This window comes from Rhinatrema bivittatum, chromosome 5 (assembly GCF_901001135.1).
Source record: "Rhinatrema bivittatum chromosome 5, aRhiBiv1.1, whole genome shotgun sequence".
Classification (NCBI taxonomy): domain Eukaryota; kingdom Metazoa; phylum Chordata; class Amphibia; order Gymnophiona; family Rhinatrematidae; genus Rhinatrema; species Rhinatrema bivittatum.
Genome location: NC_042619.1, coordinates 152,605,217 through 152,677,305, shown reverse-complemented (window position 1 = coordinate 152,677,305; position 72,089 = coordinate 152,605,217). Strand labels below are relative to the sequence as shown.

Here is a 72,089-nt window from a genome sequence, read left to right as displayed (position 1 = left end):
AAGTCTTTTTGACGGTAAAAGCAAGATACAAATCAAATAGGCAATAAAAAATACTAAATTATGTGAATAGAATGAGACTGACTCACATAATTGCATTAATAACTTTAATGCCTATATTCTAAAATTATAAACATAAGTAGCACTCAATCCTGTAATATTTGCTATATAAACTTAGTAAGCTTACTGCTTATCATCAGTTTTTAGCTTCAAGCAATAAATGGGAGAATGTTAGAAAACAAATTTCAGAAATAAATCATAGAATGCAAACTAATTTATCTTTTATGTCTAGAGACCTGCTTTTGCAGAACAGTCCAACCAGGGGCTACAATATGAAGAAGCACATTCACCTAAAAATTGGAAGTTGTTTCTCTATTACCATACATGAAGAAAGCAGAGCTATTGCAATTTAGTAGGAATATAGCCAAGAGGTATAGATAATGGCCTTCACTTTAACATACTTTTAATATGTGCTCATATTTGTTTTTGCCTATATTATCTTTGATGAACTTATTTCATTCTGACAATATTTTAATACAATTTTGAATTTTGAAAGAAGATCTGAAAATGCATGGACTTAATATGTAGAATTATCAGCCTTACCAATGTTTGTGATTTAATTTAACTTGACTAGTGTTAGCAACTAAAGTAATAAACAAACATGAAAGGGTGACACTAGTAATGTCTAACATATGTTTGCATAAAACAAATGTGTTCATCATATTTTATTACTAGGAACCTTTGTTTTCAGTTTGTATTTTATTTTTCCTTGGAATTTCAATGTTATAACAAAAAAAATCAATGGATTAATAATTTTCCCATGGATTTTCTCCTGTGTATTATATAAAAGTCATTTTTCCAGTGCAACAATAAAATAAAAACTGACAACAAGTCCCTACCTGTGAGTCACCTAAGGCTTATAGTGATAAAGATGCACCAGTCTTTTTTAGGGAATTCTGCAATGTCACTAAAACAGAAAGCAAATGCTAAGACTTGAGAAATCATTAACAATTTATTCACTAGAGAGCTAAATATTCTGAACTATTTTACAGTACTGAAAAAATAGCCAGGATCCAGCACATAGATGGATCTCAAGCCATGACTCCAGGAAATGATGTACCTATGATACCCAATGTTTGACCTAGGACCTCTCTAGAAAGCTGTCTGCAGCTTTGTGGTTGGTCTGTGCCCCCCCCCCCCCCCCCCCCACACACACACACACACACCTTCCCTGCCAAAAAGGTTGGGAATTGTGCAGAAGAAACTTGGCATGTGGCATGTGGTGGACAAGAGAGTGGCCATTGTTGGTGGGATTTCTTGCTGCTGTCAATGGCCCACTCAATCAGTCAACCAGGCATAAGGGTAAGGGCATGTCAGGAGCATCATTATTTAAACCTGTCACCATTGCTCCTATCATTTTCCCCCATCATCTGTCTTGCCTGCATGGCTGATCAACCAACCTCCAATCTTGTCCACTAGCCTTCTCTGTTCCATGCTTGCTAATTATTGAAGATGCCTATGGAAAATAGGCTTGCCATGATGGTACGGTCTCAAAAGGAAGAGTGTATCTATATGCTCAAGTCAAGTCCATTGTGCATCTCTATGCTACCAAAGTCGGGCTCCATGCCAGGCAGAGTCATAGCATCATATGGAACCTCCTTATCTACATCTGGAGAAGAAAAAGACTGGTCTTTGACTACCAGTCTCTTACTTCCCACTCTTTGATGGTCAAGGTGGTGATTCTTTTGAACTTACAGCTGATAGTAAAATAACAGTGGCTAAGTTCAAATTCTATCCTCTACTGTCCTATCTCATTAGACCATACCTTATAGCTTCTTGCTTGCTACTGTGGGTGGACACTGGCCCTGAAGACCAAGATAAGAGCTGCTGTTATCTCAGACCCGATGCTGGGGTGACAGCCCTCCTCTGGTCTATTGCACTGGCAGACCCGAGTCTGGTGCTGAACTACATTAATTTTTTTCTATTTATTTATTTGTTTGTTTTTCTATACCGATGTTCTACTAGTGTTATCACACCAGTTTACATAGTTATCACACCGGTTTACATAGTTAAACTACATCTACAGAACCTATGCATCGTTTTGTAGGGGAGGTCATAAAGGGCCCCTTCAGTTACCAGCATTCCAGAGTGGCTGTCACCTCACCCAGATCCAGCATCATGACTTGTCACTGGAAAAAAATGGGGATGGAGGAGTTCCTGTTACATTTCAGCTGTGGGTTTTGGATCATTGGGGGAATTTCTTTTTCCTTCTGAATTTCCTTTTGCCTTTAAGTCAGGGGTACACTGCATTAGCAGGGTTTTTTTTAATGGAGATGAGAATTAAAAACCCAGCTTGTTTACTGCATCTTCTCTATCCCTTTATCTTGTGGCCTTGTTTGGATGGACCACATCTATTCAGTTTCCTCAGATGATCCTTGCTTGTTCCCCATGTGTGTGGGATGGATGGGAGTGATGGTTAAGTTATGTTGCTATACCAGATCCCCACATTTCCCGCCTTATTCTGAGACATCAATACCAGCTGCAGAGATGGTCCGTATTCCAGATTCATCTCTTTGGATGCATCCCTAGTCACCTAAAGACTGTAATGACCAGCATACTGATCTCTGCAACAGACAGCAGGGTCTGTATTAAGATGTCAAGCTTTGTAGGTCTTTTTGTGTTCTCAAACTCTTTGTGTTCCTTGCTGTGAGATTCAGGTATAATAATGCATGTTTGGTGATGTCTTGTCAATATATTTTTGTGTTTCTGTCTAGATACAGGTTCTGTAGCTTACAGTCAGAGTAGATATTGTCATTCCTTTCTTGATCTGCCTATATATGGAGCCTGAACCACTGCTATCCCCAAAGCCTGGGATGCAGCATAAGCAGAATTGAACTAGTAGGAAGCACAAATAAATCCTGCTCAGGACTAGGATATGTCTTCAAAGGACATTGCAATCAGCAGTTAAGAAATGCTGGCCCATGAGTTTTGAGAATGCTCACAGTTCTGGCACAAACTATACACAGCAGTAAGCAGTCACAGCACAAGCGCCCATCATTTCTCCTGCCAGGTTATGAATAGTGATGGCACAGCAGTCTGCATGACCAGGTTTGCATGTGTTTGGTGGCTGGAAGTCTGCTGTGTGACAATGAACATCATAAAAGGGAACACTGGCTAGGACCCAAACACAGGGAAGGGTTGTATACTAGGTGCATACTCCTGCTGGGACAATACTGAAGCAGAAGCCAGGCTAGAAACAAATCACATCGTACAGTCTTTTTATGAGTTCCATCTTCATTGCCATACTGCATCTCAAAAGGATGCAACTAAATTGCCCATTTACTACATCAGTCTGAAAGCTATAGACTGTGCATTTGTAGGTGGTGTGGACAACAAATTGGCTATCCAAATGACCACCAGATCTGATAAGGTGTAGCCCTGTGCACTTGGCTGGAGGACATTGACTAATTACCTTAAATGTGTTTTCTGAAATTATTGTTATATCTGCTCCTGAATTAATTTTAAAGCTCATACTCCTGTCATAGATTATTAGGTGTAAAATTCAATCTGTCTCAGTCTGTATATGATAATGGGCCCAGAAAGTATGGATTCCCCTGACTGGTGTTGATGTAGGCTTCTGAGCATCAAGCCCAGCATCTTGTCTCAGACAATGGCCAATTAAGGTCACAAGTACCTGGCGGATCTCATAAAATAGATCTATTTCCTTTTACTCACTCCTAGGGATAGCAATAGCATTCTTTAGTCTACCTGGCTAATAATGTATTATGGACTTTTTATCCAGGAAGTTTTCCAACCCTCTTTTAACCCACACTATGCCTTGACCATATCCTCTGGCAGTAGATTCCAAAGCTTGATTGTGTGCTGGACATAATCTTGTGGAATATATTCTCTGGGTACAAGGGTGCCTAAAGAAAGCTGGACAGGCAGCTTGCTTGTGCTTAGAGAAGGCTCAGACCACTCAGGCCCAGGATTGCAACCATCCCACAGTTCAGAGGAGCTTCTAGCCTGGACACCAGGTTCTAGATCTCTTGCCCTCTTCAGAAAGTAAGATGCTCTCCTTTTGGAAAGGGCCCTATGAGATATTGGAAAGAAACAGCCTGGTGGACAATAAAATAGCCCAAACAGACAAGAGGAATAAAAATTAGTTTTACCATGTCAACTTATTTAAAGAAATGGGTTCCTCAAAATTGTGGAATGGCACAAGGGGAATTCGCCCCCAGAGCTCAGCCCTGAGGAAGTCCAGACCCAAATACCATTTGGAGAAGATTTGACAACTTCCCAGATAGTTGACTTGAAGCAGCTGTTTGAGCAAAATAGAAAAATCTTCTCAAGCTTGCTGGGACATACTCACTTGCTCTATCATGATATCATTGCCCTGCCTGGAGTGTTCATACATCAATGACTATACTGAATCCTAGAATCCAGTCACCAAATCATTGAATCAGAGGTAAAAGAGTTACTCCAACTTGGAGTTATAGAAGAGTCTACTAGGACTTGTCTTTGCCCATTTCTTAGTACCAAAGCTAGATGGGAGCATAAGTTTTTATATAGACTTTAAAAATATACTAACTAATAGGGATATACAATTGTTTTTCCCGAATTAGGTAATGTCAACAATATTGCCTAATTTGTAATGGTTCAGGAAAAACGACAGAATTTTTTATGAAATTTTGAAAAAAATAAATGTTTGAGTTAGTGCGTGCTAATTCACGATAGTGCACACTAACTCTGCCAGGTTAGTGTGCACTATTGGGAGTTAGTGCACGCTAACAGGCGTTATTGCGCACTAACTCCTGATAGTGTACACTACCCCGAAAATCGGGGTCCCCGAAAAACAAAACCCAGAACCGTTGGAAAAATGAAATTTCCGCAGGGGGGGGGGGCCAAAACAAAGCCCGACACAAAATTTGTACCTGTAGCACATCTCTACTAATAACAAAATATGCCTCAGAGATATCCCCTACTAATCATATATAACATATAAACAAATAAAGAGACAAAAAATGTGATTGAAAACGATGGTATAAGTTTGTTCAGTGGGGTTTAATCAGCCCTCACACCCACTGGGAAATTTCCTCACTATTTTTATTGTGTTAAGAATACATTTTTAATGAATCATAACGTTACTATTTTTGTATTTGTTTTTTCTTATTTTATAACATTTATCCCAATCAGTATCAGGAGAGAATTCCTAAGAAAATATAGAATCTCTTCTTGTAATTCCAAAGTTTTTTTCAAAGTTCATCCCATTTGATATCAAGTGAAAGGGTTCTTGGAAAATGTAAAGTTTTGTCATAACAACAAAACAAATATCACAAGTTTTAAACTTGTAAAATACTTGATGATCTGTCTCTTGTTTCTTAAAGAAGTAGTGCGGGAAAGTCATGACTTTTAAAGTATTCAAGACCGGCGGCTCAGAAGTTTACTCATGCTTCATTCAAATTGTAAATAATTCCATGCCCAAAATTGCTAGCATTTCATCAGATACACTCCTGCCTCAGGGGTCAAGAGAATTTTCAGTCTAACTAGAGTTCAAATCAAAGCAAAATCTCCAAACTGAATGCATACCCAATGCCTACAGTAGATGAATGGCTCAGTTCATCTCGATCCTGGATTTCACCAAAGGTTACTGGCAAGTACACCTCATGCCAACAGTGAAGGAGAGGATGACTTTCTTGACATTGGCAGGGATTTTACAGATTATGGTCCTCCTGTTTGACCTCCATGGTGTCCCCACAATGCTCTAGTGCTTGGTCGACCAAATTATTCACCTGCTCTGGGGCTGTGCCACTGTATACCTGGATGACATAGTGGTCTACAACCCAGGTTGGAGGACATACCTGAGCCAACTTCAAGCTATACTATCCACTCTGAGGAAGGCTGGTCTGATGGTGAACCCAAAGAAGTTCTTGTTAGGAGCACAAGAATTCTAATATCTGGCTATAACTTGGGGAAGGGTCAAGGCCACTCACAGTCCAGGAAGATTGAGATGATTACCAAGTTACCAGTCCCACAAACCTAGAGGAAGACAAGGGCCTTCCTAGACCTGACAGACTACTATAGAAGGTTTATACCCAACTACTCTGAGAAGTCAGAGCCACTTTCAAGGCTCTTATTGAAGAAATCACTGAAAAAAATACAATGGTCAGCTGAGACAGAGAGATGAAGGAAACTATCTGCTCCAATCCAATCTTAATAAGTCTAGACTTTATGGAACTCTTCATCATTCAGATGGACACCTCAGAGGTATGACTGGGCTGGTCCTCAAACAAATGAAGGATGGCCAACAACACCTGGTAGCCTATGTAAGTTGGAAGCTCCTGCAATGGGAGAGAAAGTACTCTACAGTGGAAAAAGAGGTCTTAGCAGTAAAATAGGCACTTGAAGTCTTATGATATTACCTACTAAGATGGCAGTTTACCTTGGAAACAGAAGACCAACAATTCTAATGTATAAACAGAACAAAGAGCACAACCTCAGGGTGATGAAGTGGTTCCTGGCACTGCATAACTTCTGCTATAAAATTCTGAATAGGCCTGGAAAGGAGAATATCAACACTGACTTTCTGTCAAGAGAGGTGTCCCTGACATAGGCAGGCACTCACCCGAGTAGGGGTGAAATGAGTTGGAGATTATGTGATGGAGTATTCACGAGTCTCTCTTAAACCTCTTTAAATCAAAGCCCAAGGAGGGCGCAGAGGAAAAATTTGACCAGCTACCTGAGGCTGTAGAGAACGGGGCAGGGAATCCCCTTGCCGACCGTGAGCTCCAGCTGACCCGCCAACGCCGCAACGTGAGGGGCGGACCCTGAGGCGGATCCCGGAAGTTGCCCTCTTAAGCGGGGCTTCTGAGTTCCCAAACCGAGGGCGCAGAGGAAAAATCTGACCAGCTACCTGAGGCTGTAGAGAACGGGGCAGGGAATCCCCTTGCCGACCGTGAGCTCCAGCTGACCCGCCGACGCCGCGACGTGAGGGGCGGACCCTGAGGCGGATCCCGGAAGTTGCCCTCTTAAGCGGGGCTTCTGAGTTCCCAAACCGAGGGCGCAGAGGAAAAATCTGACCAGCTACCTGAGGCTGTAGAGAACGGGGCAGGGAATCCCCTTGCTGACCGTGAGCTCCAGCTGACCCGCCGACGCCGCAACGTGAGGGGCGGACCCTGAGGCGGATCCCGGAAGTTGCCCTCTTAAGCAGGGCTTCTGAGTTCCCAAACCGAGGGCGCAGAGGAAAAATCTGACCAGCTACCTGAGGCTGTAGAGAACGGGGCAGGGAATCCCCTTGCCGACCGTGAGCTCCAGCTGACCCGCCGACGCTGCGACGTGAGGGGCGGACCCTGAGGCGGATCCCGGAAGTTACCCTCTTAGGGGAGCTTATCAGCGGCACGCAGCAGAGCCGGCGCGCTGCTGAAGCCGCGCGCGCTAAAGGGGCGCGCGGCGAGATGGCTTTGCCCGGCTTCGCCCGGAATCGCCGGATGACGGCAAACATCTGTTGGGCATAACCAAGGTACTGTTTTCTTTTCTTTTGCTTGTTTAAACGATTATCTCCTCTGCTTGCCAACAAATTGCACATAAAATTGGCATCATAAACTGGGTGAATCTGCTATTACTAAAAAGCTAAATGCCTCCAAAAAGGAAAGGCAAGGTGCGAGTGTTTCCACCACTCCCCTTGCCGTCTCCAATTCAGCAGGACATAAGCAGATTTCTCCTTTCACCTGCGTTGAATGAGATGAAGTCCAAAGACTCTGATGTGCCTCTCAGTCAGGGAGGGCTGAGTGGGCCTACAGACGAGGCTTCATTGAGCCCGAACATCGGCATGCCTCCTGCACAAAGATTGGCGGACAGTACCCAGGTGGTTATTGTACAGACCATCGTAGAGGGGGCGTCTGCTGTCTCGGACTCAACTTCAGGAAGTGGAATAGGAGACTTGAGGTTGGAAAACCCTGAGGGAGGGAATTTAGATCAAAAGTCCCGAGACAGCAGTAACATTGATCTCCCTACTCGCCCAGCAGTGGTAACCCTTGATTCACTTTGGGGGATGATGGAAGGAATGTTACTGAATATTAAAGGGTTAGAAAAGAAAGTGGATAGTTTAATAATAGGAACTCAACAAGACATGCTACAAACACAGAAACAAATTAAAGAGCTGGTTGACAGGACTAAAGTTTTGGAGAATTCCCAAAAGAAAAATATAGAATTCCAAGTAGCTGTTGTTAAAGACAGAGAGATAATTTTCAGAAGGCTTGAATCTCTAGAAAACACAGCCAAGAAATATAATTTGAGAATTATGAATTTTCCTAGAGTAATTGAGGAATTGCCCCATATTACTTTAAAAAATCTGCTTAAGGAAATACTTGGCTCTGTTGCTGGAGATAAAATAATTGTATTAAATTGCTATTTTATACCAAAAAAAAGAATTTCAGAAGATAGATTAGAACAGCCCTTTCAGGGTGATCTAACAAATTTTCTTGAGTCTAGTAACCAGGTAATTGATTGGGGGACTCTTTTGGCCAATTTCTCCATATTAGAAGATATAAGCTTGATAATGAAAAATTATTTCCAAAAATATCCAGTCAACTTCATGGGAAAACAGATTAAGATATTCCCTGATCTTGCTTTTTCAACACAATTACGTAGGAAAGCCTTTCTGGCTTCACGCCAGGAGGTAATCGAGATGGGATTTACTTTTACCTTAAGATTTCCGTGCAAGTGTGTCTTGAGAAAACAAAATGATTTATTTATCTTTTTCTCCCCTGATCAACTTAAAGAATTTTTAGAACAGAGGAAAATTCCAGCCTCATCCCCAATAGTGAGTTAAGGAATAAAAGAAAATATAGCAAGCAGGTACTATGAGCCCTTTTAGTTTATATTTGAAGTAAAATACTCCCTATGGTTTCCGTATGTAGTGCAATGAGCCCTCAAATGTGATTAATACTGAATGAAACTGGCTGTGGTAAAATGTTAATGGTTTTCTTTTTAATGGAGATAAGAGCCCATTGAATTTATTGTTATATGATTTTCTTTTGTTATTCATGTACCACAAGCAGATCATGTATTTCCTATTGCAAACATTGTTTTGAATATATTGAAAAGGATAAATAAAGGATTAAAAAAAAAATCAAAGCCCACAGTCATCTGCCTGGTCCACCTTATGGTGCAGAGTGCAGACATGCATAGTTCTCTAGGCAGTGGGAGGATCCCTTCTTAGTAGGATAAAGTATCAGGATCCAGAAGGTTTGGGAAGGCCACATGAAACTGCTAGGATCTCATGGTACGCTCATACTGAATATGTTTAAGTAACATTGTTACCTGTAGCAAGGTGATATACTGTTTTGATTTGTTTCTTTGAAACACTGTAAATAAATACTTGCACCAGAATAGGTCAATCAAGTCTCATTGTGTACTTCTGCTGTTCCCGATGCTGTTGTCAGCCTGATTACACTACGCATGGCTTGATACAGAGGCAATATGATATTTTCCATTTTATTCTCCATTCCTTTTCAGATCATTCCTAATATTATATTTGATTTTTTTGACTGTCTTTGAACTCTGAGTCACGGAGTTCAACATATTGTCTACATGGTCTCCAAGTTCTTTTCCTGGTAGGTGAATCCCAGTACAGAACCCAGCATTGTGTACTTGTAGTTGAGATTAATTTTTCCTATGTGCATCACTGTATACTTTCCTTATTAAAATTCATCTATCAATCAGTTGCCCAGTTTCCTAGTTTCACAAGGTCCCTCTGCAGTACCTCACAATCCACTGCTATTTTAAATTTAAAAAAAAATGTTCAATTTTTTGTATCATCTGTGAATTTGATCACCTACCTCACTTGTTTCCTTTTTCAGATCATTTATGAATTTGTTAGACAGCCCAGACCCCAGTATAAATCCCTGTGGTACTCTACTAATGACCTTTTTCCGTTTGGAAAACTTACCCTTTCATTTCTACTCTGTTTCCTTTCTTGTAAACAGTTACAATCCACAATAGGACATTGCTTCCTATCCCATGACTTTATAGTTTCCTGTGGATTATCTCATGGGGGACTTTGTCAAATATCTTTTCTTTCTGCTAGTGCCAGAGTTTCTTGCACTTGTAGCATTGCTCATTCCTTGCTGGGCTTCGTTAATATTCCTTGTGTTGTTCTATCCACATATGGAACACTGTCACCTGTGAATTTTCCTACTACTGTGGTGTACTCTGTCATCTTGTTATCTATAGGGAGGAGCTGTACTTTCCTGCTGTTCGTTAGACTTGAAGGAGGTGTTTTCTTTTTTTTTTTTTTTACTTCAACATTTTTTGTTTAATAACGAATAACAAATAATATCATAACACAAAAACACAAAACAAGCCATATGTACACTATCAAGTGGATGGAAGAAACCACAGCTATAGCACTGCAAAAATGACAAACCATATTAAGATATAAAATATTGTGCAGGTTCCCACATTTTTTTACATTCAAATAACCAACCAATTCTTTTAGCAGCAATCGTTTCAAATTTGGAATAGCTGTGTAGAGCATTCTAAGACATGTTCAAATCCACAACAGTAGTTCCTTCCAAAAATTTAGAATTAACTTTATAGGACCTGAAAGTAGAAAATCTAATAGTTTATTTTTAGGCCAAAGATTCTCAGGTTATCACTTTTAGCTAGATTTATCAGATTGCTGTAAATATCTCATGTGGTAGAAAAAGGGTTATGTTTTATGTTAATTTTCTATTCACAATGTGCACTACACATAGGGGCGGATTTTCAGAGCCCTGCTCGCCTAAATCCGCCCAAAACCGCGCGCAGAGCACCGGGACTCGCGTAAGTCCCGGGGTTCTCCGAGGGGGGCGTGTCGGGGGCGGGCCCGGTTGTCGCGGCGTTTAGGGGGCGTGTCGGCAGCGTTTTGGGGGCGGGTACGGGGGCGTGGCTACGGCCCGGGGCGGTCCGGGGGCGTGACTGCGCCCTCCGTAGCCGCCCCCAGGTCGCGTCCCGGCGCGCAACAGGCCCGCTGGCATGCGGGGATTTACTTCTCCCTCCGGGAGGCGTAAATCCCCGGAGAAAGGTAAGGGGGGGGGGTGTAGACAGGGCCGGGCGGGTGGGTTAGGTAGAGGAAGGGAGGGGAAGGTGAGGGGAGGGCGTTAGAGGATTCCCTCCAAGGCCGCTCCGATTTTGGAGCAGCCTTGGAGGGAACGGGGGTAGGCAGCGCGGCTCGGCGCGCGCCGGCTATACAAAGTCAATAGCCTTGCGCGCGCCGATCCAGGTTTTTAGCAGATACACGCGGCTCCGCGCGTATCTACTAAAATCCAGCGTACTTTTGTTGGCGCCTGGAGCGCCAACAAAAGTACGCCTATTCGCGGTATTTGAAAATCTACCCCATAGGTATTACCACAACGTGTGGTAACTTTTCACACATTGCAGTAATACTTACTCATTTCAACACTGAGGAGAGAGAGAGAGAGAGAGAGAAAGAGAGCGAGAGAGACTATCTACAAGGCCCTTATATTAGTTAGATATTTAAATCTCTATCGGAGGCCCACTTAGCAACTCAAGATTAGGTTTAGGTTGAGAGAACTTTGTACAAATCTCATCTTTGTGTGAGTTTCCTCACTCCAAAGGACATTAAATCTTCACAAAAGTTTACTGTTCTGTTCCTATGTCTCACTCTGCATGTAAAAGTGGCCCCTAACCCCTACACTACTAGCTAAACCTCACCTCGAGTTACTAGGTAGACCTCCTATAGTAGCATAAATAGCTGCTGACTATGATGCCACCTCCAGAGGCTTTCTCTCTCTCCCCTCTATTTCTCTGTCCCTCCCCCAGCATAAAAACTCCCAAAAGATAATTTGCAAAAAAAAAAAATCACAAATCACGCTATTCCTTCCTAATCACTCCCCTTTAAAAAAATTGCATTACACCATGCATTACGGCATTTTTCATGTTTTAAGGCATTTTGCACATGCGAAAATGCATTAACGCATGCGAAAACACCATAACATGATTTGATAAATGACCCTATTTGTTGGATGGTGCCTCTTGAAAATGTAATACAATACAGATCTACTCTCAGTCTTTTCCTAAAAACTACATCTGAACAAGAATAAAGCATATGTGAAAAAAAACCAACTTTAGCACAAGACCACCATTTGATCTCTGCAGATTTAAAAGCTTTGCAACTTTGACAGGAGTCCATACGGCACTACAAAAAAAAAAAAAAAGAAGAAAAGCAGAAGTGAGTAATGGAAACAGATATTGAAGCATGCAAGGATTTATCCCCAAATTTAGACTATTAGGATTCCAGTTCTATACCAAGATTATTTCCCCACACATTCTCTTTACCAATACATCTTGTATCCACCCTAACCTTCAAAATTCTATTAAAAAAAACAACCCAGAAACTTGTTTGTATGATATTATTTAGAACAAATTTGCTCAACCTGTGTTTCCACAGAGAGATCACCCAAATCAATTTTGCAATCTAAAATACAGAGTCTATGTTGGAGCCAACAGAAATACTATGAGCTCAACAAATCAAATTCTTGCTGCTAATCATTAAATGATTTTAACTTTTTCCCACTCAACAAGTGGCTAATTGTGCAAATACTTTTTTTCTACCAGGATCTCAATTAATAACCTGAAAATTAATTTTAAACGTATTATTTCAAATAAGCATTTTATTTCAGGAATACTGCAAAGCACTCCTACTTTTATTGAAATTCTGAGCAGCTTGCAAGGTTGTTTGAAACACTAATTAATTCTCAAATAAGAAAGGTAAACACATATCTGAGAAAAGGCAAAGTGTAATAGGTGCTGTTAAGTCTTCTTTAAATGACAGCCAAACAGGCTTGCTTTGCAAACATAAACTACCATGATACCTGATACAGGGGTAGATTTTAAAAGGAGATTGTGCGCGTCCATAAGCATGTGGTTCCTGGCGTGCGCACAATTTGGATGCATGGATTTTATAACATGTGCGTGTCACCGCACGCATGTTATCAAATTTGATATCTGTGCACTTGTGCATGCTGGATTTTAGCATCCACGTGCGTATGTGCAGTCGGCTCGTGATTCACGCACACAGGAGATACATTTTAATTTACGCGCGGCGATGCAATTTTGTTTTTCCAAGTTCCCTCCCAGTTCGCTCCAATTAAGGAACGGACTGGGAGGGAACTTCCCTAAAACTAATCCTACTTTCCTACCTTTTCCCCTCTCCTCCCTGACCCCTAACCCCTTCCTATCTACCCTATATTTTTTTGTCTGTTAACTTGCCTGCTCTTTAGGAGCAGAAGTAAGTTATGCACACCGGCCGGCTGCTGGTGCGCTTGTACAGGGCCTTACCCCACATCTAACCCCTAGTATTTGCGTGCATGTGCATTTTAAAATTGGCTGACTATGTGGTCAGGAAATTGGACATCTCCAAATTCCTTTGCCGGTTTCAATTTCTTAATGCTTTCCTAGGAATCTTTGATTTCCAGTGAAATTTAGAGAAAATATGCACCAATAATTTATAAAACCAACTTTAAAAGGTAATGGTAACATGCTATGGGGGCTTTTTGCTAAAGGCTTTCTCCCTATCTGTGGCTATGGTACAATTTCTTAGCAAACAGCCCAATGTAAATGTAATTGAACTGGGAGTAATATTCATTTTATAGCTTATTATCTGCCTTGCCAAGACAAGTAGAAAGAGATCATTTATTTGTCAAATCCCTAGCAATCTGCATAGTATCCTCCAGACTGCAGCCAAACCAGAAACCTTGGTAATTCATACTAGGGATGTGAATCGTTTTTCAACGATTAAAGTTATCGTCCGATAATTTTAAAATCGTCATAAATCGTTAAAGAACACGATACAATAGGAATTCTAACGATTTATCATTAAAAAAATTGTTAATCGGGTTAGTGCGCACTAATGTGAGTTAGTGCGCACTAACAGAAAATGATACAAATTGACACTTTTCAGGTCAGTTAGGAATGAATATGTATTCCTATTGGCTGGCTGCCCTCTTATTTATTGATGTTACCAAGGTTCCCACTGAGGTGATGGTTGGGGGGATGGAAATGGAAATGGTTGGTAGCTTGACAAAAAAAGTAATGTGATCAGTCAATGTGACTAGAACTTGTGCCCTATCCCTGATACCGGGAGTGTTGTGATCTTCCTGCACGCAGTGTCCTATCCCTGATACCAGGGGCGTTGTGATCTTCCTGCACTCAGTGCCATATCCCTGATACTGGGAGTGTTGTGATCTTCCTGCACACAGTGCCCTAACCCTGATACCGGGAGTGTTGTGATCATCCTGCACTCAGTACCATATCCCTGATACTGGGAGTATTGTGATCTTCCTGCACTCAGTGCCATATCCCTGATACCAGGGGTGTTGTAACCTTCCTGCACTCAGTGCCATATCCCTGATACTGGGAGTGTTGTGATCTTCTTGCACACAGTGCCCTAACCCTAATACCGAGAGTGTTGTGATCTTCCTGCACTCAGTGTCATATCCCTAATACTGGGAGTGTTGTGATCTTCCTGCACACAGTGCCCTAACCCTGATACCGGGAGTGTTGTGATCTTCCTTCACTCAGTGCCCTATCCCTGATACCGGGGGTGTGGTGATCTTCCTGCACTCAGTGCCATATCCCTGATATTGGGAGTATTGTGATCTTCCTGCACACAGTGCCCTAACCCTGATACTGGGGGTGTTGTGATCTTCCTGCACGCAGTGCCCTAACCCTGATACCGGGAGTGTTGTGATCTTCCTGCATGCAGTGCCCTAACCCTGATAACGGGGGTGTTGTGATCTTCCTGCACACAGTGCCCTAACCCTGATACCGGGAGTGTTGTGATCTTCCTTCACTCAGTGCCCTATCCCTGATAGGGCTTGAAGGTACCGTGGCATATCTTATGTTCTTATGTAACAAAAACAAGCCATATGCATGTTGTAAAATAGCCAGATCACGCACACATGTGAGTGCAATTTTAAGTGGATGTGCACCTGTGCATGGGAGAATTTTAAAAGCCATGCATGCTAATACATTGGCTGCTTTCCCAGTTCACCCAGTTAAGGGATAGGACTTCCAAACTCCCATAGTTTAATAGCCTCCCTTCCCCCTATTAGCCCAGACCTTTAAAACCCCATTGATCTGCCTATATTTTTTTGTTTTACTACTACATGTCATCCATAGCAGATGTAAAGTTACTCAGCAGATGACCTCAGTGCATGGCAGTGCAAATAACACCTACTCTCCACCCTGCTTCCTTTTTAAACTTTTCATGTATGCACACAGTGGCAAATACTTGTGTATCTGGCCGGCTTTCAAAATCCACTAAGCATGCACCTGCCAAACATATTTGTGCATCCCCTAATTTCAGTGCATGTCAGGCTTTTAAAATTAACCTTATACCATACAAGAAGAGCAATATAAAAGAAAAGATGTACACATGGAACCATAATATACTGTCCCTATTCAGAGCAAGGAGCTCAAGTTTCTAGGCAAGCAGGGAACAATTCACTGTTTTCCATGGAAATCTTCATTATTCTTCCTCCATCTCTGATCCACATAGTTCATCAATGACTGTTGGCAGCACCCTGGGATCTTCAAATTTCTTAGTTGAATCATTAATAGTCACTCTGATTCTGGCAGGATAGAACGATAATGGATATCCAGAGACTTCAATTGATTCAAGGCCATATTTCCGGCACTTGAACATTCACTTTGTTTAAGATTGTCAAATGAGAAATACCTTCCCATCAAATTGCAAAGGTACCATTTATTTATTTATTTATTTATTTTATTTTACATTTTATATACCGGGCTTCATGCAGAATTTGCATATCAGCTCGGTTTACATTGTAACTGAAAAAGACATGCATGAAGAGTGCAAGTTACATATAACAGGGACTTAAAAACTTGGAACAGAATACATGGGTAAAATAGCTTATAACATAATAGATGAAGGAGAAACTGAAAAATTATCTTAATTGTAAAGTGTTACCATCACCTGAGCTTTCTGCAAAATCTTCAATGTTTTCAGATATCTTAATAGGGAATAGCCACTGCTATTAATTGTATCAGTAGCATGGGATCTTTTGGTGTTTGGGTAATTGCCAGGTTCTTGTGGCCTGGACTGGCCTCTGTTGGAAACAGGATGCTGGGCTTGATGGACCCTTGGTCTGATCCAGCATGGCAATTTCATATGTTCTTATGTTCTTAAATGAATTAGGAAATTTGCATCTTGTGACTGAAACTAAGACAATCTGTGGGCCATTTTATTTCAAAAGGCTGATCACATTTTAAGTCCAAATCCTTGTTAGGAATGATTGAAAAACCACACAGGCTATGTACCTTCAACAAACTCTTGAATTCCCAAAACTTTCAAGTTTTTTGACAACTCCTGTTGTTCAAATCCTCAAGGTTCCATTCCAATCCAGAGATCAACTTGAAGCTCACCATCACTTTATGTTCAAGCACATCTCTCTTCTCTATCATGGAAATTTGCCTTTAAATTCATCCCAAATAATCTGAATTTATTACATTATTTCTTTTAAATTATTTCCTTGCCTTGTAAAAATTAGTTTAATATTGCTTATAGTGAAATTTTTGGTTTTTTACCAACTGCCATCTTGACTGGAGATGAGGAATCATGCTTTCTTCTCTTAACTCCATGTTGTAAAGTAGTAAAAGACTCTCCCTTGGAAGGTTTTCTCACTGTCATATTCCCAAGAGAACAAGACAAGCAGAGACAAAATCTATTGATTCACAAAGGTGAGATAACATGATATTTATGAATTATTGGGAGCTAGTTCCTCACTAGCACACTCAAGACAATGTTTTCTTTTTTACCTCTCCCAGGTTTTCTCAACTTTTTTTTATAATCTCTGAATAATGAATTGTCTTGTTTTTTAATTTAATTTTTATTTAATTCATCAAAAATGAGCAAGACTATATCTTATTACAGGAAACAAAAATGATGACTCAGAAAATAAAACATCAAATAGTTAATAATTAGGAAAACATTAATTAAAGTTACAACAATCTTCTTAAAGGAAATTGAAAAGCCTGGAGGCCTATGTATATAGGGAGTAATAAAGCAATTCTATAATAGAAACAAGCTTATCATGGATGGCAGTTTACATTATTTGATTATCTTGGACCTATTATTCCCCAGGATGAGGAAGTAGAATACTGGAGTTTAAAAAGGATTTAAGTTGCTTGGGCAGAAAGAATACAAAACATTCATTTTGGGAATATATTACACATTTACATGGGTATCTTAAAACAAATGTAAACCCCAATTCAGTAACCTGTGGTCTCAATATAAGGAAATCACGTCTCCTAATTTGGGTGACTCTAGCAAAGTCTGGAAATATATACGTACTGACTGTCCATAAAAGGAAACAGAGATATTTTTTAAATACCTCTTCATAACCTCACTCAATTCTTGTTCCACAACAAAGGAAACAAGAAGAGTTGATTGCTTCACAATTTCAGCTGTTGAGTCCTCCAAAAATTGAGTTAGATTTGCAAAGACTTCAATATGTCCATCTTTGGAAGATCTCTCTTTACTGGCTCCCGGTAGGAAAAACACTTTATTTATTAGGGGAATCTTCTCTGTTTCAAACTTCAAAATCTCATGGAAAAATGTTTCCAGATTGCAATATGGGCTAGATTTGAAAAGGTACGTGCAGGCGTCCATGTGCATGCGCTACCTGGCGCACATACATGGACGTCCAATTTTATAACATGCACGTGCATGTTATAAAATTGGGGGTTGGCGAACGTAAGGGAGTGCATAATTTGCTGTGTGCACTGACACCCATGGCCTTCACCTGTTCCCTCCCAGGCCCTCCGATTTCGGAGCGGCCTCGGAGGGAACTTCCTAACCCCCTAATCTAACCTTCCTACCCCTTTCCCTAACTATCCCCCCCTAGCCCTATCCTAACTCCCTAGACCTTTGTTTTACCTTCTGCACCTGCATAAAGCCCCGGGACTTAGATGTGTCCTGGGGCTTTACGCGTTTCGCTGGGCCTTTCTAAAATAGGCCCAGCATGCGTAACCCCAACCTACGCATGTAAGCTTTTTAAAATCCAGCCTTATGGGTCTTCACCTAGCACTCTAGGAAAATTCATGAAACGGAGATTTAAATGCCTTATATGATTTTCAAGAAATTCAGATCTACAGGAGCAATTTCCAAAATCTTTAATCAATTTAAAGTTGCAAGCTTGGGTTTGAGATGTAACCAAATCCAAAGACGCTACTTGAGATGGCCTGGATTTATCAAAATGCATAAATATCACATGCGATAGGAAAAGGGGTGTGTTTTATGGTAATAGGCAGTTTATTGCAAAGTGCATTATCTTAGCGCTTCGTGTTGATATTACCACAGAGTATGCTAACTTTTTTGCTCTTTGCGGTATGTACCACAATTGTTGCAATTCCTATCTAGAACCACTTGGGGGGGGGGAGAGAGAGAGTAAGAGAGAGAGAGAGAAAGAGAGAGAGAGAGAGAGCACCTAGCTATAAGTCCCTTCTAGTAGTTAGATATTTATACCTCTATAGGAGGCCCACCTAGTAATGCAAAGTGAGGTTTAGATAGTAGTGTAGGGGTTAGGGGCCACTTTGACATTCAGAGTGAGATGTATTAACAGAACAGTACACTCTTGTGAAGATTTGATGACCTTTGGAGTGAAGAAACTCACACAAAGATGAGATGTGTACAATGTTCTCTCAACCTAACTTGATGTTACCCAGGTAGAGAGTCCATCAAGCAATAAAGCCTTTTCCAAATTTGCATCACACCATGTTTTATGGTGCTTTTTGCATGCGTTATGGCATGTCGGATTGCGTTAAAGGCATGTGAAAACACCATAAAGCAATTTTATAAATGACCCCCTTATTTGGCATTCTTTGACTGAGCTTCCAAAACCTACTATTAGGTCCAAAAGCTCATCAAGTGTTACAATAGATTGTTTGGGTGGGGGATGAAAAAACACACCCCCAAGATGAGGAGAAGCCGCTCCTGCAATGCCCATCACCAATACTGCTGATATCTTTTCCCGGTCCTCCTGTGTTCCAATGGGAGATGAAGAAATCACTGGGACAGTAAAATCCAGAGGCAACATTGCTTCCAACAAACTAGAAGAAAGTTGGGGGAACGGTGGCAAAGTTCCACTCTGACCCCCCCCCCCCCCCCCCCCCGCTGCCAGCACGGAGATGATGTCATCAACCTGCCCAGCAATCCTGACAGGAGAATTGGCGTGACTTCCCCAACCAACTCAGATGCTCCCTCACTGATCGTCGCAGTGAGGACAGGGACCCCCTCTTTCTCTGCCAAACCAGAAGCAAAAGATGAAATAAACTGCTGTCCAGTGGGTAGTGAGGTGTCTGGGGGGAAAACACGAACTTTACCTTTGCGTTTTGAAGGCATTTTCAAGGAAATAATAAAACGATAAGGAAAGCATTTCACTGCATCTGGTCATGCCACCATCTTGGCCCCAGCTAATGAATTGTCTTTATTGCATTTTTCCAGAGCTTCAGAGAAAATGTTTTATCCAAAACATAGTTACCACTTGGTTTCTAATACATTCAGTTTTTAGATCTTTAAATTCACAAGTCTGACAGTTCATTTAGAGATCAGATGTAAGCCTCTCTTGTCTATCCTTGGCTCTGTGTCCACTGATTGAAGCACACATATAGAAACAGAAACAAATATGTTGGCAGAAAAAGAGAAAACAGCCTATCTAGTATGCCCATCCACACAATTCCTCAGCTCTACAATCTCTACCACCTCCTCAGAGATCCTTTGTGCTTGTCCCATGCTTTATTGAAACCATATACTGTCCTTGTTTCCACTTCCTGTTGAAGAGATTGCTGAACCGCCTTCTGAGCTTTTGATTTTCGTATAGAGAAGCTAATCACTTCCCCTCTCATTGTAGCTTTAAAAGTTGCCCAAATAGTAGTCATAGAGACATCTATGGTGGACATCTGATATTCCTTGATTTTTAATCAGAGCATATCGAGAAACTATGAGTCTGCCAGTAAAGCAGGGTTGAAACGACATTGCCGGTCTTCTTGGATAGGTGATTGCAATGTACAGGTTAGAGTCACTGCAGCATGATCTGAAATTAAAATAAGACAAACATTAGCTGATTGCACTTGAGGAATTAATGAGTGGGAAGTAAGAAAGTAGTCAATACGAGAATATGATGAGTGAGGAAAAGAATAGTAGGTATAATCCAAGCTGGCAGGATGTAATAGTCTCCAGGGATCGGAAAGGCCAACAGATGGTGTAAGACGACGCAATGTCATAGTAGATTTGGAGATAGTGAATTTTGCTGACGTCATCTTATCCAATAGAGGGTCCATAGGTTGGTTGAAGTCTCCTCCAATAATGCATTGTAAAGGATTAATAGTTAATAGTTGAGCAAAAGCAGTGTGGAAAAAACTTGGCTCGTCAGCATTTGGAGCATATAAGTTTAAGAAAGTGAACATATCATGATTAATTTGTAGTTGTAACATATTCCAGCATCCCTCAGTATCTGCAGATTGATGTAAAATCTGAGCTCCCAGTCTTTTATGTAGCAGTATGGCTGTGCCTCACTTCTTATTGATCGCTGGGCTAAAGAATACCTGACCCACCCACTGCTGTTGAAGTTTGAGTGACTCCATAGGAGATAGATGGGTCTCCTGAAGGAAAGCGACATCAGCATGCAGAGAATGAAGACAGGTCAGAATCTTTTTCCTTTTGATAGGATGTGTGAAGCCGTTCACATTAAGAGAAATCAAAGTTATGGCTGAAATATTAGATGCCATGTTAAAAACTGAGAAAAACAAAATTATGTGAATGGGAACGACGATTATGCATGAAATCTTCATGATCATAGGAAGTAAATATAGCTGAAGCTTCAAAAATCTGAAAAAATGAGATAGAAAGCAAAGAAAATGATAAGAAAAGGAAAAAGTCATGTAGTATAGAAGAGTAGCAAGACAAAAGGTAAAAGGGGAAAAAAAATCAAACTGCACTAGCACCGTGCAGCGCAAACACTGGTTGCAAGAAGAAAAAGAGCCTCTAGGCGGTCCTGTGGCACCTGACTCACATAGTTCAGAGAAATCCAATATTATAAAAATATTTGAACAAGACAAAAACCCATTAAGAGGGAGGAGAAAAAAAAATCCCCTAAAAAATATAAAGAAGCAACCGCTGAAAAGCCATATTTAAGTAACTATGAGGAATTTCAGATATAAAGTCTGCAATAGTCCTGCTGATCAGCAAAATATTCCTCTAATTAAACAGGCAGCTCTAAATAAAAAGCAGTAATGAGCATAAATCCAAATGGCTGTCTATATGGCAGAAAAAGGAAACAGCCACTTTAACAAGTACCTGAAGGTAGATCTTTATACAAGCGGGAAATGGGTGCAATGTGAGTGAGTGTAGTCTACATCTTAATGGTCTCTGGCCTCCCCTTCTTCCCCAATCACTCATGCCATGGCATTTCTTCCCTCACCTCTCTGCTCCCTTCTCCAACCATTTCCTACACCTCCCTTTCACTTCCTACTTCTGTGCACTTCAGGTGATCTTTCTGGTGGTTTGCTCAATATTAGCAAGAAAATCCTCAAGGTCTCCCGGTCGGTGGAACAACTTACAGGTCGATACAGTAAGGCCGCGGTAGAAACAGTGCGGCAGTGTCAGGCGCACCCTTCCTCCCCGCACGCACAGTTCTCTTCACTAAGTCCCCGATACTCTCTTCTAATTGCATGCAAATGCATGCCGCGGCTTTAAAGCGTTAGGGAAGGGTTATGCCCGCGCAACCCATTTTACTGTATAGGCGCTTAATACAGCGCCTATACAGTAACCTGGGTGCGCTGGTACCTGTCATTCCAAATGTCATTTCAAATGGCATTTGGAATGACAGGCACCAGGAAGTGTAAAAAACACGAAAAGTCTTTGTTGCTTCGTCGCTGTGTCTCTCCTCCCGGAGCAGGGCGCGAAAGCAGCCTTGCTCCGGGAGGAGGTGAGGCACAGCGGCGAAGACAGATGGGAGAGGAGAAAGAGCAGAGCCGAGCAAAGCGAAAGCGTGCGAGCAAAGCGAAAGCGTGCAGCAAGCCGGCGAAATAGACCTGCGAGCAGAGGCAATAGTAGCGGTTCGGTAAGCCTGGCACCCTCCTTGATGTAGTACGTCCCGGATGCCCCCCCTCCCCAGCGCGCCCGCCACTACCCCTTTCATCAGCTGCATCCACTGCGACCCGGCAGTCCCGTGAGGCCTACAAAAAAAAAAAAATCCCCGGCTCCCGCGCCCCCACACTGGCCCGCCGACTCTACCCCCCTCCTCCCGATCGGGCGGGTAGGTGGCGGCGAAAACCAAAGCAATTTTTTTTTTTTTCAAAAAGCGACATCACACAATGCATAAAATAATTTCTCCAGCCTTAAAGCGACTTACTTTTGGGATCTGTCAAGTAAGTCGCAAAAGTAACTTACTTTTCTGAAGCCATCACGATCGTAGCTCAAGACGAAGATGGCCGCCTGCACGGGGGAAAGCGTGCAATTGGCCGCTGAAGACGTGACGTCACATCCCATGACGCCAAACGTCGTGACGTCACGTCTTCAGCTGCCAATTGCACGCTTTCCCCGTGCAGGCGGCCATCTTCGTCTTCGTCCGGAGGAGCTAAGATCGTGTTCCTGATGGCTTCAGAAAAGTAAGTTACTTTTGCGACATACTTTTGGGATCTTGACAGATCCCAAAAGTAAGTCGCTTTTGGAAAAAACCAAAATTGTCGCTTTAAGGCTGGAGAAATTATTTTATGCATTGTGTGATGTCGCTTTTGAAAAAAAAAAAATTGATTTTGTTTTTTTTTGCTTTTCGCCGCCGCCTACCCGCCCGATCGGGAGGAGGGGGGTAGAGTCAGCGGGCCAGTGCAGGGGCGCGGGAGCCGGGGATTTTTTTTTTTTTTTGTAGGCCTCACGGGACTGCCGGATCGCAGTGGTAGCATGGCGCTGTGAGGGGGGCGAAAGGGTATATACCCATGAACGGATTTGAGTGGGAGCACTCTGTGAAGCGGGACATGCCCGTGAGGGGCATAATGGGTGGATGCAGCTGATGAAAGGGGTAGTGGCGGGCGCGCTGGGGAGGGGGGGGCATCCGGGAAGTACTACATCAAGGAGGGTGCCAGGCTTATTGTTTTATTGTGTTTGAGTATCTTAAGCGGTGTCGATGGATTTGTTACTAGACTCACAGTCCTAACTCCTACTAGGGGGAGGCGGTAAACTAACACGTTAAGGCCGCGGCAAAACAGCGCGTTCCTAAGGAGATAATATCAGCGCCCGTTACAGTATCGGAGGGGAATAGCTAATTCCTTCATTATACAGCTTTTTCGTTCATTTACATGCTGGGTGCGGAAAGGGTTATGTGTCTATTTTACAAAGCGCTAAGGACGCGTGAAACTGGAGACTGTATCACTGGATGGCCTTACTCGTCTGTATTGTGCGCTCCCAGCACGTTACAGACGGGGAATCTTTAACCGCACGTTACTGTATCGACCTGCTAGTCTGGTTATGACATGTTACTCTCATCTGCGCCGGGTATAGGAGACCGTAACATGCCCCCAATCATTGTAGCCGGGGTCTAAAGGCCAGAAAAGCTTTTCGACCCTCCACTGTGGTCTTTGCCAAATCCGGAACAAAAAGAATTGTACGGTCTTGATATCGGATTGAAGCTTTGCTGCGTGCCGCAGTCAGGATTGCAAGAGCTTGCTGGTAACGTAATGTTTTAAAAATAAACAGGCGAGGAAACTTAGAGTTTCGCGGAGGGCCGGAGGGAATCCTATGTGCCCTGTCAATTTCAAATGGTTGATCGAAAGTGATCTGTAGGCAAGTTGGAATGAGTTTGCAAATGAAGTCTATTATATTACAGTCCTCCGTTCCTTCCTGAATCCCCAGTACATGAACGTTATTCCTACGATTCCTGTTAGATAAATCTTCAACTTCCTTTTGCAGTTTTTCCACATCTTTAGTTATGCATGGTATTGACACAGTACTTAATAGCAGAGATGAAGTCTGATTTTCTACATCATCGAGTCACGTTTGAAAACTCACCATTTGGGTGGACATATTTTGTAAGTCTCCCCGAATAGCAGCAGTAGCATCCAAGTTCACTTGGATCATTTCCTTAAGTTGTTTCAGTTCCGTTAATACAAGATCAGCAGACGCCAGTGTTTTCAGGAGCAGAGTCTTGTCCGGCATGGGGGGATCTTGCTTAGCCCTTTTGGATCCCAAATCGACTGCAAAAGCGGCCTCAATTTTCCCCAACTTTGAAGAGGCCATCAAAAAAGGCAGAGGGATAATAAAAATAAGCTGAAGTCTTCCAGTATTGGGTTTTTAAGCAAAAAAACGATCAGGATTTCACGGAGCCATTGTATCAGGCGGCCATCTTGGATGCTTCTCAAGAGCGCCCCCAGGGGTAGATTTTATAAATCTATGCGCGCACGTACTTTTGTTCACGCACCAGGTGCAAACAAAAGTATGCCGGATTTTATAAGATACGTACATAGCCGCACATATCTTATAAAATCCGGGGTCGGCGCGTGCAAGGGGGTGCACATTTGTGCAACTTGCGCGTGCCGAGCTCTGTGCACGCTGCCCGTTCCCTCCGAAGCCGCTCCGAAATTGGAGCAGCCTCAGAGGGAACTTTCCTTCAACCCCCCGCACTTTCCCCTCCCTTCCCCTACCTAACCCACCCCCCCAGCCCTATCTAAACCTTCCCCCTACCTTTGTTGGGAAAGTTATACTTGCCTAACTCTGCGCGCGCCAGCGGGCTGCTGGCGTGCCATCATCCGACCTGGGAACTGGTCCGGAGGCCTCGACCATGCCCCCGGGCCGGCGCCACGCCCCAGAACCTCCCCCTCCAGAATGCCCTGAAATTTGCGCCGCCCACCCGACATGCCCCTGACATGCCCCCCTTGCGAAGCCCCGGAACTTACGCGCATCCTGGGGCTTGTACGTGCCGCCGAGCCTATGCAAAATAGGCTCGGCGTGCACAAGGGCATTTTTAAAGGGTTATGCGCCTGTCTTAAGCACGTAACCCTTTTAAAATCCAGCTTTAGTGTACCTGGGTTTAAAAAAGGATTGGATAAGTTCTTGGAGAAGTCCATTACCTGCTATTTATTAAATTTACTTACTAGCAACAGTAACATGGGACAGACTTAGCTTTTGGGAACTTGCTAGGATCTTATGGCCTGGATTGGCCACTGTTGGATTAGACACCAAAAGTAGTCCAAATGTATCTTTATTTGAGTGGAGACATAAATGCATACAGGTGAGGTGCCCGACTCAGGCCGAGTTTCACCCCACTTGGGGCTGCCTCAGGGGCTAAAATAACAAATACAACATGTAAATAAACATGTTCATTTTGTTTATAAGTAAGTTTTAATTTTGAAATATTTATGTATGTATGTTTATGTACATGCTGTATTTGTTATTTTAGCCCCTGAGGCAGCCCCAAGAGGGGCGAAACTCGGCCTGAGTCGGGCACCTGTATGCATTTATGTCTCCACTCAAATAAAGATACATTTGGACTACTTTTGGTGTCTAATCCATATTGTTGCCCATACGGTATTCTTAGACAACCTACCCTCTTGCTTCACCAGTTGGCCACTGTTGGAGACAGGATACTGGGTTTGATGGACCCTTGATCTGACCCAGTATGGCATGTTCTTATTTTCTTATATTCTTATGAATCTAGAACAAATGCCATTTATAAGATTAATATCTTTCTATATCAATATGATAGAGATAATTTGCAAAATGTATAGCAATTTTGGAATCAATATCGTTTTGAAAAGGGCCACACGGCCAAAGACTGATATCAGAAACTCCATCCAAGCATTTGTTTTATTATTAAACTCCCTAATAAGAGGCTTTATGTTGTATTTATACCATTGCATTATATTTCTATACATTATAACTCCTAAATATTTACTTTTCTCTTCTGCCCACCTCAATAGGAATGCAGTCTACCCATCTTGCAATTTCCCTGATATATCCAAGCCCTCTGATTTACTTAAATACATTTTCAGCCCTGAGAATTTCTCAAATTCTCTAATCATTGTCAAGACTCTCTGAAAGGAGTGCTGGGCCTCTGCAAGGGTCATTAGTATGTCATCAGCAAAAAGCATTATTTTATATTCCAATGGACTAATCAGAGTACCCCTAATAGACCTCTCTTGCTTTATTCTTCTTATCAATGGTTCCAAAGTCAGTATAAATAGCAATAGTGACAGTGAGCATCCGTGTTAAGTATGTTGATACAATGAAAAGGCCTCTTAAAGTGTTCCATTTACTTGTATATACGCTAGCAGATTAGAATATAAATTTACTGCTCTATGCTGCCACTACCACCTCAGTGAACACCATAATGATTGTATCCTTCACCATTAGAGGCAATGTATTGTCATTAGGGGTGTTCATTCGGATTGACCGCATTAGTAAAACGCAACTCATATTTTTTTTTTACTTAAAAAATTGATTCGACATAAACGATCGGATTTCCCACATATCGAACATAGATATGTTCGATATGTGGGAAATCACGATTGTTGAGCCAAAATAAAAATATAAACCCCCTCACCCTCCTTAATCCCCCCCCCCCCCGACTTACCACAACTCCCTGGTGATGGAGCGAGGAGTGAGGACGCCATTTCTGCAATCCTTGGCGAGAAGCATGTGACGTCGGCGGCACGTCGAGTGACGCCGGCGTCACGTGATTCCCGGCTCGTTCGCGCCGGACGGCTCGTTCGGCCCAAAAAGAACTTTTGGCCAGCTTGAGGGGGTCAGGAGGCCCCCCCAAGCTGGCCAAAAGTTTTCTTTGGGCCGAACGAGCCGTCCGGCGTGAACTTGCCGGGAATCACGTGACGTCTGCGTCACGTGATTCCCGGCTCGTTCGCGCCGGACGGCTCGTTCGGCCCAAAAAGAACTTTTGGCCAGCTTGGGGGGGTCAGGAGGCCCCCCCAAGCTGGCCAAAAGTTCTTTTTGGGCCGAACGAGCCATCCGGCGCGAACTTGCCGGGAATCACGTGACGCCGCGTCACTCGACGTGCCACCGACGTCACATGCTTCTCGCCAAGGATTGCAGAAATGACGTCCTCACTCCTCGCTCGATCACCAGGGAGTTGTGGTAAGTCTGGGGGGGGGATTAAGGAGGGTGAGGAGGTTTACATTTTTTTTTTGCACATATGTACATATACCCAACTCATTGGATTTTTTTTATGTCCATATTGGCCGCAAGTGGGACCCCCTTTCGGACATAAAAAATATGAACATAAAATTTTGCTCTGCACATCCCTAATTGTCATTGCAGTGGCCATTTTTGAGTCAGACAGGCGTGGCTTCTCTTTCTCTCTTTTGGAAAATCCAGTGGACATCACCCTGGGAATTTGCATAATAAATCTCTCCATACACTAGGAAACTGCACCACAGGTATTTCTTGTGCAGAAAAGAGTGATATTGATGTGATAGGACACAATTTTTGGGGGATGAAACCCAAAGTCTGAGATCAGACACCACATCACATGATCAACCTTCAGGTGATCTTTAATTTAAACTTCTCTATGGGAACACCCTAGCTCCTTTATTAATTTAGTATCCTTTGAAGACACCTCCATATGAACAGTGCTCTGCTGAGAGACTATTGGCTTTCCAATATTTGAAAAACTACTATATCTCCTCTTTGAAGGCTAGCACCAGCAACCTAGTTCTACTTTGGTTAAGGTGGAGCTCACACTTTCAGTATAGGCTCCCCCATACCGAAAATGTTGCCTAGTTCCAAATAAACTAAAGCCCTCTTCCCTGTACCATTGTCTCATCTATTCATTGAGACTCCAGAGTTCTGCCTGCCTTTGGGGCCCTGTATTTGAAATGGGGAACATTTCAGAGAATGCTGCCCTTGAGGTTATGGATTTCAATTTTCTATCTAAGAGCCTAAATTGTTATTCCAAATCTCCCTTCCACACCTTCCTATGCCATTGTGCCGACATGCACCATGACAGCTAGCTCCTCCACAGCTCTATCTAAAATCTTCTCTAGATGGTATGTGACATCTGCACATTAGCACCAGGCATACAAGTTACAATGCGATCCTCATATCCACCAAGACACCCAGCTATCTACATTTGTAATAATTGAATCACCAACTATGATGGCCATCCCTCCTGGTCATTAGCCCTTGGAAACTTATCTTCAGGCAAGATGATAATACATCACCTGGGAAGTAAGTCCTTGCTATAAGATCACTTCTTGCTATACCAGGGTAATGCTATTTGAGCAGTTGGCCTTCTTCCTCCAATACAGCACAGGGGCTACTTGACTAAAGTTGGGACTTGGCTACTATATCCTTGAAGGTCTCCTCTATATAGCTCCTCCAAATCTGCTACTCTAGCCTTCAGGGATCAAATTCATTTTCTGAGCCCTTGTTATATTCACCAGCCGCGGCAATACACAACTGGCCTTGCTTACCCAGTGGGACCCTGGAGTCAAGCCATCCTCTCTTGCAGTGGCAGGGAGATGCCGCCACGATTCTCCAAGCCCATCAGCAATACCGCCAATCCTCCAGGGCTGGCTGCATCCTAGGTGCGCACCACACATCTTGCCGCGCTCACCTAGAAGGGGGCCTACACCAAGATCTTGCCGCCTGAGGCAGTCATGGCTTTTTCTAATCTAAAACAAGCCTTCCTTGAGAAACCCTGTCTTTGTCACCCGAATCCCATGCACCACTTCGTCATCAAGGTTGATGCTTCCTTGGAGGGAGTAAGAGCTGTATTGAATCAACTCTCAGATAAGGGGAGCCTCCGACCCTGTTTGTTTTTCTCAAAATAATTCTCTCTGGTGGAATGAAATTACAGGATTGGGAATAAAGAACTGTTAGTCATAAAAATGGCCTTCAAAGAATGGCAGCAATGGTTAGAGGGGGAACAACATCAGATTACTGTGTATATGAACAATGAAAACCTAGAACATCTTCGGAACGCATAACGATTAAATTCTTGCCAGGCTCGATGGTCATAATTTTTTGCCCCCTTCGACTTTGAGGTGAAATATAGACCAGTTCACAAGAACGCCTGGGCAGATGCCCTCTCCCAGTCATTTGAAATGGAGGACACTCTGGAACCCCTCAGTCACATAATTGATCCTCCCCGAATTCTCCTGGCTATTTCCATACCCATTCCTCCGGGGAAGATGGTAGTTTCCGCCTACTCCATCAGAAGGTTCTCGAGTGGGGGAATGATTCCCATACAGCAGGTTATCTGGGTCAAGCACAAACTTTAAACCTAATCAAACATTTTTACTAATGGCCCCAAGTGAAAGAGGATGTCTGAAATTATGTGGACTCTTGTCCCATTTGTGCTGAAAACAAACTTCTGATAGGTCAACCTTATGGCCTGCCTCAACCCTTGCTTGCACCCCAGGAGCCATTGACTCATCTCTCTACTTATTTCATGGTTGACCTTCCTCTCTCTGAAGGCAGCCAAGTCATCTGGGTGGTCATCAATCACCTTTCCAAGATGGCCCATTTCTTGGCACTGCCTGGACTCCCTACCGCCCTGGAATTGGCAAAACTATTTACCATGCATATCTTCCAGTTACATGGACTATTATGACATATTTTCTCAGACAAAGGAACTCAATTTACCACAAAATATTGGCAATTGTTCTGCCAAGAATACAACATCACCTTAGACTTTACAACAACCTACCACCCCCAAGCCAACTGCCAGACAGAGCACACAAATCAGTCATTGAAGATGTTCTTATGTATGTTTGTCAATGAACGCCAGGACAATTGGGCAGCCTTATTGTTTTGGGTGGAATTCTCCCATAATTTCCATTTCAACACCGCTACTAGGACCTCCCATTTCCAAGTAGTCTATCGATGACAGCCAAGCTCACCACTACCCCTACCACTATCAGTAGCCTCTCCTATGGCCCATCTAACAATTCAGGAGCTGCAGAACCTATGGGGCCAAACAAAGTCCATGATACAAAAAGCTGGCCTCAGGGCTAAGAAAAGTATGGATAAGAATCATCGAACAGGGCTGCAATTCAAGTGTAGAAATAATGTCTGGCAGAGTACCCGATACATCCATATCAGGGTGCCTTCTGGCTTCCATGAATTTGGCTCCACGTTATATTGGACTATTTCCCATCATCTGACAGATAGGACCAGTCACTTACCAGCTACGCTTTCCTGCTACCTTGCAAATACACAACATTTTCCACATCTCTCTTCTAAAACCTTTTGTGCTATCCTGGCCCACCAGAAAGGCTCCAGACCCCTCAAGGGTCTCTTCAGCTGAAGATCAACTCTGTCAACGGAACCGCAGGTGGGGATACCTGATATCCTGGGAAAGTTACGGGCCGGAGGATAACACTTGGGAACCAGCCTCAAACATTCTAGATAAAAAACTGCTTAAGGAGTTCCATGCCTGCTACTCCAAGAAATCCAAACCCCCATGGAGGGGGCATAAGAGAGGGGGTACTGTTACATTTGCCAGCCGCGGCAAAGGGCAGCTGGCCTCACTTACCCAGTGGGACCCCGGAGTCGAGCTGGCTTCTCTTGCGGTGGCGGGGAGATGCCACTGTGATTCTCCAGGCCCATCAACAATGCCACCAATCCTCCAGGGCAGGCTGCCTTCTAGGCATGCGTGTGCACCCCACGTTGGCTCTGAAAGGAACCGCAGCGGGAAAGGTTCCTCTGGTTCCTCCCTGACATCAACCAGCAGGGACTTGCCTCTGCAATAGATCTCCTGAAGCTGCTGGCTGCATTATTGCTCCTCATCTTGGTCTCTGTTCCTCTCCTTTCCTGCCCGGCTCCCTTGATTCTGGATTGCCTTCTGGTCTCAACCCCTTGGACTATTACTGGATTCTGCTGTCTGTTGCCTGCCTCGAACCTTGGGTTGTTACCGGATTCTGCCATTTGCTGTCTGCCTTGACTCTTGGTTTGCATACTGGACTCTGCTGCTGACTGGTACTGAAGTCTACCTCCCTGTTGACGAGAGCCTGGGAAGTCTTTTCTCAGGTAGGCTTTGCTTGTCTCGGCTCAGACCAGTAGTCCTGTTCAGTGAGTGCACACATATACAACCTCTCACCAACTGGTAGATAATCATTCATGTGGCAATAGGTGTAAAATACTGGAAGGTCCCCATCTCTTTGCTGGACTGCTGACTGCATCTTCATATTGTTGATTTCTAGTTAAGTTAGGTTGCTATAGGAGTGGGGATGTATAAATCAAGAGTCCTTTAAATTTATGTGAGGCATTTAATGTTAATTTGGCAATGATCTGCAAGGGGACATTTAATCTAATTGATAAGGACTTGGCCATGTCCTTGTTCTAGATAAATCTCTGATTGATTTTTGATTTAGAAATGACTTTTCCTCTTATATGGGTTAAGAGTATATAAATCAAACACTGAGCTTAGAGGTGGATGGGAAGGAAAGAAAGACACTAAAAAAGAAATTGCCTACCTCCCTAGTCTTCTGTTTCAAGCAAGGCACACACAGAAACACTAAAAAAGAAATTACCTACCTCTCTAGTCTTCTGTTTCAATCAAGGTACTCACAGAGACACTAGCCTTTTAAAAATAAAAATCAGTCACACACACATAAACACTAAACAAAAGTATTTACCTTTTCATCAAGGTACATACATTCTAGAAGTTAATTTAACCCACAGTTGTATCTCTTTCCAAACTTTTAAGTCCCAATATTACCCAGCAAGCAATGCTTACCTATCCTCTTCAGCTTCCAGCCAAATCTTGTCTCAATACTCCCTCAGCATACTTGGAGGAGGGTCCATATTCAAAGACTGACTTGATTTTGGGCACTTATATGGCTCCATTTTAACAGGATATTTAATCATCTAGCTAAAATTTAGGGCATTCTGGAAGCATTCCATATAGGAAATGTTAATTGGATAATTTATCTGACTCTAATATTCAGTTAGCAGGGCAATGTATCCAGCTAACTCTGGTCATGCACATAGAGTAATCTTAAAGTTATCCAGCTAACATTAACTGGTTAGCTTTAAGACAGTTTGGTATATTTAGTGGTGCACCATGATGTTGGATATCCTGACAAAGTTATCAAGATATATTTATTCAGCTAACTTTATAAGCTGGCCAGTTGCCCAATATTAACCCTTTAATTTTAAGTAGTCTCTGGGCATGACCATGTGAGTAAAACAGAACTGGACAATTCTGAAACTTAGTTTTCTAATCTTTTAAGAAGGCAATAATCAAACTGTCCACATTTCTGCAAACCCTATAGAACGTTTTTGATCCTTGGGGTTTGGAGGAATATTCACAGCAAAACTGCATGAGTTGTTTTGGTTTGATTTTTGCCTCACGAAAAAGTGCCACAAATCTGTACCTGCTGTTTGTGTACTTTTTCAAGAAAGACTGCATGAGTAGTCATTTATTTAAAACTATTAATATAGTTGCCTCCCCTGACCTATCCCCCTCCTTGTAATGCCTCCAAAATTGTGGCTATAAAAGTATACACATTGTTGACATATGTGGATTCTTTTACCCACAGAAAAGGCTTTCATTATTGCCTTTTGAATAAACATTTAAGAAAAAAAAAAACAAATATTCAGTCCATGGGAGATGTGGGGCAGGGGAAGTAACCTTATACAGATGGCACAGCTTTCTTCCAAAAGATAACAATTTGATGGCCTGATTGAAAAGAACTGTAGTTAAATTGCCTCACTGTAGCATAAAGAAATATGTATCAAGAAGATATGTGAGTCAGAACACCCTTGTTTTTGCAGACACAAGGTGCTTGGCAGTCTAGGATCCGCAGTAATTCAGGTTCTATATGCAGTAATGAGATGGCAAGAGATAATGATGCAGGTGAACAAAGAAACATTTAACTTGAGGAGGATGAAGGCAATCGGGCAGAGCTGAAAATACTGCTCCCTCTCCTAGCTAAAGTTGATGCTGAAATTATTTATGAGCCATTTGAGGTCTGTTGCCACCGAGACTTCAGAAAAACTAAAGACTTTAAAATCATCTGAATCTTCTTTGATTTCTGTTTCGTTTCAACTTTGTATTTAATTGGCATCAATGAACTTTTAGGATAGAGTTCATCCCCTGAACTGAGCTTTATAAACTGCTTCAGTACATTGTCTATTCTTTTGTGTACCAGGAGAAAATTAAAGTATTATTGGCACATTCTAGTGAATTATGCATTCTTAGATTTCTTTAAGAGAAAGCTCCACTTAGAAATATGGGTTTCCAAGCTTAAGTATTATTTTGACATATTCTAGATTCGGGTAGATTTTTTTTTTTTTTTTTGGGGGGGGGGGGTATAAGATAGTATGTGTGACTTCTTCCATACATTTCTAATAATATGCCCTACATTGTGATTTATGTGTTTCTTTCTTTCCCAAAGGAAGCAGGAGACATTTCACCCTGTGCCAAGAGTTACAAACTTTCAAGCTAAAATGTGTTAGAATGATTGGCTACATTCCAGTCCTAGTTTGAAGTTCTTTATCACATAACTAACTGAGAAAACTTTATTCTGGTATATTGCAGATTGGATTACTTCCATGTTCATTTATGGCAGACCTCAAGAAATTATCCCCAAATTATGTTTTGCTTTTTTTTTGGTGATTTAGTTCTTAAATTTCCAGTGATAGTCTTTATTTCATTCATTAGTTGTAGAATTGTTAAGGTAAAATACTTAATCATAGGGATATTTTGGAATTCAATGTCCTCTTCTTTCTGCTTTGCTAAGCATTCCTGTATTACTGCAATAATAAATTAGTATTGTGCCATTTATTTTACAATTTATCTCATATCAAAAGAAAATGTGCAGCAAACTATAAGTTTGAATGGTTAATGAGAAAAATGTTATCAGGATAAAAAATACTGGTCATTTCCTTTCTCCATAAATTATGTTCTATATTTAATTTTCAGGTTTCCTTTATAATAAAAGAGTTTAAAACACTGCATAGACAGTTTTTTATTATTTATCTAATAATTACCTTAAACATATTTCTTAACAGAAAAACTAATGAAATAAAGCTTAACATGCATAGTAACAACCTTCTGTTTCCACTAAAAAAAGTGCTACAAAATAAGGCCTTATTCTGCATATTAAAATTGCCTGTTAGTGGGTGTGTACTAAAATAAGCATCTCCATGCATGTCAAAGAAGGAACAACAGCTGAAAATGAGGCTTAGATGTATGCATGGTGAATAGCATGATATACTCTCCACTCACTGCTTACTCTGGGCTTCATAATGCCAAATATGAAACACTTGTCTTGGATCAGGAATTATTTTTTTTCTCTGCACAATACTAACTAGGCAAAATGAAATGAGTGAAGAGCCATTAATGACTGCAATGGTACTAGCTGAAAGACTTTCACCTGTCTTCTGCCAGTGAAGTCAGGAATTCCTCAGAATGCAAAAGGATTTACTCCATAGAGATTGGAAGATCCAATTTCTGGGCACCTGGGATTGCCTTGAGGAAGGGATATGGGTAATTTATAGGGCTGAGTACTGGGAGCTTGAACTTCTGGAGGTGGACAGTTAAGTTGTTTTGGTGGGTCATGATGACACTGGGTGGGTGGTTATTTAGATGAGGAAAGGAGGAAGAGTTGATGATGGTGCTCTGAGATGGTTGGATTTATAGTGTATTCTTTAGGAATGTGCATTCATTTTGAACAAATGCTCAATCCGCAATGTATAGGTCCCTATTCGTTACATTTGTGGGTTCCCAAAACGTATGGCGAACCCCCACGAATGCAACATATTATTAACAAATAAAACCCCCACTCTCCTGACCCCCCAAGACTAGCCAAAAGTCCCTGGTGGTCCAGCGGGGTCCTGGATCAATCTCCTGCACTCGGGCCGTTGGCTGCCATATTCAAAATGGCGCCGATAGCCTTTGCCCTTACTATGTCACAGGGGCTACCGGTGCCATTGGTTGGCCCCTGTCACATGGTAGGAGTAATGGACGGCCGGTGCCATCTTGTCCTCCTATTGTAGCTCTTTGTTCTGTCGCTCATTCCAGGCCTTTGATCAGAGTCTTGACTTCAGGGGAATATTCAGTTTAACTGGCCTCTTTCAGTCGAGATAGGAATCTGTGAGAACAAAGCTTGGAATGTGGCCTCAGCCATTTGCCATCGATAACCGCATGACCTTTCATCATATCTGGCTAGGTCTGAATTCATTCCAGATGGCTCTCAGTAGCCATTCACGCACAGGTCAGCTTAAGTTCAGTTCTGTGTCTGCCAGCAGTTTCAGTTAAGTCAGACAGCAAAGGAGTCTGGGATAAGCTGAATGAGCCAAAGTCCTGAGCCAAAGCCTTCATGTTAGCTGCTCATATATCATTAGAAAGCCACATTATTAAGGGTATGTTTTAGCATGAACTCAGTAAATTTATTTCAACATACCTTAAGAGTGATGTAGCTATGTTCCCTTCATGATATCTATGTCCTTCCCGCAGTGGTTAAAAGGTGAAGTAAAACAGTCTATTTCAGCCAAAAAAATCCTTCAAAAATGGGAAGATGGATCCATCTGAAGAAAATAGGAAAAAGCATAAACATCATCAAGTTAAGTGTAAAACATTGATCAGGCAGGCTGAGTGAGAATTTGAAAATGGACTTGGCCATAGAGGAAAAATAATTATAAAAATGTTTTAAATATATCCGAAGCAAGAAACCTGTGAAGGAGTCAGTTGGACCATTAGATGACCAAAGGGGTTACAGGGGCTCTTAGGGAAGATAAGGCCATTACAAAAAGACAAAATTAATTATTTGCTTCTCTGTTTACTAATGAGGATGTTGGGGAGATAATTGTTCCAGAGATGGTTTTCAAGGATGATGATTCAGATGAACTGAACCAAATCACTGGAAATCTCGAAGATGTAGTAGATCAGATTGACAAGCTAAAGAGTAGAAAATCACCTGGACCAGATGATATGCACTCCAGGGTTCTGAAGGAGCTCAAAAATGAAATTTCAGATCTATTAGTTAAAATTTGTAAGCTATAATTAAAATTATCCATTATACCTGAAGACTGGAGGGTGGCCAATTTAACACCAATGTTTAAAAAGGGCTCCAGGGGCAATCCAGGAAATTATAGACCAGTGAGCCTGACTTCAGAGCTGGGAAAAATAGTGGAAACTATTCTAAATATCAAAATCACAGAGCATATAGAAAGACATTGTTTAATGGAACACAATCAGCATGGATTTACCCAAGGCAGTCTTGCCATTCAAATCTTCATTTTTCTGAAGGGGTTAATAAAAATGTGGATAAAGGTAAGTCAGTAGAAGTAGGGTATTTTAATTTTCAAAAGACATTTGACAAAGTCCCTCATGAGAGGCTTCTAAGGAAACTAAAATGTAATGAGATAGGAGGTGATGTCCTTTAATGGATTACAAACTGGTTGAAAGACAGGAAACAGAGTGTAGGATTAATTGGTCAATGTTCTCGGTGGAAAAGGGTAAACAGTGGAGTGCCTCAGGGATCTGTACTGGTACCCAAGCTTTTCAATATATTTATAAATGATCTGGAAAGGAATATGATGAGTGAGGTAATCAAATTTGCAGATGATACAAAATTGTTCAGAGTAGTGACATCACAAGCAGACTGTGATAAATTGCAGGAGGACCTTCTGAGACTGGAAGATTGGGTATCCAAATGGCAGATTAAATTTAATGTGGAAAAATACAAGGTGAGGCATATAGGAAAAAATAATCCATGCTGTAGTTATAGAATGTTAGGTTCCATATTAGGAGCTACCACCCAGGAAAAAAGATCTAGGCGTCATAGTGGATGATACATCGAAATCCTTGTTGTTTCTGGTTCCTGTCTCTTTGTTCCTCCCCTGCTTCATGCTTCAGATTGACTACACGGACTTTGACTTTGCTTCACCATTGATCATCTCCATACGCAGACCTCTGCTTCTCCTGACTATGCTACTGCCTATCTCCAGACCCAGACCTCTACTTCGCCTGACTACGCTCTTGACCATCTCCGTGATCACACCTCTGCCTTGCTTGACTATGCTCTTGACTATCTCCGTGATCAGACCTCAGCATTGCTTGCCACTGCCTTCAGATTGCCACCAGCCCTGACTCAAGCCTGCCCTTGGATGCCTCTCCAACTTACTCCCTGGACGCGGTTTCTTCAGGCTTCAGCCTGCTTTTGCTCAAGTGCCCCCTGTCTGCCTTTGTTCCATTGGCACCCAAGTTTCCAGGACATTACCCAGTCTGGAGTAAGACTGTACCATTTTTCACCTACTGTCTCTGGGCTGAACCATCGCCTATTGTAACTACATACAGAGGCCCACCTAAGTCCTGCCGGCCCTGGCACCCAAAGGCTCAATCCGTGGGGAATGAGGGCTGGTATAGGTGAAGCTTCAGCAGCCTCTGTCTATCAGCCCACTCCACCTGCTGATGGTGGGGACCTGTAGGTCCTTACCTACGGGTTGTGTCAACCCCACCTCAGCCCAAGGGTCCACCTCCGACGCAACAGCCATTGATTAATGTAGTACCATACTCTAAATTAATGAAGAGTTAGATTAAGTTTTCTGTTTATATACAGTGATTTCATGAATTAAAAGCAATGGCTTTAATAGTACAATATGCTGAGTAGTGAGTACATGTGAATGACTAAATATCTGCAGATATATGGAAACTACACTTTTCCTCATTCTATAGAAATGATATTCCAGCTCATCAGGGAGTAAGTTTGGTTTATCTTGTGGATACTTAATGATGACCATAACATTTACATATCTCTGAGTGTCACAGAATAAATGTAAGGGATTTTACAGGTATTCAAATGATAGTACTGCTTTTGCAGTTTCAATATCTTGTGTTACATAGGTTTTCAAAGCATAAATTGGTTATTAACAAAATAGTTATTTATCTACAAGAAGTACTTAAACATTTGTTTAACATATAGATATATTTCTTATAGCAGCACAAGTTTAAAAGCCTTGATAACAGAAACTAAACTCTTTTCTGTCATATCTAATACAGTGTTTGTAATAGTATTTCAATTCTGCCATAAAAACCTTATTTTTTTTAACAAATTAATTGACTTATAGCTCATTTGATACAAAGGAACCACATTACTAATTAATGCAAAAATAGCATTCAATATATAGAATCCAAATTCATTTATTTTACAGCCACTGAAATGACCTCTGTTAGAGCCCTCACTTCAAGCACCTTTTTAATTAGCAATTTGCGAATGAATCAGGCTGATTTTTTTTATTCTGTTATTCTCATTATTAACATCTAATTTAATAGAAAGGTCAAAAGGAAGATTCACTGCAATGTCCCATCTGACTTTATGTGCAATTTCAAAAAATATATATATTTCTCAATTTCAACTATTTATATATTAGAGTTGGGCATTCGTTTGCAGTGAAATAGGAAATACCAATGATTTTTCTTATTTTGTTGCATTTTAGGAATAAAAACAAATGATAGGAAAAGCCATGAGATATTGTATGGTTTTCCTATCATTTTGTTGAGAGGGGGGGGGGGAGGGGAAGCATGTTTAAACAAAAAAAAAACAAGATAAGAACCCATCAGAATCCTTCCAATTTATTAAAATATGGAGCCCACACACACACATATGAATCAGGGTGTAGTGTACTCCTCACCTTTTTGGGGCAGTGAGCTAGGATATTATATTTGGCCACACAATACAAACATAGGCCAATATGTCTGTGTTTAGTCTTCTCCTCTGGAGAGAGGTCACACTAACCTTGTTGCATGGATTCTTCCTGTGGAAGGAACACCGGAACAGCTACATCAGGTATGAGTGTGGGTTGGAAAGTTGGTGTCCAAGGAGTATTCTTTTAGAGACATAGAAATGACGGCAGAAGAAGACCAATAGGCCCATCCAGTCTGCCGAGTAAGCTTTCATACTTATTTTCTCATATTTTCTATTACCTGTTGGAGCTGTATCAAAGAAAAGAATAAGGCATAATGTTTGAGGGTAATAACCATCGTATCGAGCAAGTTACCCCGATGTTTGTATACTCATACTGCTCAGGTCAATGCCTTGTTAGATGTTAGCTGGATGTAAATCCTATTTCTTCATTCCCCCTGCCATTGAAGCAGTGAGCTGCGCTGGGTATGCATTCAAAGTGAAGTATCAGGCTTAATTTGTTAGGGGTAGTAACCGCTGCAACAAGCAAGCTACTCCTGCTCTTATTTGTTTATCCAGACTGTGCAATTTAGTCCTTGTTGGTTGTCTGAATGTAAATCATCTTTTCTTCATTCCCCCTGCCATTGAAGCAGAGATAAGAACATAAGAAATTGCCATGCTGGGTCACACCAAGGGTCCATCAAGCCCAGTATCCTGTTTCCATCAGAGGCCAAACCAGGCCACAAGAACCTGGCAATTACCCAAAAACTAAGAAGTTTCCATGCTACCAATGCAATTAATACTTGCTTAATAGCCATTAATGGACTTCTGCTCCAAGAACTTATCCAAACCTTTTTTGAACCCCGCTACACTAGCTGCACTAACCACATACTCTGGCAAAAAATTCCAGAGCTTTATTGTGCATTGAGTGAAAAATAATTTTCTCCGATTAGTCTTAAATGTGCTACTTGCTAACTTCATGGAATGCCCCCTAGTCCTTCTATTATTCGAAAGTGTAAATAACTAATTCACATCTACTCATGCAAGACCTCTCATGATCTTAAAGACCTCTATCATATCCCCCCTCAGCCGTCTCTTCTCCAAGCTGAACAGCCCTAACCTCTTCAGCCTTTACTCATAGAGAACCTGTTCCAGCCCCTTTATCATTTTGGTTTATGCTGGATATGCATTGAAAGTGAAGTATTAGGCTTAATTGGTTTGGGGTAGTAACCGCTGCAACAAGTAAGCTACTCTCACGCTTATTTGTTTACCCAGACTGTGCTACCTTGTTGATTGTTGCCTGAATGAAATCCTCTTTTCCACATTCCCTCTTGCCATTGAAGCATAAAGCAATGTTTTGAGCAATTATCTCAAGCTTTTTCTTGAAGGCACCTATCTATTTTACCAGTGAGGTCAATAAGCACCTACAGTGAAGTGAACATTTCTCGGTCAGAAAGCTCATCCTTAATTTGTGGTGATAAGCCTTCTAATAAGATAGCAAGCATTCTGTCTACCAGCCATTTCAAGTCTGAGGCAAGAGTTCAAACGTTGATGGCATACTCCGCTACAGTGCTGGCATCCTGGTGGAGATGGGGTAGATTGGAGCCTATGGTAGTTACCTGACAAGGATCCTCAAAGATTGAATTAAATAGATCTGTGAAGTGCTGTAGATTCTGTAGTAGAGGTTTTGCTTTCTCCCAGAAGAGGGAAAGTCCATGCTAGCACAGCTCTATTCATCAGTAACAGAATATAGGTGGCTTTGGTCAGATCATCTGAAAATAGGGGTGCTTGTAGTGCAATGTGCATATGTCACTGATCCAAATAGCCCCAACATTGCCATGGATCCCCAGTATACCAGGGTGGAGCTAGTAATTGGAGAATAGGCCAGTTGGTTGCTGGGGTGAACACTCATACCACTACTGATGGAAGTGGGGCAGTGTTTACAGTCAAGGTATCCATCCATGCAGCGAGGTGATTCATGTCAGTGATGAACAGTTCCAAGGCCATCTTTAGTGCCTGTAATTTCTGAGCTAAATTGGGAATGGCCTGAAGCACAGACAATACTGCAGGGTTCATGGCCTCAGCAATCTGTTATGGGCATGGACCCTTGAGCCGAGATGGAGTTGGTGCAATCTGCAGGGAGGAGCTGGAGAAGCTTGCTTTAAGAACTTAAGAACATGTCATACTGGGACAGACCAAGGGTCCATCAAGCCCAGCATCATGTTTCAAACAGTGGTCAATCCAGCTATAACTCCCAAAAACTAAGTCTATCCCATGCTACTGATGCTAGTAATAGCAGTGGCTATTTTCTAAGTCAACTTGTTTAATAGCAGGTAATGGACGTCTCCTCCAAGAACTTATCCAAACCTTTTTTAAACCCAGCTGCACTAACTGCACTAATCACATTCACTGGTAACAAACTCCAGAGTTTAATTGTGTGTTGAGTGGCTGGTGGGCGTGAGGATCACCTGGTCTGCCTAGCTGGTGCGAAGGTGTCAGACCTCACGCATCATCTAGATAGGATTTTAGACAGTGCTGGGGAGTAGCCGGCTGTCATGGTACATGTGGACACCAACGACATAGGAAAATGTGGGAGGGAGGTTCTGGAAGCCATTTAGGCTCTTAGGTAGAAAGCTTAAATCCAGAACCTCCAGGGTAGCATTCTCTGAAATGCTCCCTGTTCCACGCTCAGGTCACCAGAGGCAGGCAGAGCTCCAGATTCTCAATGTGTGGATGAGACAATGGTGCAAGGAAGACGGATTCAGTTTTCTTAGGAACTGGGGAACCTTTTGGGGAAGGGGGAGTGTCTTCCAAAGGGATGGGCTCCACCTTAACCAGGGTGGAACCAGACTGCTGGCGCTAACCTTTAAAAAGGAGATAGAGCAGCTCTTAAACTAGAACAAAGGGGAAAACCGACAGTCGCTCAGCAGTGCATGGTTCAGAGAGAGGTATTTTCAAAGGATACTAATGATGCATTAGAATTAGGGCAGGAGAGGAGAGGATCACCTTGCTGGTGGCTGAAAGGAATCAGTAAGTTTTTTGCTTGGGACACTGTCTTTCTTAAAAGTATTGGGGCAAAGTTAACTATTTGGGAATATTATTCAGTGTGTTTGTGCTTGTGCTTTTAATAGTCAGTAAGATAGTGAATAAACAAGTTAGACTGTTTGTATTTTTAAATAGTCAGTAAATAAGGCAGTTAGTAAGCAGTAGGTAGTGTGTTTATTTTTAAAAGTCTGTAAAGCAGCTAGTAAGCAGAACTGAGTGTATTTAAAAAAAAAAAAAAAAGTAGCCAGAAGCTAGAAATAAGCTAGGAGCAGTGTATATCTAAGTAAAAAGTTTGAAAAGTTCAGTCCAGTCACTCACCTTGGAAAGGTTTTGAGGTAGTGTGACTTGGTTTGAATAGGTACCAACATTTTTTAATCAAGAAAGCAGTGAGTCACTCTAGCTGACTAACTGAAGTTAGACTGTTTATAAGAGATCTGAAATTTCATTTTTTAGTTCCTTCAGAATCCAGGGATGTATACTATCTGTTCCAAGTGATTTACTACTCTTCAGTTTGTCAATCAGGCCTACCACATCTTCTAGGTTTACCACAATTTGGTTCAGTCCATCCTAATCATTACCCATGAAAACCTTGTCCAGAATGGGTTTCTCCCCAACATCCTCTTCAGTAAACACCGAAGCAAAGAAATCATTTAATTTTTCTGTGATGGCCTTATCTTCTCAAGTGCCCTTTTACCCTTCTATCATGTAACGGTCCAACTGACTCCCTCACAGGATTTCAGCTTCAGATATATTTTAAAACGTTTTTACTATGAGTTTTTGCCTCTAAGGCCAACTTCTTTTCAAATTCTCTCTTAGTCTGTCTTATCAGTGTCTTACATTTAACCTGTCAGCATTTATGCTTTATCCTATTTTCTTCTGTTGAATCCTTCTTCCAATTTTTGAATGAAAATATTTTGGCTAAATTAGTCTCTTTCAACTCACCTTTTAACCATACTGGTAATCGTTTTGTCTTCCTTCCACATTTCTTAATGCATGGCATACATCTGGGCTGTGCTTTAGGATGGTATTTTTTAACAATATCCATGCCTCTTGCACACTTTTTACCTTTGTAGCTGCTCTATTCAGTTTTTGTTTCTAACTATTTTCTCATTTTATCAAAGTTTCCCTTTTGAAAGTTTAGCACTAGAACTGTGGGTTTGCTTACTGTCCCCCTTCCAGTCATGAATTCAAATTTGATCATATTATGATCACTATTGCCAAGCAGCCCCACCACTGTTACCTCTCTCACCAAATTATGTGCTTCACTGAGAATTAGATCTAAAATTGCTCCCTCTCTCATTGGTTCCTGAACCAAATGCTCCTTAAAACTGTCATTTATTCCATCCAGGAACGTTATCTCTCTAGCATGTCCCGATGTTACATTTACCCAGTCAATATTGGGGTAATGGAAATCTCCCATTATTTTCGCTAGCATAGACTATTGTAACACACTCTTCCTTGGATTACCACATTCAACACTAAGACCACTCCAAATCTTACAGAACTCTGCAGCCAGAATCCTAACTGGAAAAAGCAGAAGGGACCACATCACTCAAACTCTTACCGAATTACACTGGCTGCCAATCGAACAAAGAGTACAATTTAAAACACTTTGCACAATCCACAAGTTAATTAATGAAGAAAATACTGAATGGTTAAACACTGCATTAAGACTACATGTTCCCCAAAGAAATCTCAGATCAGCAAATAAAGCCTTACTAACCATACCCTCTGTAAAGACAGCTAAACTGACACAAGTAAGGGAGAGAGCACTGTCATTAGCCAGCCCTATATTATGGAACTCAATGCCACCCAAAATAAGACTAATGAGGGATCAAAAACTTTTCAAAAAAAGCTTAAAAACATGGCTTTTCAAAAAGGCCTTTCAAAGTGAGAATGGGAAATAGGTAGTACTAAGAAACAAGAAAAGGACTTATACGCACAAGCAAAAGTCACCTGAGAACATATGTGTGTTTTTATTTTTATTTTATCACACTTAAGTATTAAGTTAAAGAATTACAGTATACCGCATCTACGGTTAGCCCATAAAGGGAATTTTAATACACTTTACATATAGCTTATAATATTGAATCATGTATCTGAACAACTGCGGCACCCTCTGGTTAAAGTTCAATCCATCTCAAATTTATTTATGTGCCTATTTGTAAACCGTTGTGATGGTATATCACTAAACGACGATATAGAAAAATTTTTAAATAAATAAATAAATTACTGCACTATCAATTTGGTTAGCTTCCCTAATTTCTCTTAGCATTTCACTGTTTGTATCACCATCTTGGCCAGGTGGATGGAACTATACTTCCCCAACACACATGGGATTTCTACCCCTAAAGATTCAATTGTACATTTAGTCTTATGCAGGATCTTTATCCTATTGGACTCTATGCCATGCCAGTCAGAAAGCCCCACCCCACCTCCCAGATGCTCCTTTCTGTCATTGTGATATAATTTGTACCCCAGTATAGCACTGTCCCATTGGTTATCCTCCTTCCACCATGTCTCTGAGATGCCAATTAAGTCTATGTCATCATTCACTGCTATACATTTTAATTCTCCCATCTTATGTCTTAGATTGCTGGCAATAGCATACAAACATTTCAAAGTGTGTTTTTTTGGTTTTTTTCATTCTGCTTTTTAATTGATAGGGATAAATTGGAATTTTTTAGCTCAGGTTACTTTTTAATTACAGGCTCTTGGACTACTTTTCTTTTTATTGGAACCTCACTGTTGGGATGCCCTAATTCTAATGCATCGTTAATATCCTTTGACGATACCTCCCTCCAAACCATGTGCTGCTGAGTGACTGCCGGCTTTCCCTTTTGTTCTAGTTTAAAAGCTGCTCTATCTCCTTTTTAAAAATTAGCATCAGCAGTCTGGTTCCACCCTGGTTAAGGTGGAGACCATCCCTTAAGAAAAAGACTCCCCCTTCCCCAAAAGGTTCCCCAGTTCTTTAAAAAATGGAATCCCTCTTCTTTGCTCCATTGTCTCATCCATGCATTGAGACTCCAGAGTTCTCCCAGTCTCTGGTGACCTGAGCATGGAACAGGGAGCATTTCAGAGAATGCTAGACTGTAGGACATAGACTGTAGGACCTGGATTTCAGTTTTCTACCTAAGTGCCTAAATTTGGCTTCCAGAACCTCCCTCCCACATTTTCTTATGTCATTGTGCCAACTGTACCATGACAGCTGGCTCTTCCCTAGCACTGTCTAAAATCCTATCTAGGCTTTTGCAGAGGTCCAACTAGAGCTTCACCTATACTACCCCTAGATCCCCTTTGTTTTAGCTCTAAGGTGCCAGAGATGGCATGACTTAGGCTCAAAATTAAGACCCAAAGGTAGGAAGCAAGATAAAATCAATATAGAAAATATAAAACTTGCTACCTATAATTTCTCTATAAATTAATGGTCCACCTTCATACGATACCAAATGAAAGGTTATCGTGCTGATAAGCTCTGTTAGTTCTTCAGAGCTTTGCAAATCATAGGTGGTCGGGTATTGTGCTGCATGATATACTGTTGCAGTCCAGTCATGCCTTCATCAGGGGATTTATATTAAATCATTCATCAACCCCCTGATGAAGGCATGACTGCCGAAACATGGTCCACGTTGGGTGGAATTTTGAATGCCTGGGTAGATTTCTTTGAACATTTCTGAAGCTAAGTATTTTTTGTAATTTTGTGTGGTTTAATGATATTGGGTAAGAGTCAAAAAAAGAGATTTATAACATAAAACAAAGTTTTTTCCTTAGGGACATATTATTTAATAAATTAATAAAAAGTATTTGCACAGAGGTAAACAATAAATGATTACAACTATAGTGCCGATTGGACTGATACTGCCTGGGGCCCATTGAGGGTGAAAGGCAGTGGATTATATTTAAGGCACATTTACCTGATACCATGTTTTCTCTTTTAATTTTTTGGTTAATTTTTTGTTAATCTTTTTGCTGATTTTGTAGTAACAAGGTTTTGGGAGATTTATTGTGCCCTCTCTGATTTTTCCATTATAAATGAATGAATGAATGAAATGAAATGATACTTCTAACTTGATTCCAATTGGGGTCTCTTCAGCCATGGTTCCTATTAGCGATGTTCATTCGTTTTCAACGAATGTGCAGTCTGCAATGCATAAGTCCCTATTCATTGTATTTGTGGGTTCACGAAACACATCGCGATCCCCCATGAATAAAACATATCATATTAGTTTCATTCTTTTGGTTCGCAGTGATTTCTTGGTGGCCATTTGAACTAGGAGAATCCATGTGGGAGTATCCATAGCAAAAACCAGCCCTTTCCTGTGAGTCATACGTGACCTCACAGCCCTTTCATTGAGTGAGTCAGACAGGTTGGCAAGGAGACAAGAATGCAACCTATCAGATCTAAGCATTTTTCTAATGCAGCCAATTGCCGCTCTCACTCAGTACTCTGTGACGCTATTCCTGATGACGCTATACTGTTTATAGGTTAAGCATGCGACGTGCCATGCTCTTTCTTTGTGGGGGTAGTCCGGGGTGGAAGCTGTACTCAGAGCTAGTCTGACTGTCTCAAATCTGTATTCAATTGCTAGCTACTTTGAAAGAAATTTCTATTGAAAAAGATATTTGTTCGATGTTGCTGCATTGCCAGATAGCCATGCTTGTTTTGACCACACTTTTTTTTATTGATCTCAGACGGTCTCTCTGTCTGTCCCACTGAGACAAGCTGCTAACAGTGGAATTTTGCTGCTTATTTTTATATTTTACTCCTTGTGGTAGGTTGCAAGCAGGATTTGGGTGTTGTGGATGGGAGATATATCCAATTGCTAGCTAGTTTAATAGAATTTTCCATTGAAAAAGATATTTCTTCATTTTTCCTGCTGTGCAGTTTTTTTTAATTGAACTCAGACTGTCTCTCTGTGCTCTTTTAAGCCAAGAAGGCAGTACACTCGGTGCCAGTGGGCAGTTTTACAGACTCGCATATTGGGACAGCATGCTCTTTTAAGCCAAGAAGGCAGTGCACTAGGCATCAGTGGGCAGTTTTGCAGACTCACATATATTGGGGCAGGGGTGCTCTCTGAAGTCAAATCCCCAGTAGGCCTCTTTTGTAGTTACAAGTTTGGTGTGTGCACATACAGCAGTCCCAGTTGTAGTGTACATGCAGGCACTACCTTGTGGGCCTGTGGGCAGTTTTGCAGACTCACATATTGGGACAGCAGTGCTCTTTTAAGCCAAGAAGACAGTTCACTGGGCATCAGTGGGCAGTTGTGCAGTCTCACATATATTGGGACAGCGGTGCTCTCTGAAGCCAAATCCCCAGTAGGCCTCTTTTGTAGTTACAAGTACGATGTGTGCACATACAGTGGTCCCAGTAGTAGTGTACATCCAGGCATTGCCTTGTGGGCCTCTGGGCAGTTTTGCAGACACACATCTATTGGGAAAATGGTGCTCTCTGAAGCCAAATCCCCAGTAGGCCTCTCTTGGAAATAATTCTTGGAAATAAATCCCTAGTAGGCAGTGACATTAAATCCATGATGTCAGGGAAAGCTAGACGTGGTTGAGTGATTGGGAATGGCAGAGGAGACACTTCAAAAGGCAATGCCAGTCCGCCATTTAAGTTAAAAATGGACCAGTTCCAATCTAAAATCTCTGGAGGGGCAGGCAGTTCCATCCAGAAAAAAATGAAATTTAAAGATGATGTATCACCACCACCTGTTTCTGACCCTGTAGTTTTGGAGGTAAGGGAAGGGGAGGCTGAGTCATGCAAGACAAAAGGGTGAGACCCAAAAGCAGCAGTGTGACAGCAGACTCTAGTTAGCACTGAAAATGTAGTGCAGACAATGTTTCTCATTCCGATGAAGAATCATCTTGTGTGGGATTCTCATCATCAGAAATGGAAGAAGTAATAGCTGAAGAAGGTTTAGGAGGATTAGTTAGTTCTGTCTTAGCCTCCACTTCAGTGCTGCAAGGGAGAGATGAAACTGATGATGATGAGGAGGAAGAGCAGTTAGCACAGGCAAAGAGTGTAACTGATGCCCCTGACATTGCTTCTCAGAGTGCACCCACTACTTCAGCTCCAGTGCCAGCATCCACTCTGAAGGCTATAGAGAAGGGATCAGAAAAGAAATCTGTGATCTGGAGCCACTTTAAAGTGATGGAGGACCCGCATATTGCTCAGTGTAATTACTGTGCCAGGACTATTAGCAGAGGCAAGCAAATGGGACATCTAACTAATTTTGGCATGATGCATCATATGCAGAAGCAACACCTAACAGTACTTCCATCTGGGGATGGTGGCAGTACCAGTCAGGGGACCCCTTTTTCCAGGCATCGAAAAGTGGTTGAAAAGGAGCAGAGTCACCCACGCCCTCAGCCCCTTCTAGCAGTCAGGTGGCATGCCATCAGCCCCCTGCCATGTGTCAGAAGCAACAACCCACCATGGAGGAAATGGGGTGGTGTTCGGTAACGTTATCCCGGGGAAGGAGGTTGGCAGCCTCAAAAGCTGTAATCAGGAGCATTGCGGAAATGATTGCCCTTGATGACCAGCCCTTGCACATGGTGAAGAATGTGGGTTTCAAGTATTTGCTGAAGGTCATAGTTCCAAATTACAAAGTCCCCTCCAGAACCACATTTAGCACAAAGGTCATCCCCAGCCTGTACAACCAGTGTTGTAGTCGCATCCAAGTGCTGCTAGTTAAGGCACAGGGGGGTGTGCATTTCACCTGCGATATCTGGACCACACTGAATGCTGCATACTCTTACCTCTCCCTGACAGCACACTGGTGGGACCTGGCTGAGGCAGGGGCAGGCAGCAGCTCTATTAGTGAACAAGTATCAGGGTGGAGGTGGGGTTTACTGCACACCCATCTGAAGGACGATGCCCATACCTCAGCCAATATTCTAGCATGTATCAGACAGATGCTGGCGGGCTGGCAGCTACACCAGAGAGACAGGAATCTTCAGGCAGGGTTCTTTGTCACAGACAATGGTGCAAACATGGTAAAGACAATATGCAACGGGGGCTTTCAGAACATCCAATGTTTTGCACACACTTTGCATCTGGTAGTAAAGCCAGCTCTGGGGTTGGAGTCCAAGCACCAAGAGAATGAATACCTGCAGGATTTAATACACAATTGCAGGAACATAGCAGCACACTTCCACAGAAGTGTTAAGGCTGGGGAGGTTCTCTGAAAAAACAGACTGATTTAGAGATGAATCATAAGTGTCTCATTCAAGACATTGCCACCCAGTGGAATTCCACCTATATGATGCCGCAGAGGTTATTGGAGCAGTAGACACCCCTTCATGAACTTTCTGCGGCAATGGACATAGGTGTGAATAGTCCCCTAGGACATCATGATTGGTTATTCATAAGTCAGCTGGTAAAAATCCTGCAAGCCTTCAAGGATGCCATGGAGGAACTGAGTTGCAGAATTGCTGCATTGTCTGGACTTTTTGCAGAAGCAGGTACAAGAGAGATTAAGACCTTTAACAAAAGACCACACATACATGTTCACCTCAGTCTGTGATCCCCATGTGAAAGGGAAACTCACCCTACAGTATGATTGTCTCCTATTGGTAAAGGACCTGCTGTTAGTAAAAGTACGTGAACAGGAGCACCACAGGCAGAGACAGATTAGGCATGAAGCAGAGGAGGAAACAGCGGGCACTTCAGAGAGTGGTGCTAGCCCAAGCAGGAGCAGCACTCTGTCAGTGACAACTAAGAACATAAGAACATGCCATACTGGGTCAGACCAAGGGTCCATTAAGCCCAGCATCCTGTTTCCAACAGTGGCCAATCCAGGCCATAAGAACCTGGCAAATACTCAAAAACTAAGTCTATTCCATGTTACCGTTGCTAGTAATAGTGGTGGTTATTATCTAAGTCAACTTAATTAATAGCAGGTAATGGACTTCTCCTCCAAGAACTTATCCAATCCTTTTTTAAACACAGCTATACTAACTGATGCAACCTAATTCATATTAAGTATACCTCCCTGATCAACCTTGTACATATTGCCTCTACTTCCCCTCTTGTCAACACTTTCCTTTTTTGCCTCTCCTCCTCTTCGCTCCCCTTCTCTTACTCTCTGCTTATACCGTCTTAGCTACCCAACGCTGGTCGAACATTTTGTAAATATCCGTTTCTGCTTTTCCAGTTACCCAGTCGAATTTCATGTAAATATCCTCCTTGCCCTCCCAGCTTTCCAATCTGTATTTCGACAATTTGTCTCTGATCCTTGTAAAAAGTTATTACTCTGTTCAATTAGTAGTTTGTTGTTCCTTAGTTCACAGTTACCGTTCCATGTAAAGGCAATGCCTAAAAGTTTTTAAGTTATCTGTAAACCGATACGATGTGCAAACGGTTGTCGGTATATAAAAGATTATAAATAAATAATAAATAAATAACTGCACTATCCACATCTTCTGGCAACAAATTCCAGAGTTTATTTGTGCATTGAGTGAAAAATAAATGTCTACAATTAGTTTTAATTGTGCCACATGCTAACTTCATGGAGTGCCTCCTAGTCTTTCTATTATCCGAAAGAGTAAAAAACCGATTCACATCTACCCATTCTAGACCTCTCATGATTTTAAACACCTCTATCATATCCCCCCTCAGCCATCTCTTCTCCAAGCTGAAAAGTCCTAATCTCTTTAGTCTTTCCTCATAGGGGAGCTGTTCCATTCCCTTTATCATTTTGGTCACCCTTCTCTGTACCTTCTCCATCGCAATTATATCTTTTTTGAGATGCTGCAACCAGAATTGTACACAGTATTCAAGGTGCGGTCTCACCATGGAGCAATACAGAGGCATTATGACATTTTCCGTTTTATTCACCATTCCCTTTCTAATAATTCCCAACATTCTGTTTGCTTTTTTGACTGCCGAGGCACACTGAACTGATGATTTCAATGCGTTATCCACTATGACGCCTAGATCTCTTTCTTGGATAGTAGCACCTACTATGGAACCTAAAATTGTGAAACTATAGCATGGGTTATTTTTCCCTATATGCATCACCTTGCACTTGTCCACATTAAATTTCATCTGCCATTTTGATGCTGAAGTTTCCAGGCTCACAAGGTCTTCCTGCAATTTATCACAATCTGCTTGTGATTTAACTACTCTGAACAATTTTGTATCATCTGCAAATTTGATTACCTCACTTGTCGTATTTCTTTCCAGATCATTTATAAATATATTGAAAAGTAAGGGTCCTAATACAGATCCCTGAGGCACTTCACTGCCCACACAATTCTACTGAGAAAATTGTCCATTTAATCCTACTCTCTGTTTCCTGTCTTTTAGCCTGTTTGTAATCCATGTATTGACATCACCACCTATCCCATGACTTTTTATTTTTCCTAGAAGCCTCTTATGAGGAACTTTGTTAAATAATTTCTGAAAATCCAAGTACACTACATCTAGTGCATCTAGTAGAAATTCCAAGTACACTACATCTAGTACTTCCTCCTCCACTTCAATACACCAAAGCCATTTTGCCAATAAAAAAATCATCTGTTCTGGAATGGGCTAGAGGGAAAGCAGCTGGCCTGCATGACTCTCAGCACTCCCAAGCAAAGGAGACATCAGCACAAATGACAGTGACACAGTATTTCTCAGAGCCCACAGAAGACATGCAGACAGATTCTCTGGCATATTGGGCACACAAGTCCACTGTCTGGCCACACCTAGCCAAGGTAGCTCAGTGATATCTGTCATGTCCACCAACCAGTGTGCCCAGTGAACGTGTATTTTCAATGACAGGAGATATCAAGAGATCTCACCGCTCAAGGATGGCACCAGAGTTGATGGAAATGCTAGTGTTTTTTAAAATAAACATGCATTTGCTTGGGTTTCCAAATTTCCCCATGAATAGAAAGATGAATAAAAGCAATTGAAAGCCTTGCTGCAGCTCCAACTGCCTCCTATGCAACAGATAATATCAGCGCATGTACCTGACCTGAAATGCTGTGCCAGTCTGTCCACTGTCCAGGCCATACATCCCTATAAGGGCCTGACCTCAAACGCTGTGCCTGTCTGTCCAGTCCTTACGTCACTACAAGGGCCTGACCTAAAATGCTATGCCTGTCTGAGTTTAGTTCTAGTTTTTCTAATTTCAGTTTCATGTATTTGAGCATCACTTCTTTCCAGAGTATTATTTTTCCTGTTTTGTAACATTTGGAATGTAAGAAAATAAAAAGTTGACTTAAGATGTTTGGAGCTTGCATATATCATATGCTAAATAGTTTTCATGACCTTCATAATATGGGCCATTTTCCCTAAATCTTTCTTAGGTGCAAACATGAATGTTTCTAGTACTATAGAAAATAGGTGGTAGTTGCACTCTAGTTCATCCTCTGTGTTCCCATAGTTTACAGAGGCACTGTGTAAATTACAAAGTCAACATAGGTTGTATTGTAGATTTGGACTTGAGTAGTGGTTTTCTTATTTCTGAGAGCTCTTCAAGTTCCTTTGTCATCAGCTGAAGTGCATAAGTACAGTTAATAGCTTCTGGGTATTTACAAGGGCTTGACCTCAATTGCTGTGCCTGTCCATCTAGGCCTTACATCCCTACAAGGACCTGACCTCTAACGCTGTGCCATTCTGTCCAAGCCATATGTCCCTACAAGGGCTTGACCTCTAATGCTGTGCCTGTCCATTAGGGCAGTAAGTCCTTACAAGGGCTTGATCTCTAATGCTGTGACTGTTCATCAAGGCTGTACATACCTACAAGTGCTTGACTTCTAATGCTGTCCCAGTCCATCCAGGCTTTACGTTCCTACAAGAGCCTGACCTGTAATGCTGTGCCTATCTGTCCAGGCCTTATGTCCCTACAAGGGCTTGACCTCTAATGCTGTGCCTGTCCATCTAGGCAGTAAGTCCTTACAAGGGCTTGATCTCTAATGCTGTGACTGTATGTCTAGGCCTTACATCCCTACAAGGGCTTGACCTCTAATGCTGTGCCTCTTCATCAAGTATGTACGACCATAAAAGGTCTTGACATCTAATGCTGTGCCTGTCCATCCAGGCCGTATGTCCCTACAAGGGCTTGACCTCTAATGCTGTGACTGTCCGTCCAGGCATAATGTCCCTACAAGGGCTTGACCTCTAATGCTGTGCCTGTCCATCCAGGCTTTATGTCTCTACAAGGGCCTGACATCTAATGCTGTTTCTGTCCGTCCTGGCCATATGTCCCTACTAGCGCTTGACCTCTAATGCTGTGCCTGTCCGTCCAGGATTTACGTCCCTACAAGGGCTTGACCTCTAACGCTGTGCCTGTCCATCCAGGCATTATGTCCCTACAAGGGCCTGACCTCTAATGATGTGCCTGTATATCCGGGCCATATATCCCAAGAAGGGCTTGACCTCTAAGGCTGTGCCTGTCCATCCAGGCCTTATGTCCCTACAAGGGCTAGACCTCTAATGCTTTGCCTGTCTGTCCAGGTCTTACATCCCTACAAGGGCTTGACCTCTAATGCTGTGTCTGTCCACTGTCCAGGCCTTACGTCCCTACAAGGGCCTGACCTCAAATGCTGTGACTGTCTGGTCAGCTTGGAGCTTGGATATTTCATATGCTCAATAGTTTTCATGACCTTCATAATATGGGCCATTTTCCATAATCTTTCTTAGGTTCCAACATTAATGTTTCTAATACTATAGAAAACTGGCCTAGATTGATATTGTAGATTTGGACTTGAGTAGCAATTTTCTTATTTCTGAGAGCTCTTCAAGTTCCTTTGTCATCAGCTGAAGTGCATTAGTACAGTTAATAGCTTCTGGGTATTCACTAGACACCAATGTAACCACCACACTCTAGGATCCAACCCATTTCAGGGAGCTCTTTCCTGCGCAAAGGAAAGGGAACTCTACCCAGGTGTTGCCAGCCTATTTCTTAGTACCCTCTGACCCATGTTGAACCAGAACTGCTATTCACATGGAAACCTCCTCTACGTCGGCCCTGAGCAAAGGAAAGGGAACACTCCCCGGGTGTAGCCGGCCTATCTCTTAGCATCCTCTGACCCATGTTGAACCGCTGTTGACATGGAAACCTTCTCCTCGTCGACTCCTCATGCTTGAAGGCTCTTTCTTCACTCTAGGGGCCAACCCATTTTAGGGAGCCCTTTCCTGTGCAAAGGAAAGGGAACTCTCCCTGGGTGTAGCCAGCCTATCTCTTAGTACCCATTGACCCATGTTGAACCAGAACCGCTGTTCACATGGAAAACTCCTCTACGTCGGCCCTGAGCAAAGGAAAGGGAACACTTCCCGGGTGTAGCCGGCCTATCTCTTAGCAACTGTTTACCAATGTTGAACCGCTGTTCACATGGAAACTTCCTCCACGTTGACTTGCCACGCTTGAATGCTCGTGCTCCACTCTAGGGGCCAACCCATTTCAGGGAGCCCTTTTCTGTGCAAAGGAAAGGGAACTCTCCCCGGGTATAGCCAGCCTATCTCTTAGCACCCTCTGACCCATGTTGAACCGCTGTTCACATGGAAACCTCCTCTGCCTCAGCCTTGAATATTCTCATTTGTATAATCCACCAGATTTTAAAAGACTAGCGTGAGCTCACTAGATGCCAACGGAAACACCCCACTCTAGAGGCGAACCCATTTTAGGGAGCCATTTCCTGCGCAAAGGAAAGGGAACTCTCCCTGTAGCTAGCCTGTCTTGCCCCTATCAAAACCACAGGGATCAGACTACCTCCGCTCTGCCAGCTTCTCTTGCCCCTATCAACTTTCTGCCACTTTGCCTTGCTGCCATACACCAGACGACTCACTTTACTCCTTGTGGTGTTCTTTGCCACTGTCATGGTTCCTCAGTTTGTTGGTGCTACTCTTTCTGCTGCTTTGTCCCTTTATTGGCACCTTGTGGTTTTTTCTGACACTCTTTCTGCTTGCTATGTTCCCCCTCATTATGCTGTAGGATGTTGATGCCACTTGTCTTGCCGCTTTTCCTGTCGTTCTGCCTTCGAGGGTTCATGCAACTGTTATTGGTGCTCTCTTTTTAAGCTGTGGTGTGTTTTTGACACTCTCGCTGCTGCTTTGCAGCTATGTTAAAGCACTCATCACTCCTGGTACCCCTTTGACCCTTTACATTGCCTTAGGCTATTCATGCCACTATGGTGCCACTTTGCCACAGTCTAAATACTAGGGATGTGAATCGTTTTTCAACGATTAAAATTATCGTCCGATAATGTTTATATCGTCTTAAATCGTTATAGAACACGATACAATAGAAATTCTAATGATTTATCGTTAAAAATCGTTAAATCGTGTTAGTGCGCACTAACTCGAGTTAGTGCGCACTAACTCCCCGTTAGTGCGCACTAACTCGATTTAGTGCGCACTAACTGAAAATGATACAAATAAACACTTTCCAGGTCACTGAAGGTCAGTTAGGAATGAATATGTGTTCCTATTGGCTGGCTGCCCTCTTATCTATTGATGTTACCAAGGTTACCACTGAGGTGATGGTTGGGGGGATGGGAAATGGAACTGGAAACTAACGAACACCAACAGAAAATGAAACAAAGTGTTCACACTTCCCAGGTCAGTAAAGGTCACTTAGGAATGAATATGTATGTATGTATTCCTATTGGCTGGCTGTGCTCTTATCTATTGATGTTACCAATATGGTTGGGGGGATGTGAAATGGAAACAGTTGGAAGCTTGACAAAAAAAGTAATGTAATGATCAGCACTCACGTGACTAGAACTTGTTTGTTTATTATTTTTGTTAGCAGGCACTTGAAATGCTAGTGCATGTTGAATTTGCCAATCACTGTGCATTTTAGAAAGGTGGTCCTGGCTGGAACTGTACACAGTTCAAATATATGTAATTGATTGTTGGTAAGTGTATTTTTTAAGTAGCCACACTGGCACCAGTATGTTTACTTTTCCTCCTACTTAACTCACTAGCTCAGCTTTGTAAGAAGGGCTTCTCTGCTTGTGTGTTGTTTTTGTTTGGTGTGAGGAGAGCAGAAACATCAGATCTTTATTCAATCTACTACAGTCATCTCTTACAGTGCCCTATCCCTATTAATACCAGGAGTGTTGTGATCTTCCTGCACACAGTGCCCTAACCCTGATACCAGTCTGAGACAGCTCCCTCCCTGCATTACTAGTGAGAGGCTGGCTTCACAGACAGGGGGGAGCTGCCTGACCCTCACTCCTGACTTCCCCCATGTCCCAGCTAGTGAATGGTGTGTGGGTGAGGGGGGGGGGGGAGGATGGTGAAGTCTGAGACAGCTCCCTCCCTGCATTACTAGTGAGAGGCTGGCTTCACAGACAGGGGGGAGCTGCCTGACCCTCACTCCTGACTTCCCCCCATGTCCCAGCTAGTGAATGGTGTGTGGGTGAGGGGGGGGGGGAGGATGGTGAAGTCTGAGACAGCTCCCTCCCTGCATTACTAGTGAGAGGCTGGCTTCACAGACAGGGGGGAGCTGCCTGACCCTCACTCCTGACTTCCCCCATGTCCCAGCTAGTGAATGGTGTGTGGGTGAGGGGGGGGGGAGGATGGTGAAGTCTGAGACAGCTCCCTCCCTGCATTACTAGTGAGAGGCTGGCTTCACAGACAGGGGGGAGCTGCCTGACCCTCACTCCTGACTTCCCCCATGTCCCAGCTAGTGAATGGTGTGTGGGTGAGGGGGGGGGGGTGGATGGTAAAGTCTGAGACAGCTCCCTCCCTGCATTACTAGTGAGAGGCTGGCTTCACAGACAGGGGGGAGCTGCCTGACCCTCACTCCTGACTTCCCCCATGTCCCAGCTAGTGAATGGTGTGTGGGTGAGGGGGGGGGAGGATGGTGGTCTGAGACAGCTCCCTCCCTGCATTACTAGTGAGAGGCTGGCTTCACAGACAGGGGGGAGCTGCCTGACCCTCACTCCTGACTTCCCCCATGTCCCAGCTAGTGAATGGTGTGTGGGTAAGGGGGGGGGGGGTGGATGGTGAAGTCTGAGACAGCTCCCTCCCTGCATTACTAGTGAGAGGCTGGCTTCACAGACAGGGGGGAGCTGCCTGACCCTCACCCCTCCGGGGTATTGTGATCTTCCTGCACACAGTGCCCTATCCCTGATACCAGGGGTGTTGTGATCTTCCTGCATGCAGTGCCCTATCCCTATTAATACCAGGAGTGTTGTGATCTTCCTGCATGCAGTGCCCTATCCCTATTAATACCAGGAGTGTTGTGATCTTCCTGCATGCAGTGCCCTATCCCTGATATCGGGATGTGTGCAAGAAGATCACAACACCCCCGGTATCAGGAATAGGGCCCTGTGTGCAGGAAGATCACAACACCCCCAGTATCAGGAATAGGGCACTGTGTGCAGGAAGATCACAACACCCCTGGTATTAGGGATAGGGCACTGTGTGCAGGAAGATCACAACACTCCTGGTATTAATAGGGATAGGGCACTGTGTGCAGGAAGATCACAATACCCCTGGTATCAGGGTTAGGGCACAAGTTCTAGTCACATTGACTGATCACATTACTTGTTTTGTCAAGCTACCAACTGTTTCCATTTCCCATCCCCCATATACTGTCAGTAGGAAACTTGGTAACATGAATAAATAAGAGGGCAGCCAATAGGAATACATATTCATTCCTAAACTGACCTTAACTGACCTGAAAAGTGTCAAATTGTATCATTTTCAGTTAGTGCGCACTAACTCGAGTTAGTGCGCACTAATCGGAAAAAACGATTTTTAACGATTTTTTAACTAAAAAATCGTGCCTAAGACGATTTTCTTGCCCTGCCACACGATTTCTATCGTTAAGACGATATGGAAAACGATTCACATCCCTACTAAATACAATGGAGCTCTTTTCTCATTCTGATGATAGCTCACCAGAAGTTTCATCAGAATTGATAAGAATACCCCAATTCTGCAGCCAAAAATAGGCTGCAAATACTTCCCCCATTGACTTTAATGGGAAAACGGGCAACGAATGAAACTAATCAATGAATTGTTTTTCCCCCCTATGAAAGTAATGCAACAAATTTGGGTCCTGGCAAAACGAAAACCAAATCGAAACAAATGTTTCCCTTTTGCACATCCCTAGCTCCTGTTACAGAAAGGGCTTTCTGGGAATGCACATTCCCCTCTTTCTACCTTTCATCTCACAATAGGTCTTGTGTGCATTATAAGCATTAACTTGATGGAGAATTCCTCCCATTTAGTGTCTGAGGTCTCCTTCAGCTACTGCTCTTCCCATGGACCCAATATGCGACAATTCTGATGCAGCTGATGAGTGCATGACTATGCTGCAGCCACATTCCCAGAAAGCAATAAAATATAGGAACATTGCCATATCACTTTCAGAAAAAAATTAAAAACTTGGCTGTTCGCCCAAGCATACCCTTGAAGAAGCCTCAGGGTCACCCACACAGTCACATACCCCACGGTTGCGTTCCTTTCCGCAACTCAAAGGAACTGTTTTTTGCCTAATTGCACTCTGATAAAACTTGCTTAATTGTATACACAATGTAAATTTGTATATAATTCCTACCTTGTAAGCACTTTTTCCTGCTTATATGCCCTTCTCTCCAGTTAGAAATTGTTTAACCTATCCTTTTTCTAACAGCCTAGTTCCACTTTCTCTGTTATAATGTAACTTTTTGCTTTCATTGTTAACTGGTTCCCCCTGGTTTATTGTAAACCAGTACGATAAGACCTGGTCTTGAGCATCGGTATATTAAAAGAATTTAAATAAATAAATAAATAAATAAATAAATAAATAAATATAGGAACATGGCTACCATACTCATGTATGCTCAGATGCCATGTGCTGCACCACCACTTTCTTAATGTCACCACGTTTTGGATCCCTTCCATGGAGCTCGCTTCTATCGCAGACCCTGTTAAGGAACCAGCTATGCTAGGCTCACTGAGCACATTGCACTTGCCTAATTTCCTCCCCCTCTTCATACCTGTTTCTTGGTGGGAACAAAGGAAGAAGCTGTGGCCGAAGCCAAAGCAGGAGCAGATATAGGACTGGGTGTGTTCAGTGCAGGCATGGAGGCCCAGCTTTTCTCACCATGATTCTGCAGTATCTGGTTTTCTTTTTTTTTTTTTATTGGAAGGCTTTCCTTTTATTTGTCTTCTTAAGACAGGGAATCTTGGGCTCTGAAGAGACCCAGAAGTCCCAGAGTAGGAAGATGAGCCTCAAAGACTCTCATCCATAGTTCCAAGACTCGGTCCAGGCTATCAGGGAAAATCAACCTGCTATAAATTGTTATCCCAGGAACCCACTTGTCTTTCTTGCTAGTCCAGACCAGACCAGACTCTTACCATCTGCTAAAAACAGAAGACTAATGACAACTTTCTCTGTAGTACCAGACTATAGGAAAGAGGGACATCAGTGCAGTTTACATTCTCAGCCTCTGTCTGCTGGTAGGAGGAACAAATTCCATAAGTTTGGACTGGTCTCATAGAATGATAGGGAACTAAACTTCTATTTAATGATATGTTATAATCTGATTAATGCTGCAATTTTTTAAAATATATTTTAGGTCATGTGACCACATAAAACCTATTTTAACATGACTACACTGGCTACCAATAGAGAGGAGGATCAAATTCAAAACAGTTTTGTATTCAAATGCATGAACAAACAGACCCCACAATATCTCTCTCAATTCTTCTCCCTTATTTCCACAAGAGAAAACTCAGATCTTCCTAATTGGCTCTTCCTTTCACCCCCACCTCTGGCCTCTGTTAGACTGTCCTGCAGCAGACTTCAGGCTTTCAGCTGTTATGTACCAAAGATCTGGAACATACTTCCATTATGCCTTCATTTGGAACCCAACTACCAAACCTTCAAGAAGAGGTTAAAGTATGGCTTTAGACAAACATTCCCAACACAGACTTCCTATCTAGCAGCCTAGTTATCTCAGAAGTATTCTTATTTCTACAGCACCAACAAAAGAATCAAACTATGATGCTGATTTTTTTTTTTTTTCCAAAATATTTTATTGGTTAACATTTCCAAATACAACAACATGTATGCCCTTGTTCAGGCTCCAAAGAGAAAACAAAAAACACATCAATAAAGGAACACAAGGCCCACAAACAATCGCATATAGGCACATGCTAACACTTTTTAAGCTATTTCCTCCCAAATGACCACCCCACCCACCCCCTGTATTGCTGGTTTAACTTTACCAATCATAAAAAGAAACAGATGAGAGAAACCTATCCATGACTGCACATCACCATGCTCAGAGAGGAACCATTTCCGTGAGAATATAAAGGTCATACCGATATTGCATCCCAGAATTAAGGGCACTCAGGTAAAGCATTTTATTTGGAAGCTGAGACAGTACTGGATCTCGGCTTTTCAAGTGGAAATAGTCGTCTAACAGCTGGAGGAAGGGTCGGATAAAAATGTTGCCAAAGATCCCAGAAAAACCCCTTTTTCTTGTAAGACATATTAGCATATAGGGACCCATATTCCATCTGAAATAGATGTGACATCTGTGTAACCCATAAAGCTCTAGTCGGAGGAGTACTGTCTATCCATTTCAATAGGATACATTTTTTTGCAATCAAGCATACCTTAGAAAAAAATAGAATATTGTCATGATTCAGCGAGGATTCTCCCGTGTCAATATTCAATAAACAAAAAGCTTGAGACCACTCAATTGACACTGAGACCATCTCCGAAACAAGTGAACGAATCTGATCCCAAAATGTTTGAATTTGAGGGCACTCCCATAGCGCATGTATGAGAGTAGCAGGGCCTTGGGAACATTTTAAGCAAAATTCAGACTTGGTAATTCCCATACGGTAAGCAGCCTGTGAAGTATAAATGATTCTATGAAATATTCTACCTTGCATTTCCCTAAGAGACACATTATTCGTAATTTTAAAAATGGATAAATAACCCTCCTGGAGCATGAGATCGTCTAACTCATCAGAAATATCAGTGCGCCATTTCAGTATGAGGCGGTCAAATATGGGATATAAGGTCACATTCTGGCAGAACTTATATAATAGAGACAATGAGCCCTGCCGTTCTTTATACAATTTTAAAAGGAAAATATATTGTGGGTTATCTAATGGTCCCTGGACCTCCCTCAACAGTGAAGAAACATAGGCTCGTAACTGAGCATGTTCCAAAAAGTGGGAGCCAACCAAGCCTAGCTGCGTCTGTAATTCCAGGACTGACTTGAGAGTCCCTGAAGTAGCGTCCAAGAGATTCCCCAGCATACTACTCACTGGAGCTTGAATATTCTCTGTAAACAATTTCGCAAACGGCGGAGTCAAAGGATTATTATGCAGAGGGTATTGAGAAGAAACCTGAACAGGCAGTTTTAACACTTTCCGAAGGACCACCCACGCCCGCCGTTCAACATAGACTAATGTGGCCGTAATACCCCTTTGAGCCAATTCCTTCTTTGATAAATGTAACAATAACTTGGGGTCTATCGGGTGACATAGGTCAACCACCAGGGAGTAATCAGTAAATTCTGAAGTACCTTGTAACCAGTCCCCAAGAAATCTGAGATGTGCTGCCCACACATACTTTCTAAAATCAGGCAAGTTAAGCCCTCCCTTTGCTTTCGGAGCTGCCAGGGTCTGATAGGCCAATCGGGCTTTCTTACCTTGCCATAAGAACCGAGAAATAAAGCGCTGAAGGCGCCTTAAATCCGTCTCTGCTAAGTATATGGGCATCATAAGTAGCAAGTATAGTATCTTGGGAGCAATAATCATCTTTATAACAGCTACTCTACCGTGTAATGTCAAAGGAAAATGTAACCACGCCTCCAATTTGCTCTTAAGTTTATCTAGAAGAGGAGGTATATTGGCACGATACCACTCCTGAGTGTGCCTGTGAATTTGCACTCCCAGGTATTTAATCGTGTCCCCCGCCCATTTAACCGGTAGTTCAGTCCACTGCGACTTCAAAGCTCCCCGTATATCTAAGGCCTCTGTTTTGTCCAAATTTAATTTGAAACCTGAAACCTTCTGATATTCCTCAAAGAGCTGCAAGGCCACTGGAAGAGATTTACGGGCCTCCGTCAATAGCAGCAGTAAATCATCAGCAAAAAGTAAAGTTTTATGAACATGAGACCCCACCCGTATACCCGCTATATCCGGGTTGGACCGTAAGGCAATGGCCAAAGGTTCAACCGATAGGACGAACAAGAGAGGGGATAAAGGGCACCCCTGCCTAGTTCCTCTGCATAGTGAAAAGGGATCAGACAGGGAGCCATTCACCATAATTCTAGCTGTGGGATTGGTGTAAAGAAGTGTCACATATGCAAAAAACTCCCCCGTAATACCAAAACGCCCAAGTGTCTGTTTCAGAAATTTCCATTCAACTCTGTCGAATGCCTTCTCTGCGTCACACGCAATCAGTAGGGGTTCCGGCAAATTTTGGGAGTGACACATCTCCAAAGCACATAACACCCTGTGAATGTTTACGGTGGCCCGCCGTCCTTTAACGAACCCTACCTGATCCTTGACAATAAGAGAAGGCATGACACTTTTTAATCGGTTGGCTAAAATTTTGGCATAAAGTTTAATATCCAAGTTTAACAAGGATATTGGTCGGTAGGAACCCGTATTAAGCGGATCTCTCCCAGGTTTTGGGAGAACAACAATATTAGCAGACTTCATAGTTTCTGGCATCTGGCCTCTATCTTTCATGGCTATGAAAACCTGTGATAGTGTATCTGGTAGCTCAGAAAGCAGGGATTTGTAAAATACAGAGTCAAAACCATCGGGCCCTGGGGCTTTATGTGACGGTAAGGTTTGAATCGCTTCTTTCACTTCTTGCACACTAATTTCTTTATTTAAATGGAGTCGTTGAGCCTCCGAAATGACTGGGCAAGGTATCCGCTCCAGAAACTGGGTTATCTGAACCGGATTCGGTTCTTCAGAGGAGTATAACTGCTTGTAATATTGGGAGAAAGCATTTGCAATATCTATGGAGGCGGTTTTTATCTTTCCCTGTGCGTTCCTAATGGCCGGTATAAACTTGCTAGGTTCTTGACTCTTAAGCAAGTTAGCCAACATCTTTCCTGCTTTATTGGCCTGATGGAATAGCCTAAACTGGTAATGCTTCATAGAGGAGATAGCCTTAGCATGTAGAATATTGTTTAAGGCCACCTGAGCGGCCCTATATTCCTCAAGCATGGAATAAGTGGCATTGCTGATAGTCAGTTTTTTCAATCGGTTTAACTTCTTGGTTAAGCAAATAATATCCGCCTGTTGCTTCTTCTTAAAATAACTCACATAGCTTATTACGTGGCCCCGCAATACAACTTTGGCGGTTTCCCAGAACAATATTGGCTGTGTAACATGTGAGGAATTATCAATTACAAATTCCGCCCACTTTTCTTGCAAAAATTTGGGAAAACCTTTATCAGAGAAAAGAAAACTGGGCATTTTCCATTGATTCCCCCTAGCTGATGGTAAAATGTCCAAAATAGCCGTCACCGGGCAGTGGTCCGAAATTACTAAGTCAGCAATTTTGGCATCAGAAAATTTGGACAAAATAGATTCAGATATCATTAAGTAGTCAATTCGTGACCACGTCTTATGCGCCCTTGCCAAGTGGGTATAATCATGATCCCCTGGGTTTAAAACTCGCCAAAGATCCAACAACTTTAGCTGTGTACATAAAAAGGGGGGTCCTTTGTTGTCACTTATAGGATGTCCCTGCTGACCTGGGCACCTGTCTATCTGTGGGTCCACTACACAATTTAGGTCTCCGCCCAGAACAATAGGTCTATCCACATACGCTGAAAGCTTGGAAACTAAGTCCACAAAGAATAGATGATCATATTGATTAGGCGCATAGACGGAGACCAGAACCACCTCCATCCCCATGAGGACCCCAAGCACTATAAGATATCTACCGTTGGGGTCAATAAGCTGTTTCTGGAACTTAAAGTCAAAAGTCTTATGCAGCAATATCGCCACTCCGCGGCTCTTTGAGGTACCTGCGGCCGAAAAAACCTGATTAAATCCTTTCTTCGCCAATTTACTAGCTTCTTTTTGGGATAAATGCGTTTCTTGTAGAAAAATGAGTTTCGCCCCTACCCTATTTAGATGAGAAATCACTTTTTCACGCTTGACCGGCGTACCCAGGCCCGCCACATTCCAGGTAAGTACCTTCCCCGCCATTAGAGTAAGCGACTAAAAAAGAAGCAGCAGATATTTACCCAAACTGCCCTTCCCCATAGTATCCTAGGATCGCCCACACTGGGATAACAAAAAGTTCCCCACCCCTCTGGCAACAGGTTCACACCAAGAAATATACAGAAAAGAAGAAACAAAAAAATCATCAAAAAGCAATACATTCCCTGTAACCCCCCCCCCCCCCCCGATGTCCTTCCCCCCCCCACCCCTTTCCATTCCCCTGAACAACACCCCTACAACCCCTGCGATAAGTCAGTTCCGTCTCTATAGCGAGACTGGGAGTCATCTTGTTGACGTGCACAACCATCTCATCATAAGACAAGGAAAACATAAATACACTTATACAGCGATTAACCAAACTGGGTTAAATGCAGATAGGAGAAGTAAAATAAAAACCATTTGGGATTCAGTCAGTAGAAAAGCATCTAGTGTTCAGCTTGAAGCACTATAATTCTGGGAAGCAAAACTTCGCCTTCCCCCAACGCACCTATAAGAGAGAAAAAAAAAAAAAAAAACAAAAAACAAAAAATCCCAAACGTGGAACATCAAACCTCGTTCCAAAACTGTTCCAGCCCTGTTTGAGAGCTTCAGAGTGAAAATTTTGGAAAAGTCCATTATGTACGGGGCTCCATTACGCTTACACCACACAGCACATGGAGCATCACAAACATCACTTTTTGTCCACACTTCTGTTCTCAGGAGCCTCTGGTCTATGAAGCCTCTACAGATTGTGGGATCTGGGAAATAAACTCCTGGGCTGTCGCCGAGTCTTCAAATAGTTGTGGAGCCCCCTGATGCCAGACCCTCAATTTCACCGGATATAAGAGCGTAAATCGTACATTCTTTTTTGCCAGCTTGGAGCAAAGAGGGGTAAAAGCCTTCCGAAGCCCGGAGACATGCGCTGAAAAATCCTGAAAAATTAATATTTTCTGGTTTCCATATTTTAACTCCCGATCCTTCCGAAAATGCTGTAAAATAATCATTTTATTAACATAGTTCAGGAACCGGGCAATAATCACCCTCGGCCTGGGTGTTGCTCCATCCACGCTTTTTGGGCCCAGCCGGTGAGCGCGTTCCATAAGCCCTCCGGATGCGGTCTGCAATGCCGGGATAAGAGTGGTCAGCCAGGTCTCTAAAGTGCTCATAACATCAGCATCGGCGATAGACTCGGGGAAACCAACGAAACGGAGGTTATTGCGCCGCGCCCTGTTTTCCAATTCATCTAGCTTGTCCCCTTGCTGTTTATTTGACTTTTCCAAAGCTAGAATCTTACGTTCCAGGGCCCCCACGTCGTCTTCCAAAAGAGACACACGGCCTTCCACCCGTTCCACGCGATTTTCCGTTTCAACTAATGAAGACCTTACTTCTGTAATCTGTTCCGCAATTTGGTGGAGTCTTGCATCAAGAGCCAAAACCACTGCCTGAGATATACGCTCCTCAAGCGAATCCTCCGTCGGGTTATCAGGCACTTCAGGGGAAACCGGCGCCATCTTGGTCTCAGGCTGTTTGGCTTTCTCCTTCTCTTTTCGCTGTATTTTGGTCGCCATTTCGCTGTAATGCGCTTCAAATTGCAATTAGTGGAGGGTGGGCGCCGTAAGAAAGAAAAAAGGAGAGAAAAAAGTGAAATATGCGGTCACCCACCCACTGTAAAAAGATGAGACGGCTGGAGCTCGGTCAGTGCGCGTCCTGCCGAGTTCACCACATCACGTGACTCCCATGCTGATTTTAAATATATAGATCCTCAACTAATATTGTTGATTTAACACTATTGTAATCTACTTAAATTTATTGTAATCTGCTGTGAGGCTATTCAAAGTTAAAAGTGGAATATCAAATGCCAATAAATTAAAGAAAATAATAAATTATATTTAAAAATTAGCCTTTTTGGGTGACATTCTGCTCTTCAAGTTTTATTTGCTTTCATTTGCAAGCCTGATTTTTGTGTGCCCCGTCTGCGCCCGGCCCACGCACGAGCCTGCTCATCTTGCTAGCTCCTCTGCAGGTCACAGGATGGCCTCCCCAGTGGCAGCCGCGAGCACCTCCAGGCCTCGGCATCCCGCGGCGGTAGTCGCCCGGCCTTCCACTGTGCACTAGGCCTCATGCCAGAGTTCGGCATCCTCGGGGCGTTGGCCACGCCCCAATGCACGTGCGCAGACCACCCGGCTTCTGTAGGGCTGGGGCGGGTCCTAGCTCGGCGCCGTGCCCTGATTAAACGTACTATATAAGGATGTCCCTGCCTGCACTTCCTTGCCTTGGCAATCAGGTCGGCACTGTAAGTGTACTAGTTTGCCTCCGGTTTCACAGTCTTGTTCCAGCTTTGTTCCAGCCTTGTTCCAGTGTCCAACTGTTCCAGCGTCCTACTGTTCCAGCCTTGTCCAGCATCCTTCTGTTCCAGTGTCCTTCTGTTCCAGCATCTGTCTGTCCTGTCTCCCCAGGTAGTACCCTTGGACTGTCTCTCTGGTACTGACCTCGACCTGTTCCTTGACCATTCTGCTCGCTGCCTGGATTCTGACCTCTGTCTACCTTGTGACCTCATCTGAACTCTGGAACCTGACCCCTGCTTCGTTGACTACTCCTCGGACTGATCCTTGGATTCTGACCCCGGCTGCCATTGACCACATCTCCTGATTCTGGCTTTGTCCCTTGCCTTGTCATCACCTACGCTGTACTGGCCTTCCTTGGTTCTCCAGACATACAGCCTAGTGACAGACCGTGCTCCCTTGCTGCTCATGGGCATGCCTCTCTACTACCTCTCTGGGAGTCCCTGCAAGGCCCACCTAAGTCCAAGTGGCCCGGGTCCCTACGGGCTCCACCCGGGGGGACCGCAGGCTTCCAGTGGTGAAGCTCATCCTAGCCTCTGTCTCCTCCTGTGCTCCGCCCCCTGGGGCAGGTGCTTCCTGGTCCCTACCAGGGAGTCGTTCTACACTGCTCCAGGACAAGGGTCCACCTCCAAGCGCAACACTGATTGCATATTTTGGCATTATCACCCTTCCAGCTAATTCCCCTCAGAAAACTTGTAACAAAGCTAGATAACCAGATGTTATCTGGCAAAAGAAATTTATTCTCACTTAAAGAAAGGTAGTCAGGGACCATAACAAGATGTGTCACTACAGATGTTGCAGGAGCGACCAAGTGGTTAGAGCAATGAGTTATGACCCAGGGAAACCACAGGAATTCATTGTGACCCTGAGCAAGTAACTTTATCTACTTTTGCTTCAGTTTCCCACTTAGATCCTATACTCCTCAGGGTATGGACTTATTGTACCAGAGAAATGTTATAAACCATCTTGAGCTAAATTTGGAAAGAGAGTCTAGAAAGATAAAAATATTAATACCCTCCTTCCATAGAAATGCCCACAAAGACATATTCAACCAAATGCATAATTTACATATGTGCCTTTTATTCACCTCTGGCAGCCCTCAGAGCTGAATATATTTACTCCTGCTCAAGGCTGACACAAGTCTGTGTTGCAGCACTGCTGTAGATACACAATTTTTATTATTTCATATGGAAGCAATTTTGACATGCTTAAAAATGTCTAACGCTTGGGGAAAAATAGGAAACTAATTGCAAGAAACATAGTCTATAATATAACATTGCAAAAAGTCTAGCAACCTTCATTTATTCTTAAGTACCAGCTCATGTTTTCCAAGCAAAAATCACATTTAAAAGGCAAGTGTCCTTTTTTCCAGTGGGAATTATGGTGATAACCATTTACAATATAAGCACAGGGCCACTATGAATTATACAATTAAGTTATTTTAAGCAGCTAATACAATTTTAGCAGCTTACAAAACATAAATCCCACTTTCAATTTACTTAGCTGCTATTCACACTTACACACAAGTGTGAATAAAACTTGAGTAAAATGAAATTGAGATTTATGTTTTGTAGCAGTCAAAATTTTATTAGTTGTTTAAAATGATTTAATTGTATAATTAAAGTGGTCTTTTGATAAGATTAGATTTACCTTATTCCCCTTGCTGCAGTATTTTACAATTTATTGCCTATTGTTATGATTTATCTTTTGTGATTAACCTTTTGCTAAACCCTTTGGCCTACTCTCATATCAACATGCATACCATCTCTCTTATACCATTTTGTGCCTAGTTTTACTTGTATTCACAGTATTACTCCTTCTTCTCTTATATACATTTAGTCACACTTCACACACACACACTTGCATGCCACATATTTTACCACACATGCAAACTGTTTTACACTGAAGCATCTTTTATCTAGTCAAACACATAGCACAAATCCATAGGACTATGTTCCTTCAGGCATAGTATGAGATACATAGTATAGTAGCATGCTACATCACTATATTGCCAACAAAAGTAGAAATGTGTGAAAAATTCAAGGTCAATCTCAAACCAAGTGAATTTCAGCCTGGTTTGAGTTTGTTGGAGTTGTCTGAATTTCCACAGGTTCACTAGGGAAATTTGTCAAACTTGATGCATTGGATTTTCTAACAGATTCAACAAAGTTCAATGAATTTCAATATCCTGGTTTAAAAGTTCAGCATTTGACAAATTTGTTTTTCACCCAGGGATAAATCATTCATTGGCCTATGACTTTAGGTAATAAGAATCTATCAGACAATCAGGTTCCGTTGACCATAGAGAAAACACAAACGGGCATGACTTGGCCTGCCTAGTGTCAATGTGTATTGGAAATGAGAGGAAGAGGGAAGAGATTTTGTAGTCAGTGACTGAGTGCAGATCTCAGGTTTACTTAAGGCCTAATTTTGCCATGCACCATCTCTGGTGATTCAGCTATAATTCAGTGGTTAAAAAATCTGAATTCTTATTCAGTGTCTTGCATAGTACAAAAACAATGAATGGATTTGTGGGGAAGAAATCTTGTTGTGATTTTAATGTGTAATTACTGTAGTCTGTTAGGTCACTGGTCAGCACTCACTCAGATCTGTATTCTTATTCAATGTCATAAAATACACAGACACTGATAGGTATTGAAAAGGAGAAATACATAAATAAGAATAATTTCAGGTAGAAGATTAAGTGATTCTGGCAGTGTCTTTCTTACACACTTTTGCAGATTTGATGCTGCACTTGTGGGGGAAGTTCTAATTGGGCAAGAATAATCCACAGCCAATAATGCTTGACTGGATCCCTTTTCCAAAATGGTGCTGGCTGGCTCTGAGACCTGTGCCATTTTGTTGTAAAGCCATATGCTGGTAACTGCATCATCTACACTGGCTCCCGATAAAATACAGGATCCAATTCAAGTCCTTAATGATGATACATAAGGCCTTACATAATATCGCTCCACTCAATTTAACATTTCAAATTCAGCTACACACATCGGTGAAACCAACCAGAAGCGCATATCAGTACAGACTAACCACACAACAGGCGAAATCCTCCCTGAGGAAACGTGCTCTATCCACAGCGGGCCCCTCTCTCTGGAACTCGCTCCCTCCGGACCTTCGCCTTGAACCATGCCACGCTACATTTAAAAAGAAACTTAAGACTTGGTTGTTCGAACAAGCATTCCCATAGAGCTAATGAGCAAGAAAAAAGGCATTTCATATCCTCCGTATCTTCCCCAGCTTATATCTTTCTGAAGAAATCCTCCGTATCTTCCCCAGCTTATATCTTTCTGAAGAAATCAATACGAAACTGTACTTAAGCATATGCAACACTATATTTTATCTTGTTACCAGATTCTATCAAGTTCAATGTTATTTACTTACTTATTTACTTATTAACCTGCTTTTTAGTTATTAACTGTTTAACCATATTATATACGTTTCCTGTTTTCTCAAATTAATTATGTTCAATGTAAACCGCTAAATGTTCAATGTAAACCGCTAAATGAAGTGATAGTTATGGTTCCTTAGCGATAGTTATGGTTCCTTGTAAACCGGGGTGATATGTATACTATACAGGAACCCCGGTATATAAACTCTTGAAATAAATAAATAAATAACTCTCATACCAACACGCATACCATCTTTCCTATACCATTCTGTGCCTAGAGATGTTTTTTTCCCATCTCTGAAATGAACAAACAAAAAACAGAATTTTGGTGGTTTCTTTTAGTTTTGTTTTCTATTGAAACAAAACAAGTTTTATCCTTACATTTTTCATTTCATTAGAAAATTAGTGCACATTCATAAAAAGTGAGCACAGGATCATCAAAGCACAAATTTTTCCATGGGAAAAGTTGACAAACTCAGGGCCAGGGTAAAGAAGGCAATAGCATTCATAATTTTGTATTTTCAAAATTATGAGGTAGATTTTAAAAGCATTGCTTGCACAAAAACGGTCACATACACACACAGAATAAGGAGACGGAAAAGGGATAGGCCATGCGCATGTCCAAGACTGATGCGTGTAACCACACATTTTCACGGGCAATGCACATATGTTGCCTGCATAACTTTGCTACTGCTCCTTATTAGGTGCAGGAGTCTGAGTGGGGGAGAGAGAGAGGAAGAGAGAGGGAGAGAGTAAAATTGACATCAGTAAAGAATTTTAGTCCTTACAAGTGATGAAAAGTATAAGAAGAGGAGTTAATTTGTACACTGACTGCAGTGCTAGCTGCAGTGTACAAATCTACTCCTTTCCATCACTTATAAGGGCTATAATTCTTTACTGATGTCAATTTTAGTATGAAAACCTCTGAATGTGTCTATAACGACACCCCACCCAACCCCGATCCAACTCCAAAAAACCCACCCTGATTCAAAGTGCCCCTCTAGAGTAGTACATTTATAGAGCGCATCAGACTGCTTCTATCCAAAGGCTCTCTCTCCCTCTCTGGAAAAACACCCATAATCTGTCCCTTTTCCACCTATTTATTCTGGGTGTATGTACATGCATGTATGCACTAGGGATGTGAATCGTTTTTTGACGATTTAAAATATCGTCTGATATATTTTAATTCGTCAAAAAATCGTTAGAGGCGATATTTAATAGGAATTCCCCCGATTTATCGTCACAAATCGTAAATCGGGGGAAGGGGGAGGGGAAGGGGGAGGGCGGGAAAACCAGCAAACTAAAACATCCCTAAAACCCACCCCGACCGTTTAAAATAAATCCCCCACCCTCCCGAACCCCCCCCAAAATGTCTTAAATTACCTGGGGTCCAGTGGGGGGGTCCCGTTGTGATCTTCCACTCTCGGGCGTCGGGCACGTTGATAGAAAATGGCGCCGGTGCACAGGGCAAAGGTAGCGCCGGCGCCATTTTGGTTCCTGTTCCCCGACGTCACGAGCGTAGGAGATCGCTCCCGGACCCTCGCTGGACTCCCAGGGACTTTTGCTGTACGGCAATATGGCTGGCGCCATTTTGCTTAAAATGGCACCGGCCATATTGCTATACAGCAAAATGGCGCCGGCCGTACGGCAACACGATTCGAGTGCAGGAGGTCGTTCCCGGACCCCCGCTGGACTTTTGGCAAGTCTTGTGGGGGTCAGGAGGCCCCCCCAAGCTGGCCAAAAGTCCCTGGGGGTCCAGCGGGGGTCCGGGAGCGATCTCCTACGCTCGTGACGTCGGAGAACAGGAACCAAAATGGCGCCGGCACTACCTTTGCCCTGTCATATGACAGGGCAAAGGTAGCGCCGGCGCCATTTTCTATCAACGCGCCCGACGCCCGAGAGTGGAAGATCACAACGGGACCCCCCCACTGGACCCCAGGTAATTTAAGACATTTTGGGGGGGGTTCGGGAGGGTGGGGGATTTATTTTAAAGGGTCGGGGTGGGTTTTAGGGATGTTTTAGTGTGCCGGTTTTCCCGCCCTCCCCCGATTTACGATTTACACGCTATTTAAAAACACAAAACCGCGACGATCCGATTCCCTCCCCCCCCCCAGCCGAAATCGATCGTTAAGACGATCGATCACACGATACACATCTCTACAACACACTGCTTCAACGGCAGGGGGAATAAAGAAAAGAGGAATTATATTCAGACAACAACTAACAAGGACTGAATGGCACCAGCTAGGTAAACAAACAAGCATGAGAGTAACTTGCTTATTGCAGCAGTTGCTACCCCTGACCAATTGAGCTGGATGCTTCACTTGGATTCAGCTCCAGCGCTGTTCTGTACATGGATGGCGGGGGTGGAAGGAAACTGGAACCAGGGGGTTGCTGATGGGGGCCAAGAGTAACAGATAAGTATGAGAAAAAAAAAAGTGTGAAAGCTTGCTGGGCAGACTGGATGGGCCATTTGGTCTTCTTCTGCCGTCATTTCTATGTTTATATG

At 42.6% G+C, this 72,089-nt stretch overlaps 1 long non-coding RNA gene across 1 annotated transcript; it reads right to left on the bottom strand.

The window, feature by feature from the left end:
- Positions 1-19,504: 19,504 nt before the first annotated feature.
- LOC115091526 lies at positions 19,505-59,398 on the bottom strand. The gene is made up of 3 exons (XR_003856749.1): positions 59,322-59,398; positions 35,440-35,563; positions 19,505-20,114 (listed from the first exon to the last, which is right to left on the bottom strand). It is a non-coding gene; the product is annotated as an uncharacterized LOC115091526 (long non-coding RNA).
- Between the last annotated feature and the right edge of the window lie 12,691 nt (positions 59,399-72,089).